This window comes from Anoplopoma fimbria, chromosome 13, assembly GCF_027596085.1.
Source record: "Anoplopoma fimbria isolate UVic2021 breed Golden Eagle Sablefish chromosome 13, Afim_UVic_2022, whole genome shotgun sequence".
NCBI classification, from domain to species: Eukaryota; Metazoa; Chordata; class Actinopteri; order Perciformes; family Anoplopomatidae; genus Anoplopoma; species Anoplopoma fimbria.
Window position 1 is genome coordinate 2195873 of NC_072461.1, and position 72089 is coordinate 2267961.

The 72089-nt window shown below is 39.2% G+C and overlaps 2 protein-coding genes across 2 annotated transcripts; one reads left to right on the top strand and one right to left on the bottom strand.

Moving 5' to 3' along the window:
* Positions 1-13021: 13021 nt before the first annotated feature.
* Positions 13022-19054, top strand: ccnh (cyclin H). The gene is made up of 10 exons (XM_054610437.1): positions 13022-13118; positions 13228-13352; positions 14257-14379; positions 14852-14925; positions 15433-15646; positions 15781-15944; positions 16178-16248; positions 16372-16477; positions 18653-18716; positions 18802-19054. Exons 2-10 carry the CDS (start codon positions 13236-13238, stop codon positions 18826-18828), a joined length of 960 nt encoding a protein of 319 aa, XP_054466412.1. The 5' UTR covers positions 13022-13118; positions 13228-13235; the 3' UTR covers positions 18829-19054.
* A 405-nt stretch (positions 19055-19459) lies between these two features.
* On the bottom strand, positions 19460-46739 carry LOC129100897 (ras GTPase-activating protein 1-like). Its single transcript, XM_054610436.1, is given in 26 exon segments — positions 19460-20129; positions 20208-20342; positions 20426-20503; positions 20657-20745; positions 20838-20905; positions 21071-21157; positions 21292-21407; positions 21827-21969; positions 22251-22410; positions 22514-22686; positions 22808-22884; positions 23046-23203; positions 24023-24103; positions 24515-24602; positions 24777-24933; positions 25095-25218; positions 25620-25698; positions 25859-26009; positions 26195-26247; positions 26549-26580; positions 26905-27022; positions 27829-27899; positions 29160-29295; positions 31409-31561; positions 45533-45894; positions 45896-46739. Coding segments are annotated over 26 exon segments (3108 nt in total). The 5' UTR covers positions 46031-46739; the 3' UTR covers positions 19460-20045.
* Positions 46740-72089: the final 25350 nt, after the last annotated feature.

Here is a 72089-nt window from a genome sequence, read left to right on the forward strand (position 1 = left end):
TACATACATGTTGATTTATATATATATATATATATAAAATTTTGATTCAATTTTACACATGGCACTCAAAATGCCCTCACACAAATAAACAGATACACACATTGTCATTTTCAGGAAATAAGACAGAAAGAAAGATTTTCTTATTTTATTTTTTTCAGAGAGTCCGTTGATTAATTAGAGCTATCTGTCTGAAGACCTCCTGGTATGGTTAGACAACCTCTCCTCCCTAACCTCTTTTTGGTTCTCTTACGCACACACATTCTCACAAACACACTCTCACACACCTACTAAGAAAACAAAACCCCACTATTCATTTGAAGCCAGTGCTTTGTAGGTGGGGCCCAGTCATTATCAGGCCTCAGCAGTGCAGGTTTTTGTTGGTTTTAGCTCTGCATCCTCAATCAATCGCTAACAGGAAGAACTTTAATCACGGTTTTAATGCAGCTGTACAAGAGGTGTGCTTGCCCATTGTCTGGGTCTGAAAAGGTTGATCGGAGGGGAGTCCTCTTGCGTTTCTTTACATTCACCTGCTGGGCCCTATTGGGTCTCTTTCTGAAAGAAAAGGACAAGGGAAATGAATAACGAACACAGTGTGTCCGCTCAACCAGCCTATGGGCTAATCAAGGAGCTACTTGTCAACTCCACAGAGCCTCACAGTTCTGGCCGTTAAGCTCTCCCTTTTTTCTTTCCCATGCCAATTCAGACAAACTGAGAAGCCGAGACAAGACGAACAACAGCGGGCCATAACACAACCATGAGCTAATGATATGCTACTCCGAAATCAATGTATGAAGCAGGTGAGAGGGGGGCACAGGAGAAGGACAGGACAAACGTAATGAATCACAGAGAAACACAACTTTGAGAGTCTGAATATATGCAAAAATAATTATATGAAACTTTTTTGTTTAATACAAACACTAATTACATTTTCCTTTGTATTTAGGCACCTATTACTTGCTTACACTCCAGCCATGCACCTATAAACATTTAAACGGATAAAAAATAACATTTTAACACCTTCTACAAAGGTTCAACACAGGCACAACTTCCTAAGGGACTTAAGTTCAAACCTCAGCAAAACCCTGGATTTCTAGAAACATCCAAAAGGAATTTAAATGCACTTTTATTAAGAAATTGCTATTTGCAAATGTGCAGTGGGGCAACACTTGCTCAGTTTCAAAGCCTTTTAAATGATGCTCTTACCCCATCTAGTGATAAGACAGAGTTATTCCCATCATCCACACAAGTGAACGATTGCGTGTTTGTGTGTTTGGTGTTACAGTAAATGATCATCTTAAGATTCCCAAGAAACTGAGAGGAAATTAAAGTGTTAACATTCAAAATGTGATGTGAATATAGCAGTATATTTAGAGATTTAGTCGAATTTGTCCCGTTACTGTTATATTAATTATATATTTGCCTCTGTTTTATATTCCACAAGAGGGCATTAGTTAATCAGGGCATTGTTGCAAAAGATAGTACACATACAATATAAATATATATATATATATATATATATATATATATATATATATATATATATATATAAAGCTTTAATTGAGATGAATATATTATTATTAGAATGTTTAAATTAACAGTAAAAGATTGATCAAAATCCAGAATAACTATGAATTTTATTTCACAAAAACATGTGTAGCTATGAATAAGAATTCTAATTACACAATCTCCATTGGAAAAAAAAAATGAAAGAACTAAATGACTTAGCCATACCAGTACCATATCAATCCATCAATCAATCAATCAGACTTTATACACACAATACTACTTACTTCTTTAAAAAAAAGATAAATTGCTAATTAAGAAAACATTCGATAAAGCATTCAATAAAAATAAAAACAGGAACTGAGGAAAACCTAGCCTAAATATCCATTTAAAGTGAAGAAACATGAGGCAGGATTTGAACTAGATAAAAACTCTAATTTGGTATAACAAATACCAAGAAGCGAAACAAATACATGAAGAAATGAACAGATGAATGAATAAAGCTCAATTAAAAGCCAAACTGAAAAAGAATAGGTCTTGAGTTTGCTATTACAATTTAAAATATTCTCTGATATGATTATCATAGCAATCATTGTCAATAAGTAATTGTATTTATTTAGATATTTTCTATTCCTACATACATTTGATGAGAAGAATTTCACTGAGCAAAGGCTCAAATCAACATTTTGTATCAACATGTTTCTGTAAAAAGTTCAACCCGACGTTTATGACATTTCCAGGATAAAACGTGTGCAATTTGTGGAGCACAGAGGGTCCTTTGGAATTATGCGTGTACTTTAAACATCAGATTTGTCAGAGACAATGTAGAGTGGTGACTAATGGCTGATCCACCTGACAAGGCTTTTTGTTGAAGTCCACAGGAAGTCCACAGGAAGCCTTCAGAGCTCTGCAACAGGGATTGATGCAAGAATGCTCCCTAACAAAAGGGATGGCGGCAATTAGGAAAACAAGAGAGGAGGGAGCCAGTGATTATAGTCTGAGCACTTGAACAGCCAACACCCAGCGTTCACACTGTGAATTAGAGAAGCAATGACAAGCGTCAGAAAATACACCTTCTGGTAGTTCATATTTTTTGAACGCTCCTTGATTAGTTAGAGACAATATGATTATAATTATATTCATTTAAAAAAAATGTTGTGTTGTGTGTGATTTTTGTGCCAACATTGATATTATTTTCATATAAGAAACATGAGAAAGATACTTTAGGATTTTTTTTTCTCATGCCTGTTGTATTTATCTGTCATTTAGTTATATTTCCTGTGATAAACGGGGCATTCAAATCTCAAACCTGTGTGATTAGAAAATTGAAAATGATCATCGTGTTTCAGTCATAATGACTGCGTTTAAACTCGTTTGAGCCTGCTCAATTAACAACATTTAAATGAGAAAAAACACTGTATGCACATGCCAGTTCTATTTTATTAACTTTCGCTTTTGTAAGCTACATTTAAGTGCTTATTTTGGCTGATTTGCAGTGTTTGAATGCTGATTTTGACAGGCACTCACTGCAGAAGGTCAGCAATTCATCTGTAAGTTGAAAAATTACCCTGCCTAATTTTTGCTGTCCTTCAGGTGCAGCCTGACAGCCTCCTTTGCATTTTAATGCAGACAACCTGATTATTAAATCTTAGAGGGCTTTTTTTGTCTAAAATAAATGGTTACGGTTGCTGGGCAACCTGACTTGATGAAACAGAGTCCCCCTCCCCCATTTTCAAATAATTCTTCGTCTATATTCAGGGATCTAATTCTTAATTAGATTAAGATGCAAAACCCACCACTGCCAGCAAATTCACACTGATGTATGAATCTCACACACACATACACACGGTCAATATATAGCTATCGCTTTAGTAATGTACAGATACATTAAAAAATTCAGGGCAAAAGTGGTCTTTATTTTTATTAATTGATACATTTTTGTAAAGAAGAATGCATTGTATCTTTTTAATTGTATCTTTTTAACCAAGATGTTGAATTTATTGTGACGCTTTTACCTTTGTAATTGCATAGAAATGATATAAGTATAATAAACAAATGTATATTTTAAATAGGAACAAAATCTGCCACATAATTGCACAACACAATAAGCAGCTCGACGCGTCCATTCTAAAATACACAAATACCTTCCAGCTCTTTGGGGAAAAAAAGAGTGCCAACAGACGGGCCATACATTACTCTACCAGCACACTATAAATGCACCCATTTCACCCAAATGGCCTTGCTGTTTGGAAAGGTGAGGACATTGCACGTTGATATAAAGGGTCATTTGGAGGACTTGTTGGAGCTTCGTTCTGTGAAGGATTAGATTTTCACCAGAATGGCTGCACTTTAACATCCCTCTATCTGCCCTTCTCTGCATTTCACTCAAAGCTAAGGTGCTCAGAATGATTGAGCACGATGTGTTTCTTTCACTCCCCAGTGATTTAAATCCTGGCAACCATTCACAAATGAACGCGAGTTACTTTGTTTTATAAATAAAACATTTCCATTTAAAATCACTGAGGGAACAAATCTCAAACATTTTACACTGTTTGCATTTGTCTTCAAGGTAAAGTTAAATGGAACATTACATTTCACACAATTCTCACTGGTCTTACTGTGGAGGAAAAAAGTTGTATGCATATAGCAAACCAAGGACAGTTGGATTTGCCATAAAGAGCATGCAATTTTTGCTTTCCCTGGAGCTATGGCTTTGATTGAATCCTGAAATGAGTGGAAATGTCACAAATCCCTACCAATATGCTGGAAATGAAAATTGGCCTTAGGGGTTTAAGGTTCCCATTAAGGGTGTTCTTAACATATTCTGTTAAGTGTGGTTGGAGTGCATCAAACATTCGACATCATTACGTGTCTCCATGCTCTCAAGCAAAATGTCCCTAAAATTCCTTGATCCTGATGTGTAGAGAGCTTAGGGTCCGGCCTCCACAGGACTGAAGCTAGAGAAAAGCCAAGGGGCGGCTGGGTACAATTTAAACCTGGCAATATTTAAGCCATACTGGATCAATTATCATGTCAGACTGGTACCCAAAAAAAGATGGGTAAATCTTGTAAACCCTGTTTGCGATATAAGTCCGAAATCACGGTCAAATTTGAGCGCAGAAGATTGATGTCTGAATACAAATATTTATGTAGAACTGGCTTTTATCACAACCTTCCTTTATATAAAACATATGGCTACTTTTATGTCAAATTATAGTGTTTGATACCTTCTGCAATGTCTTGTTTTATTAGAAATAATACATTCTTCCTCTACATCAGCATCTCCTTTCAAGCTGGTAATGCCTGTCTCGCTCTGAATGCACTGATTTGATACAACCAACCTCCTTCCTCTCTACACCTCATCTCTCAGGTAGCTTTATTTTCTGGAAACAGGAAAATGTATTTCCTGGCTGCTTAGTATTCGCATCACGTAAAGTGGGTCTGTGTTCCTCATTTAGTTCTGTACTGTACAGCTGGGGAGCTGTCCGGCGTGCGACGGCAGTATGCAAATGACTCTGGATTTGAATGGAGATGGAGGTAGACACAAAGCTCAATTAGAGACAGAGAGGGAGCGAGAGATGGTGGGGGAGCTTTGAGTGTCTGCAGGGGAGGGGGAAGGGAAAGGGAAAAAAAAAAAAAAAAAAACTTGGCTGCTTAATGCCAACCTGAGGAAACCAATGTACGGACACATCCAAACACAAAGGCACACACAGATGTGAACGCACTTAAATAGCCAGGCAGTTTTCTAAATTCCTCAGACAGGCAGCTGATCTCTGCGGGGCTCAGACAGCTCGGCTCTGTGATGCGTTTCGGTCAAACCAATGACACTGAGAATAACCCACAACATCCTTATCACACATAAAAAAGTGCACTTCTTCTTTTGTTTAAAGCTCAAAGAATGACTCTCCCATGCGGCAAAAAAACAAGGGGGATGGCGGCCATTTTGTTCTTGGGCGTTAGTCGATGCCCAGCAGTGGTACATCACCTGACCCAGCCCCTGCATGAGTGTCCTTGAAAGAGTCTCTGACATCAGCACTGCCATCCCTGGTTGCCACAGCAACCGCAGTGCAATGTGTGTGTGTGTGTGTGTGTGTGTGTGTGTGTGTGTGGTTGCTGATGGAGGGCAGAATAATTAATATGCACATGTAGGGAGTTTGAATCAGGGTTTAATTGCATTTCTTGGTGTGTGAAGCTGAAATGGATTGAACGCTACAGCAAATAACTGGGAATATCAGAGAAGGGGAAAAAGAGACTCATTGGTCGTAGAAATCATTTGCACCGTTGTCAGGGATATTTCAAAACAATTTCCTTTCATACAAGAAAAATAACTTCCGAGAGGAGACGGTGGGGAGTTTGGCCACGGGAAGCGGGTTATCATCCTCCTCTGGATTCTTCTCCTCCTCCACATCATTATCATTATCATGAATAGTTAAAAAGATGTGTAAAGCCAAGGTGATGCTTCACATAGCATCAATCCGTCGTCAACGGCCGACTTTGTGTCCATGAATTGCAATCATTTCAAAATGCCTGGAAAGGTTTTCATATGCAGCTGAGAACTAAGAGACAGGAGTGCAGACTTGACTCGGGGTGGAGGAGACTAACTCGATCAGGGAGGCTCACAGATCATTCAGCTGATCTGGTGATGCCACAAAATCTCCCAAGTCAGATTTCCTATAAAACACTGCCTGTCATATTATATAGGCACAACCTTTAGTCATAGACACACAAGTCTGAGCTAACATTTCTCTCTCTCTGTGAACCACCTCTCTCTCTCACACACACACACACACACACACACACACACACACACACACACACGCACACACACACACACACACACACACACACACACACACACACACACCTATACACAAAGAGAGATCTTTACTTGCTGCCTCTGTGTCAATAGCATCCAAACATTTTTTTTTCCTCAGTAAAGAGACTGCACGCTGCATTGACTGAGGCTCATTACTGCCAAAAATATGAATTGAAAATTCAACACCAATTTTAAAAAAAAAAAAAAAAAAAAAAAAAAAAAAAGGCCTACCCGGCCTATATTTTAAGATATTCTAGAACAAGATGGGGAAAAAAAGACTAAACTAAGTCATCTACCACACTGCGGAATAATGCAAAAAATACAGAAGGAAAGGTGTTTGGTTGTACTGACAACACAGACGTACATGCACACAGCCACTCACTCACGTACAGTAAACGTTGCAATGGTCTCATCAATAATGCATCCGCACTTCATGTTTATGCAATTTACAGGGAAAGACCGAGCGACGGATAGCCTACTGCGTTTTACAAGCATATCACAGACGGAGCTCAGACATTAAAGTTAAAATCATTTCCGCCTGTAGAAAAAAAAAGAGATTAAGATAATAAAACAGTCCTCAGCACATACCTGTTAAAGCTTTATTTCTTTGATTCTGGTTTATGCAGGCTTGAAGGACTTCATGATAACACAGCACTAAGGAAATAAAAACTGTATCCGTGGTGCTATGCAAATTAACGGCTCCCTCTGAATGCAAGGGCATTTATTATTCATAAATTACTCATGTTTATGCAAATTACGGGATACGGAAACACTGGTGGGGGTTGAGTGGCTCCGTCTAAACATGCCGTGTGATTCAATTTCTGTTATGCTCTTCCGTCTAAAATGATCCACATCCAGGAATTTGACCAACATGGCCATGAAGCGGCATAGTTATTCCAAAGCTTCACCCAGGAGGTCAGTAGGAATGCAGGCTTTGGGCAGGTAGTGTAACATGCCATGCAGTGGAGGCCTAGATTTGTGGGTAAACCTCATTTAGGCTATAATTTGATTTTTCAAGACCAGGTGAGCTAACGTTTTCTCAACCTGTTGGTCCCGTCAGTATGCACAACTTGTGTGTTTTTGATAGATACATTTAGTGGGCTAGGCCATGGGCTATAGGCTTGTACTTAAATGCAAGGTGTTTCCAGGATCTGAGGACATTATGGGCTTAGTCGACCCCTGGGTCTGAAGGATCCTCCCTTGGAATATATTTTTTAATGAACAAGCTCTACTTTGATGAGTTGTTATGCTCTCTGGAACCTTATTGGCATTCACATTATGTCTTAATCCTTAAAAAAGAGTGTACCACTAAAAAATGTTGTTTACTTTCTAGATTTATTATGATTGTCGTGTTAAAAAATGTTAGTAGTTGTTAGTAAATAGTTTATTGAGTAGAAACAGAATACTTCACAACTGCTATCACATTTATTGATGAGAGTTGTAAAAACAGTTATAAAATGTATTTAGGTTCACAGGTATGTTAACTTAAGTACAATGTTGAAGTACCTTCATTTCCAATTTCTGCTACTTCAGTTTATTAAAACAAAATACAACCAACTAATACATTATTATGTAATATTATAGAATGAACTACCCAGCAGTATATAAAGTAAATAAAATGAGCTTCACCTTTACCAGCTGCAACATAAAAGTGATGAACACATTCTTGCATTAATAATTATAATACAATAATATAATATTTATTATTCTGCATAATGAGTATACCTTTACTTTTGTGTCTTTAAGTATATTTTGATGATTATACTTTTGTACTTTTATTTGAGTTATATTTGAAAACAGGACTTTTACCGAGGTATCTTACACTATTGCTACTTTCCCTTAAGTAGAGATCTAGTATGTACTTCCATCACTTAGTTTATTTAATTTTCCTTAACTCACACATACAATTCTCAGGTGCAGTTGATGTAGTGTAGTGCATACCTCTCCATCATTTGCTTATTTTGGTCTGTCTGTCTGTCTGTCTGTCTGTCTGTCTGTCTGTCTGTCTGTCTGTCTTTCTCTATCTACTGGGACGTTCCAACAGAGTTTTCACCTATAGTAAAGTTACTTGTTCACCGTTATAGTTGTTCTTGGATTCTCGCAGTAACATAAAGTAATGTTATGCAATGTGAGGTTTGTAAAATAAAAAAAACGGCATCTTTTATCATGGAAAAGAGGAATGTACCTTAACTTGTCTAGTCATTTTGTGATCAAAGCATTGCACTTCCGTAGTATTCCGTAGGATGTAATTATACATCTTATCTCGTAATTTTGCATTACTATCTTGTAATGACAAGGAAAGATCTCATGATGATGAAAAATCTTGTATTTACAAAATCTTTATCTTGAAATGATCATAGATAGACGCAGGTGGACTTGTGTGTAAAGGGACCGTGTGAACTATAGAAGTCTTCTTTTTAATGTTCTTTTTTCTTTTTACACCTACAGAATAAAAATGAATTATTAACTACCATCAACTAATTACAAGATGCTTTTTGAAAGAAAAAAAATTCAACCCTGAAGAAAAAAATAATAATTGTAAACAAGTATAAACATGTTATTGTACATGCCCTGTGGCATGGTACGATGGAGACGGTGCCTTTTTTCAAAATGAACTCTTTACTAGTGCATATTGCCATGTTGATATTTTACCTATGTCTGAAGAGAACCCATAAGTTTATGAACTATAGGAGTTCATGGAAGCGATGGCAGATTTCAATTTTTAACATTGTCCTAAACCATGAATTCAAAAAATTTGTTGAATTAATTTTTTTTCCTCTTGCCATTGTTGTTATCTTCTTCTTTTTTGTGTATGCAATGCCAACTTTTAGGTTCATGCAGCAACCTACCTTACCAGAGTATGTAGAACAGGATCCAGTTTACATTAGTGTGTAATACACATTCCAGTGCCAACTCTGACTCTAAATTGTATGAACGAGTGTTACTGATTGTATGCTTTTTATTGTCAGTTGTGTTGTATGTTAAGACAGATGCTTTTACTTTCCACACACTTGTAGATACGGGGCCTCAATTGATGACATCTGGGAAGAAGACAAACGTTACAAAGACCAACTGAGACGACATCTTCTCTGTCCTGAGGGTTGAAAGTAGGATCATTTTTCTCAATACCAGCGGTGTCTTGTTTTATATTGTTAAATATCAAAGCATACAACATTCAGTGGCCTCTCTACCTCCGTGATGAACTTATGAAAAAAAGGGTTTGGTCTGTAATAGACATGGACATTCAGACATCATTCAGTGTGATTTACACTTCCTGTAAATATTATTGGGCCCCGTGCAAGCACTATGATACAAACAGATTTGTTCTTAAGTGACGTGTACAAGTGATTTAGAGGAACTTGCAGCATTCACCAATTTTCTTATATCTTGAATTTTCTCTTAGCTGCGAGCATCATTTACGAGCGGTCCAGTTGTAGTAGTCGTGCAATTAGTCTGCTGTTATTGAAGCCTAAGCTTTCACTTATGGATTGTATTTCATAACAATTTTACATTAGAAAATCGGATATAAATTACAATTAATAATTTAATTGTGTTAAGTTTATCCTGTTTGATCCAAAATTTGATATAAAATATAATTCAAAATTGGCTATCGGTGCTATTGTCCTACACTACAATATCAATATGAACATCACAAGCTGCAAAAGACTTAAATTATCCACCAATTGAATTTTCATTTTTCTCTGTAAATAATAAGATCAGTGAGACATTTAACCAGGTGCATCATGGACGCCATAGTGCATCAGGGCCTTGGGAGAGAGCGTGTCAGACAGACATATAGTTCTTCACATTGATTTCACATGCAGGTTTATGCAAGTGGCTGTCCAGGGAACATCATCCTTTGCAATGCCCATAATGGAACGTATTCTTTCTTTCATCTCTGTGATGAAAACTTCCCCTTGAGCCCCTCCTGTTGCAATCATCGAGAGACTTTTTTTTAAAGCCATTTTCACATGGCACCATTCCTTCTTTATTCCACTGACCGCATGACAGTCCTCTGACACTGCATTAACAGCACTCGTTATTTTTTTTCCCCATTCCGTGTCTTTAGTAGGTCCCTAATTCCACTGCTGATGGTGGTAAAAAGATATATAGATTTTTCTTTATGACTCCGGAAGCATTTTAAAGTGCTTCTTTTTTATTTTTTTGTGCCATTTCCATGAATGAACTCTTGGTGCTGAAATTAAAGCCCATTTAAGGAGTTCATTTGTGGTTTTTTGTTGGTTCTCAGAGATAAGTCACAAGGTGTTGGTGGAGGAACAGCAGATGTGACTTTTCTATTACTTTTTTCGACATACTCTTCTATGACTTATTTTGATATGCTTTTCTATGAGTTTTGTATGACTATTTTCAATGTAAAATACCATTTTTTTCCCTTATTAACTTTTTTAAGATTTTTTGCGACATGCTATTCTATAACTTTTTGGGGGAATTTTTTAAACATACAATGTTTTATGACATATTATACAGTTACTTTTTCATGACTATTTTCTACCTGCTTTACATGACTTTTTTTTTTAACTTTTCTGACATGGTATACTATGACTTCATCTGACTTTTTTCAACATGAATTACTATGTATTGCTTTCGACATTCTATACTACGACTTTTAATATTTTTTTTGACATACAATACTGACTTATTTTCACATACTATACTATGACTTATTTTCACATACTATACTATGACTTCTGTTCGACATACTATAATGTAACTATTTTTGAATTTTTCGACTTGCTATACTATGATTTTCTTGACTTTTTTTTCGAATTACTATACTATGACTTTTAATGACTTATCGACATACTAAACTTTTCATTTTTAAGACAAACTTAACATTCATCTTTTATGAGTTTTTTACGACAAACTGACTTTTTCTCCAATATTTTGCCATACTATAGCATGACTTTTTTTGTTTACAAACCATACATTGTCCTTTCACGACCTTTTCACTACTCACTCTACTATAAGTTCTTTTTGACATTCAAAATCCTGAATGTGTTTAGTTCAACAGGTAGGGCTTCTACAAAATTGTTGAAAGTATATATTTTTCAGTAACCTGGCTTCAAGACTGTCATAGGATCCTTTACTGCATTCACAAGTTTTTTTGATCTTTTATACTATGACTTTTAATGACTTATCGACATACTATACTATAACTTTTTCGGACTTTTTCGACATGCTACACTATGACTTTTTATAATAATATTTTGATCTTCTATACTATGACTTTTAATGACTTATCGACATACTATCACTATTAATGACACTTTGCCAAATACTATATATTGTAATACTATGTTTACTTTTTTCAGCATGTTAGACTATGGCCCTTTTTAAGAGATACTTAACATTCACCTTTTCTGACTTTTTTATGACAAACTCTATTCTGACCTTTTATGACCTATTTTGCCATACTAAAGTATGACTTTTTTCGACATTGTCCTTTCACAACTTTTTCAGTCCTCGCTCTACTATAAATTATTTTTAAAATGTTTATGTTCTGAATGTGTTTAGCTCATCAGGTAGGTCTTCTGGCATTTTGTTGAAAGTATACATTTTTCCATAACCTGGGTTCAAGACTGTCATAGGAACCTTTACTGCATTCAAGAGTTTTTTTGACATACTATATTATGACTTTTTACTATTTTTGCTAGCTATACTATGACTATTTTAGGGCTATATATATATATATATATATATATATATATATATATATATATATATATATACACACATATATATATATATATATATATATATATATATATATATATATATATATATACACACATATATATATATATATATATATATATATATATATATATATATAGCATGCCAGAAAACGTTACAGCATATATATATATATATATATATATATATATATATATATATATATATATATATATATATGTATATGTGTGTTTACACCTTTTTAGGACTGAGTTTTGTGTCCAATTTCATGACTTTTTTCGACATGCTATACTATAACTTTTTTTGACTTTTTATGACATACCATACTTTGACTAATATTACAAACTATACGTTTAAGATATACTAAACTGTGACTTTTTCTGACATTTAAGTACATACTGTACTATAACTTGAATTTTTTGACACACTATACTATGACTTCTCTGGCATTAATATGACATACTATACTTTCAATTTTTCTGAAATGTTTTAGGACATTTTTATAATACACTCCACCATTACTTATGCCATTTTGATGACATATTATACTATGACTTTTTGACATTTTTCTGACATACCATACTATGAATGTTTATGACATACTATTCTATGACATGTTCATATCATACTATACTATGATTTGTAATAACATTTACTATATATATTATATTATGATATGACACCTTTTTTATAAATAGCAAATTAGACTGGGATCATCATTTATTGTTATATTACTTTTTTGACATACTATACTATAACTTATATACTAAAGTCACTTAATAAATGTGGGCTGCTAACTTTCTTTTAAAAAAAATGTCTTTGTATCTAAAAGCCTCTTTAAGCTCCAGCTTTATAATACATCAATATTTTCATATTCATATATCTGCTTTTATGGCAGATGTCAGAAGCCCCACTGATGAACATTTATTCTGCGCAGTGTATGATAAATTACGGTAATGTGACGTCATCAAAAAGGGACAACGTTGCGACGCGCATCAGTTTTATTATTGCTGGTGTTTGGGGGTTTTTTAAGACCGAGATTTTGAATTTCGACGAGGAAATAAAGAGGCTGTTTAATACACATGTACGTACTCATATTTAGACACAAATAAAGTATGTTAATTGATGTCACACCCAACGTTCACTCTTATTTTCTGTCACTTTTTCTGTTTTTTTCCCACCTTTTCTTGCAGAAGCAGCCATGTTCCACAACAGCTCACAGGGGAAATACTGGATATTTTTAAATGAAGACGATGTTGAGCAGAAGAGATACAAGGCCAACCAGAAATCCCGTAACAAGATACTAGAAAGTGGGAAGGTGAGTTGTGACGTTACATACAAACCATACCATACAGGTGAACGTCACATTATTATTATTATTATTATTATTATTATTATTATTATATTCCTTTATTGATCCCCATGGGGGAAATTCAAGTGTTGCAGCAGCTCAACTACACAGACAATAAATACACATACTATACAACTACACAGACAATAAATACACATACTATACAACTACACAGACAATAAATACACATACTATACAACTACACAGACAATAAATACACATACTATACAACTACACAGACAATAAATACACATACTATACAACTACACAGACAATAAATACACATACTATACAACTACACAGACAATAAATACACATACTATACAACTACACAGACAATAAATACACATACTATACAACTACACAGACAATAAATACACATACTATACAACTACACAGACAATAAATACACATACAACTACTACAACTAGACAATAAATACACATACTATACAACTACACAGACAATAAATACACATACTATACAACTACACAGACAATAAATACACATACTATACAACTACAGACAATACACAGACAATAAATACACAGATACTATACATACAACTACACAGACAATAAATACACATAATATACAACTACACAGACAATAAATACACATACTATACAACTACACAGACAATAAATACACATACTATACAACTACACAGACAATAAATACACATACTATACAACTACACAGACAATAAATACACATACTATACAACTACACAGACAATAAATACACATACTATACAACTACACAGACACAGACAATAAATACACATACTATACAACAAAATAAAGATAGATGGACGTCAGGCAGGTGTGTGACAGTGTGCTTCACCTCCTCCCTCCTCTGTCTGAATCAGCCCGGGGTGAGCGAGTCCAAGCTCTTGGAGCGTCACGAGGAAGACGTTCTATTCCGACACTATGAGAAGAGGATGGTTGACTTCTGCAATGCCTTCAAGCCTGCAATGCCCAAGTCTGTGGTGGTATGTGTGTGTGTGTGTGTGTGTGTGTGTGTGTGTGTGTGCTCTTTCCATCTGTGTGGGGACAATCATAGATGCACAGTACCAGTCAAAAGTTTGGACACACCTTCTCATTCAACTACTTTGAAGAATCTAAAATATAAAACATATTCTGGTTTGTTGAGCATTTGTTTGTTTACCACATAATTCCATATGTGTTCCTTCATAGTTTGGATGTCTTCGATATTAATCTACAATGTAGAAAAAAAGAAAGAAAGAAAGAAAAACCATTAAATGAGAAGGTGTGTCCAAACTTTTGACTGGTACTGTATGAACTGTATACAGCGTTGGATACGGGGCCGTGAAGTGTATATATAAAAAGAAGGGAATATAACGAAGGAAAACAGCTCTAGATTCTAATACTCTATATGAATAAATAAATAAAGGTAATAATGAATAATGGCATATCTGACCCATACGTTTCTCACCTGTGCAGGGTACAGCCATCATGTACTTCAAGAGATTCTACCTGAACAACTCCATCATGGAGCACCACCCAAGGATTATCATGTGAGTACAGGTGGGGTTGAGGGGAAATTTAAATAAGCAAGCATTTTTTTCAGCTTGAATGACCAAAAACGTGCCTTTAGTTGTTATTAGTAGTTTATGTGTGTACATGTGATAGGCCGGTTCCCAGTATTGTATCAGACCTTCTCAGCTGTAGCCTGGTTCCAGATCTCTAAATCACCGCCCGCATCTACAATATGATTTGAAAATCAATGGCAATGTAGTCTGATTAGTTTGCCACTAGGGCTGAACAATATTGTAAAACATACTAATAAATGATGATTTTATTGCAACATTTTCAAAAGTGGTTTTATGATTTTACCAAATGTACTGTATGTCGCTATTAGCCAAACTTAACTTAACTTTTGAAGTTTAGGAATTGCTATAAGAAGGGTTTTGTTTATAAAAGATTACGGTTTCTTCCTATTCTTTGCAATCCAACTATGGCATCAAAACTGCTGGAAAAAGTACATTATTCAGGCTCATTCTTTCCTGACCCTCCTGTTTCAGGCTGAGTTGTGCATATCTGTCCTGTAAAGTGGACGAGTTCAACGTTTCCAGCACCCAGTTTGTGGGCAACCTTCTGCAGGAGACCCCGGCAGGTCAGGAAAGAGTTCTGGAGCAAATCCTGGAGTATGAGCTGCTGCTGATCCAACAACTCAAATTTCACCTGGTGGTCCACAATCCCTACAGACCGATGGAGGGCCTGCTTATCGACCTCAAGGTAGGTGAACTCCTGGAGAGAGCTGCAAATATTACTCTTGCACTCTTCGTCCTAATCTTGCTCATTTAGTGGTTTAGATTTTTTTCGTCCTGTCTCAATGAATTATGTCCTTTTTCTTAAATTTCATCCTTTAGACAAGGTACCCCACGCTGGAGAACCCAGAGTCACTGAGGAAGAATGCGGATGACTTTCTGACACAGGCAGCCATGACAGACGCAGGCCTGCTGTTCCCCCCCTCTCAGATAGCTCTAACAGCCATTCTGAACAGCGCCTCAAGAGCCGGTCTCAGCATGGAGAGGTGGGTTAGAAATTTGAAAAGTATATTTTAAATAATTTAGTAATAATGAAAAGCAATACATTTCATTAAACTATCAGCTGGATGACCCTAATTGACTTTTTTCTTTTTTTGTGTAGCAATAAAAGATTTATGTTTCACCAGAATAACAACTAAACCTTTAAACTGAAATTTCACTTAAGTAAAAAGTCGTTAGTTTGTAAATGGAAACAATCCTTTTGTTTGTTTTTTCAAAGCTACCTGATTGAATGTCTGCGATTGAAAGAGGACAAAGACGCTCTCTCAAAGATGTATGACTCTATGAGACGTGAGTAAGCTGCACCTTCATTTGACACCACAAGGTGGTGCTATTGAGCCCTTTGAGCTTCAGTTTGTCACACAGAACAAGTCTTATCTGAGATTAAAGTAAATGTTTTCTGTGTTCATCCAGGGATGAAAACTCTCCTAAAGAAGTATGAACTTCCTAAAGCGGAGGAGGTGATTGCTTGCAAAAAGAAGTTGGAGAGGATTCATGCTGAATTTTCCAGTTTAAGCAAGTAAGTACCAGATGAAGTCACTCTTTACTTTGAGAGATAACCAGTCAAGACAAATAAAATGCTTTTATCTAGTCCTTATATTAAGACAGGAACAGTGTAGTGTAATAATAGGCACATTTTTAGTTTCAAAAGTGTTGTATATTGGTGCAGGTAAGTGTATGCTTTTGTAACCACATGTTCTTTCTCTCACCCACGCCCAAGTAAGCAACTCCAGTTTTCTGTTGTTATACATAGTAACAGTTTTATTTTAGCCAGGTTGTCGTATCTAAGATGCAAAAGGTTCAAGGTTCAGTATCAGGTAGAAAAATAAAAAGGAACACATCATCAGCTGTATGAAATACAGAAAGGAAGTACAACAGCACGCCACATTCCTACCTACATCATCCATACCATGTAGCACAGCTGATATTGGTATCGCTGATGAGGAGACTTTTAGGCGACTCATTGAACTGTCGCCGGCTGTCTGTTAACACTTGGTGAGGTTCGGTGAGGTCCGTGGTATCTTTAAGTGCAACTACAGTAAACAGTTTGGTAAACTCTTGAGCTATGACAGGCACAGATTCAGACTCTGCAGCGGCTTGAATCATCAGGAGGCACACGGGGGGGCCGACCCTTTTATGACTTTGAAGTTGATAAATCTGTGCATGGCATGACTTCTCAGGATGAATCTATATGAAAATAGTCGGTGCAGGAGTGTTCTGAGACGCCACCTTAGATGGCAGGAGAGCAAGAGAGACTGCAAATGCATGAAAGCTTTTGTTTTACGCCCCAAGGCTTAGAGGGAGTTCAGGTGATGTTGGTTAGAGCAGCATATATGTAGGCCCACACACTATAGCAGGATCCAGTCAGGATCAACACATGCACAGGACAGGTTACAGATATTTCCTACAAACTCACAGACTGCCTCTCAGCTCTGTTCAGCTAGATCATACACAAACACTTTTTACTTCTATACAAGCCTAAGTATATAATATCAACAAACAAAGCAGCATATATAAAAAAAAATGTAACAAGTGGTTCCAGTGCTGCGTGGTAGTTCATACACAAAAGACAGTGGAAGTCGTTAATGGTTTTGAAGAAAGAGCTCGTCATAAAACCAGGTGTCACATGGGCGAGTGGGTGGTGTGTAGAAAGGAGTTAAGGCTTGTGTCATCTTGGAGAGAGGTGCTGTGTTAAATTCCCTGATGACGGCAGAAAACGCTACTTCAATGCTTTGGATTGCCTCCACTGTAATCCTCGCAAGTTTTGTCCAAGGAAACAAGCGGCTGGTCCGGGTGCCACATTTGTCTGGTTTCCATGTCAACCAACCATAACCAGTCAAAGTGAGGAGTGGCAGGCATACCAGGATAAAAGAAGTTCAGACATTTACGCAGTTGACTGTATCTCAGGTCCGTCTTCATAGAAATCATCTCTTCAAGGTGTAGTGTGACAAGACTTCTTGTCAAATTGTAATCAGTTCAACACACTGTGTCTGAAGCATTTCGGGAAGGGCTTTGGAAGGACAGTATTCAGATATGCAGCAAGTGGTTTCCCACGGAGAACAGCCATATTGCGTTTGAAGTGCCAGGAATCTAGGCCACATGCTTATAAATACAAACTGACTTAAGTCTTCGGTACGGTACCTCACGGGATGAGGACTCACTTTGGCTGGCTGGTTGTGTGGTCTGACTACCACACCTTCATTCTCAGGCAGAAATCTGTAAAACTCACATTACCTGGATGGCAGCAGCCAGTGACATGATGGTGCACTCTGTCCTGTAAGATAAAGTGGACATGTTTGTGAAAAGCCCAGGCTTGGAGAATCGGTGTAAAATAAAATGCTATGAGTCTGTATGTATGTATATATATATATATATATTCACACATACTGTGAACTACTCTAAATGAGGTTACATAGCGACTGGAAATGAAGAGACATGGGGAAACTACAACTACCAATGACGGTCATGAAGGTGTAGTGGAAACTAGATGCCACACTACTTTTCTAAATGAGAGTTGGAGATGGACTTGAAGGGTGTGGTCACAAACGTTGACTGTGAGGGACGTTGTTAACCAACAGTTACGGGTTGCAAAGATAGTTCTGATTTATGAAAATATCACCACAGTGATTCTTAATTTGCTGTTATTTTACGCGTTGACTTATCTGCTCATATTAAAATTACTTTTGTATTGCAGCAAACGAAAGAGAGGATATGAAGAAGACGGTCATGTAGCAAAAGAACCACGTTTAACCGAAGAGGTGAGTCCATATTTTGCATTACATGCTGACATTCAGACAAACCTAGTTAAGATATATATTTAGATTAAATTTTTTTTCATTGCAGGAATGGACTGATGAAGACCTGTTATGAGCGTTTACCCCAAAATGGTTTAGGATTTAAAGATATTATTCAAGTATACCAACAGTTTATTCCAATATTAAACTGTCAAGATTGGATGACCATGCCATTACAGAAAATACAATGGAGAGTCAAAGACAGTTTGCATAAGTGTACATGTTATATTTACTTTTCTACAACATATTGAAGAGTTCGGTTTGCCTTTGTTCTGCAGTAAGAATAAAGATATTTTTCTACATTTTGTGTCTTGTTGATTAAAACAGAATTCTAGATTATTCTTTACACATAACCGAGCCACAGGGGACAATGAATGACTCCATAATCTACTTTACAAAAACTGTTTAATAAGTGCATGCACGTCTGATACAATCTATTCAAAAATGATGCTGCTGTAAACACTTTAATTTTACTTGGTGTCTGCGATTATGTGTCTTGTCTGGCATTGAGAAGTTTCAAGAAAGACCAAATAATCAAAATAGCTGATACAATCTGAGGAAAAAAAAAAAATTCAGCTCATCTCACTTATATACTCATGATTCCAGCAAGAGAATTTATTCTTAATATAAAATAACCATACTTTTCTGAAAAACTTTGTTTCGATCTAGAAAACAAAGAAGAAGAAAGAACAGATAGACAGAAATGCTAGTTTCAGCACTTTGCGGATATTGTCACAACCTTAAAATAAATCAGTCAATTACAGTATAAAAAGCTTTATCGCTCATAATCCAGTTACAAGAAAAGGGGACTGAGAGAACTAGCTTCTTCATGTCAGTGTCCTCATATTGAGCAAAAAAACAGGTTGAGGCGGGGGGGGGGACACTTTGGCAACCTGTGCTATCAGAACACATAGTGGGTACAAAGGAACTCTTGCGATCTTTCTATTTGGCCCTCATGATGAAGGGAATGAAATGTACCCAAGTCAGTATTGTGAACACAGTTTGAGGGTAAAGTATGTTTCCTGTATGAGCATACAGCTGTCAGTCACTGGTGCAAGTTTGATTTAGTTTTTAATGTTTTTAGGTACTGCGTCGGTCGTTGCATAGCTCTCTGGTGTTGAACGGGACAAAATGGCAGGTGGGTGGGGATGGGCGGGACGATTGGAGGAGGATATGACGGAGGGGTTGCCATGGTGATGAGGGTGGAGCATGCTAGGTCTCCTCTGCGCTGCACTCCGGTGGAGGAGACTTGACGGGAGGATGGGAGGATGAGAGGAGAGGAGGAGTGCAGTACTACCTGTTGCTGTTGGACATGGCATACTGAGCCTGCTTCTGCTGGAGGAGCTCTGTGATGGCCAGCAGCTTTTTCAACACGTGCTGCAGAGGGGAAACGGGAATTAGATAAAGCTTCTGAAACAGAACGCCATCAAACTCTGCATATCGTCAGACTCGGACCTGCTGTGCCCCCCTCTCGTTGCTCAGCGTCCGGAGCTCGTCTGAGTGCGTGACACAGAGCTCATGCAGCGCCGCCAGGTCCCGGGACAGATCCGTCCTAAAGTGCTCTGTGGCTTCAGGGAGGTCAGGGACGTTCTTAAAAACACAGTGGATAAATGATATAAGATGGCAGTCAGGGTAGGCAAGGATTTGATCAAAGGGCAAAGAATGTTACTCACCCCCAACTCATCCAGAAACATGATCATCCTGTGTTTGTTGTTTTTGATGAAAGGGTTCACACCCTCCATGTAGGGTTCCTGGTTCAGGATAGAGAAAACATCTGTAGAATAAGTCTATCACAACTTACGTCAGACGTAACAATTACCAATGCAAATTACTCCTATGATGTACAGCCACTGTCAAAACGATATTTCTTCTGCATGCTATTGTTTCAAGTACATAATCCACACCTTAGCACCGAATTCCACCAGGTTGGCCAGGTTCTGGACAGACTTAGCCACCAGTGTGAGGGTCCTGCCTGCTGCTGAAGATGGAGGGTCTGCAGGAAGAGCGGGGTAGTACAAAACACACACTGTAACATGTCACATGGCAAACGGGTGGCTTCTTGCGGGCTTTTTGACAGATGCTCACCAGCAATGATGTTGAACAGTCTGGGGTTGAGGATGGCAGGACAGATCAGTCTTAGAAAGACAAAGCCACTGGAAGAAGATGGTTGAAGTAAGTAAAATTGAATAAGAACAAGCACTAAATAACACGCTAAAGCTTTAATACTAATGGACGGTTAACGCAGACAAAGAATACGTTGACGGCTTTTCATCTCTCAAAAGAAGTGTGTCCAACATGGATTACTTGTGTTTCTTTACCTTACAACTCTTGTCCTCATGGTGGTGTTAGTAGGCCACTTCTCCTGCACAGACTTCTGCAGACAGCCATAGATGAACCTCAATGTCCTGAACGGGTCATCAAAGAGAAAAAAGACTGTTTAATTAAGGTTTAATAGAATTTCTCTTTAAAGCCAGTTTGAGTGATCTACCCACAGCACAGGAGAACACTGTGTGTAAGCTAATGTGGGTTCGTTTCTTACGGTGGTAGGATCTCAGCAGCCATGAAGATCTTCTCCACCAGCTCAGACAGGATGTTGAGGAGGTGAGAGAGGTTCAGGTTCACATCCTCATTCTTTTCCAGTTTGGAAGGGTTCAGCTTCAAAGCAAAGATGGAGAGTGAAAGAAATGGAGGGAGGTAAGAGAAACAATAAATAATGAATTGAGATTATTAAATTCAAATCCACAATGCATGATTGATTATAAAAATCATAGTTTCCCAATCTTATTAGACAGTAACATGCATCACATGTTGCATGTTATATCAGTTGTAGATGTGGATCAGCCACTGATGAATGCATTTGTGTTATTTCTTATTTTTAACAGAAGAAAAGTTTAGAAAACAATAGGTCATAGTTATGTGTTTTTAAATATTCATCGCAACTAAGGCTCACACAGCACCCTTGAGACCTCGGTCATGCCGATGCTGTGTTTTGATTTGCATCTACAGGCAGGGAAAAATACTTAAGGGACTTGTATTATTGTTTGCATGAGAGAAAACTCTTTGTAAGTCTTTACCTCGCAGGATTGTTTGCTCTCCATTATCTTGAGGATGGTGTCTTTGAGAGCGTGGTGGACAAATGGTGTTGCTGTGGCCTTCATGTACTGCTCCATCAGTGTGCTGGCCAGTGTGGTCGCTCTGAATAATGTTGTGGCTTCATCTGGTGGTAGTGCACAAGCAGAAAAAGTTATGCAAGTGTATGTGCACACTCGCATGGTATTTCTAAGCTGAAGTGATGAACAAACCAAAACAATAAAGCTGAACCCTGTAGAACCCTGTAGAACCCTGTAGAACCCTGCAGACTGAGGTGTTGCTACACAGAAGGATTGCAGCTTTCAGCACCCGTTTACATAACATTTACACGTATACATTTTATTCAACATTAATGCTATCCATTAGTTTCTACATTGTTTTTATTGTTGTTATTGCTTGCTTTCTTACCTTCCACGTTAATCTCTCTGTCATTGAGTGTCCTGAGTAAAGGGGCTTCATCCTTCTCGTGTCTGAAGATCCGCAGTAGGAGGCTTGCCAATAAAGTGCGGTCCTGACCACACACATTGGCCAAAGCATAGATAACATGGAACTCTTTCTGCAAGATCATCTGCACAGGACACACAACAAGGATATCGTTGTCATTTTAAGTGAATAACAGAGAAGCGGACAGTAAATGGACAAAAATCAAACCACTTTTCAGGGGTTCAGACCTCTTTGAACTCGCTGTACTCCTCTTCGGGCATGATCTTCTCCATGGAGTAGCGGGCACGTACACGTAAAGAGCCTGGCTCGATGCCCTTTAGAGGCACGTGGGAGCTTAGAGGGAACCACTCATCAATCATCTGGCCCTTCTGCAGACGGTTCAGCTGGCAACGCATGAACACTGAGAGGGAGAGAGATTGAGGTGTGAAAGGGTAGGAGAGATGTCAGTTGTGAAATGAAATGAAAGGAGACGAGCTGAATGCAGAGACTTATATTTGTTTTAAAAAAAAAAATGTACTTACAGATGTCACTTTCTTTGCTCTTTTTTGTTTTGTTGCTCAGGCTGATTTCAAATCGGTTGATTTCACTCGACAAATCACTGAAACAACACATACATGCATTTTGTTATTCTGTAAACAAGTATAGAAAATGTTATTTTTCTTAGCAAGATGGATTGCTGGAAATGTGAGGAGGATAAAATACAGAGGGATGAAGAATCCAGGGCAGGAAAATATGCATACAAATATGTGACAGACTCACTCAAAGATGAACTCCTCTGTGAAGACGGGGTTCTGCCCCTCCCTAGGGTGCGTTTTTGCCACTTGGACGCTGTTCAGGTAGATGTTACAGTAAGGGCTGGCGAAATACTTCACTGGCAGCTTGTGGGCCTCCTCCACATACAGCACCAGGCTGCTCACCTGGGAGAAGAAAGAGAAAAACAATTCAGCCCACGAAACACACATTTGCATTACATAACAAATATATGAACGGGTTGCAATAATTGCTCAGCATTTTCAACAAGGTTTTAATTAAAAAAAATATACAATCCAGTGAAAACAATAAATGAACTGAACAGTTCTGATAATGAAAAAACACGAGTTAGAGACGGTTATTCAATCTGCACTTGCTGTCTTCTCCAGGATTTCCCTTCACAATAAGCTTCTAGTGGAAATCTGTACGTCTGGTCCCACAGAGAATGTACGACATGCATAGCCTTCACAGGTTTTTACCCGAGAATTGCTTTTTACTCATTTGTTTAATAAGCCACCTAGAGACGTCATTAACTAAAAATAAACCTTATGAATTGCATTTGAAAGTAAAACAAAACATGTTTAAGGTATCGCCAGGCATGAAGCTTTCAAATTGATAATTTAGGTTGAGCAAAGTGTGGGAATGGTGAAATTATGCAGTAACACAATTACATTTTCTTACAATGGCAGTACACTGACCTAGAACTACTAAAGGTCCCCTGGTCTTTTCTTGTGTTTGTTTAAGTAAAAAAAATCCCTGATTTAGATATTGAAATTGGTGAAGCCCTTCTGTGTGACCCTGTTATAGTGGTATAGTTATAGTGCTCAATACGTATTAATTCTGAACTTCTAATTTTACAGTTATTCAGTGCTGGTGAACTTACGCATGAATGATAAATACTTTCTTTACTGGCTTGTTAGATTTGATCACCTACTGTTACTACGTTGTCTTTATGAACACACACTAATGGCTGATGGAATATGTACCTGTCTGAGCCTTTTGTTAGTAGTCGGCTGAGTGGTTTTCCTTAAGTTACTGCAGAAAGTTTGAAGGCATTTCATCCAATCCTGCAAAAAAATATAAAAGAACACTGTCAGAACATTTTAAAACACTGTGGTCATGAGCTCTGTCTCTGGAAGAACTCACAACACTGTAAACTGTTCACACGTTTTGTACTTTTCTGTGTCTTTCAAAATAAAAAGGACTGGTTCTTTGTCACATACATAGGTCTGATTACCACTGTACCAAACTACCCAGTGTACCTCTGTATCTGATGAAGAACCAGTTCAGGTTGCAAATGTATTTTCCTTTTCTAAATAACAGGAGCAGTTTGCAGCGTTTAGAGTCATTTTTCGAAACAGAGCAAAAACTTATAGTTTTTTGGACTCATTTTAAACGCATTGAAACAGATGTGCACTGCTCCTACCCTGTTGATGAGACAGGTATCAGTGTTAGGGTGCTGCTGACCCTCTTATTACCTGTGCCTGCTCTGGAGACTCCCCCGCAAAGTAGAATATATACTGTTCCTCACTAAAGTGCTGTACAACAATCTGGAAACAGTGTGGCCTGAAAAAATATAAAGGAAGAAAGAAGATTATTAATTACTTTGTACAATATGATACATCGTTTTAAAGATATGACTTTTCATGTGGTGTCTGGGAAGCTCATTGAGAGCTGAGGGACAGGGATTCCTGCCGGCTTTATTGAATTTAACTAAGAGCATTTTTTTTAACATCTCACCTGCCAAACAGACTGTCATGCACACCATACACGGAGCACACACTTAGGTCGATCAGCCCTTTGGGTTTGGTGGCTCTCTTTTCGCTCTCAAAGTAGATGAGCTGGGCATCGTTACCCTCCAGGATAAAGTAAAGGTTCTTCCATCTTTTGCCTTTGCCTGAAAGGGACAGGAATCATTAAAAATGATTAGTAATTATAATTGTAGATCCTGACTTACATGACCACAAGACAAGATAGGGAAGTTAGTATTCATGATATTACAAGGGGGCTGATGAAAGTCCTTGTTAAAATGCTATACAAGACAGATGTCACACTTACCTTTGTTGAACTGGAGGTAGCCTTTCTTGACAATGTTTTTGTAGAAAGCGTCTTTTGTTTTCCGTCTGATAGTGTTATAAATTTCTCTCCCATCCACTGTGTCACTAAGAACTTGTTCCTGGTGCTATGGTAAATACACAAACAGATCAAACCATCACACAACCATCAAATCAATTCCATTGAAAGGGGCAGCTTACATAACAATACTTAAATTGAGTGCTATATCTGCTGCCCCAGAGAGATGTTCTAGATTTTGAGGAAAAACAAACAGGAAAATGTCTGATGCAATATATTTCCTTTAGAATATACATTTACAGTTCAACTACACTGGCACTCAGGATTTACGCTTTGTCTTAACTGGTATGTGTTTACATCAGTATTTGGATACTCTGCATGGCAATAAACATGTTAGAAATGTGAGCATTTAAGTCTTATCAAACTCCTTTAATTGTCAAAAGTAATTCCATTAGGTAAAACAGATAACGTCAAACAGGCTCAATAATGCTTAAATACATTTGTACCAACCTGCACTGAAACTGGCTCTTTCAGGTTGTAGCCCTCAACAATCTGCTCTTTCTTGTAATGGTCGATGATGTCATCAACACTGCAAGTGAGAGAGTGAGAGCAAACCAGATCCAGCATATCAGTAATTGTAAGTCAAAATACACATTATAGGCTAGCTGCAACTTCTAAAACGTTACATAGGCATTTCATCTTTCTTGATATTATTATGTTGTAACAGGCAGGCACTTTGTCAAACGTACCTGTTGTAGTACCTCCCCCCCATCATGTACTGATTGTTGGGAGTGGGGGAGATCTTAAACCTTTGGATGTTTTCATTGGTGCGAAAAAAGAGGGAGTAGTCCCCAGGTGTGTTGTCTGATGGTCGGACTAGAAAACCGCACACCTGGCCAACTGCAAAATGAGAGGGGAAGAAAGAATCAGAACGAGTAAGAAGGAGAAGGTTTTAGTGCATGCTCAGCAATATATTTTGATAAATGGACTTCGATGTTCATAACTTATTTCTGACAAACTGAACGCATGACAAGGTAGCAAGTGATTAATAATGCTCGCCTAAAAAAGGCAAAGAGGAATGGTACCTGTCATCAGCAGGTTGTAGGCCTCTTGCTTGGTGATCTTTCCATGATACCAGCTGTTCAGGAGATTGAATGAGAGCAACAGGAAAGAGAGGGGCATACAATTAAATGAACTCAATCAACAAACAGCAGACATACAGTAGAACCTTCTTACAAAGCAAACTAGGTTGTGTGAATTGAGGCTAGCATAGAGGCTGAAGTGACTAGGTTAGATAATATCCTGTTGACTAATAAGTGCAGCATCACAGATAATCATATCTTAAGAGAAAAGTACGCATGTGGACCTTAACATCCTGCTTAAATTTTTTCTATTGATCAGATTAGTAATAAAAGTGAGTTCAGTGCAACACAACTTACGCTTTTCCCTCATGTGGATCCTCCTCCCGTCCCTGAAAAAATATCAGAAACCAAAAAAAGTCAAAACTCCAACTCTAATTGACCAACGAGTGCTGTGTTTGTGACATTTATGGACTGTTATGCTGTGTATATATATATATATATACATACATCATATCACTACCTTTGGTGCTAAGCTAATGCCATTTTGGTATGATATACTGTAGTCATCTCATTTTGGTTTCCTTTGATCCACAGAGTGTAATGTGCAGATGCAAATCATAATTTTGTCTTTATTCCTTATAATTTTCTTTGATGTTTTGATACAGATCTTCTAAAGAAATAGACATAACCCTCACATCGTGTGCTGTACTTACCACCTCCTCCACCAGATCCTCCACAATGAGGCCCTGCTCCTCTGTGCGAACATTGGTCACCCACATCCAGCCGTCATCCAGTTCATTGAGAACAATAAACATGTCCCCTTTCAGGAAGCTGAAGATACAAGTAAGTCAAAACGGGCATTAAGAGAAAGTGATACCATTGTGACATTAAGCAGATTGCAGGAATAAGGCAAAACAATAAAGACTGTAAGCTCTGCGATAAATATGTTGTTATAATATGACAAACCCAACTCTCACTGTCACACTTTTGCTCTGTCGAGGCATTGTAATCTGGATAATGTGAAATAAAGAAACTGTCTGCTGTCTGTTTGGTACACATTGTAATAGCAGAGCACTACCAGCAGGTGTCTCCTCTGACTCATCACATTGAAGGTAATTGAATGTCTGTCTACTCCTTTAAGCCAGTGGCTTCCTGGCAGACTCATCGTTGAGGTTGACTTTAGACAGATGTTGATCAGATTTAGGAAATCGGGGATAGCTGGGATAATCAGTAAGTGTGCCTACTGCAGCTTAATGACAGGGGCAAGTCTGTTTTTCAACAACAAGTCAGACGATGTGCTTTCCAGGCTGCTGTGAGAGGAAGAGCATGCCTGTGACATGCCAAAAAAAATAAATCTAAGGATTACTAGGCTGCTATTTGGGAGAAATACAATCAAATACTATATTTTTTAAACCCAGGGAATCATCAGGTATTGTCTGTGTCTCAAAGATTGTAGATCACAATTATGAGAATACGACTGGATGGATATGAAAATGTTAGACTACAAGTTTTTGGCCAGGCAGTCATTGTAAATGAGAAATGTTTCTCAATTGACTTATCTGGTTAAATAAAGGTAAAATAAAACACAAAATAAACAACAAGTAGTATCTTGTGGATAGTTACAAACAAAGACTTACCTGATCTCATCAGTATCTGGCACTTTGGTGTATGGTAGTATGGCCCTAACTCTCCTCCTGTCTTCTACAGGCTGTGGAAACATGCACACAAAGAATAAAACTCCCATTCTTGGCCTTTACGTTCAAAAACCACATCCATGTGAAATCCCCCAATTACTCCACAAAATCAAGTATTCTACTACAACTCCCTCTGGAAAATATCACTCTCCACTAAAAAAAAGGTAATTAGCATCAGCTTTGCCTTAAACAGTTCTGTATACTGCCTGAAAGCAAAAGAAAAAGAGCAAAAAGGAAGAAGTGAAAAAATACGCCATTATAAATTGAGCAAGTGGCTTATTAAAGAAATCATGGCTGTCTTCAAGTTACCACAAAGAGCTAAATACCTTCCACTCATCTTTCAACCCTCAAACATTTAAATCAGGTTAAAGTACTTTTTCCAGACAACATTTCATGAGGATTAATCTTAGTTTTGTATACCTCACGGTTGATTGTTACAGTGTTTGCATGAATTTGGTAAGTTTTATATTACGTTTTGTTTGATCTCTGAAAAGGTTAGTTCCTATTCCAATTCAAACAGCACAGGAGACTAGTCAGAGTGATCCATTGCTGAAAACAACAAGCTACCAAAACGAATAGAAGATGTGTGTTGAACAAATGTATTCACCCATAATCTAGTGAAACTAAACTTTTGAGTGTGTAAATTTGACGTGTGTGTGAGAGAGAGAGAGATAGAGCAAGTCCTGCAACCTTGTTACTAAGTTTGAAAAATGAAACGTGTTGTTTTTTTTCCACAAAACCTTTCTGTTTGAGTATATAGAGGAAGATTATACAGGAAGATCTTACGTATCAAGACTGAACTTTTATTATTAAAGAGAATTACAATACTTTTATTTTCTGTAACTAAACAACCAAGTTTTCTTTCTGTTTACACTGGCACCTGTGCAATATTATGATTTGTTTTCAGGCGTCTTAGTATTGATTGAATTCAACGATGTTGAAACACCCGCGTTAAAGTAGATCGTTTTTATTTTAAAACCCTGTTTCGAAGAAAAAATGTATTAGTGTGGATGTAACCCTCAAAAATTAAAGATAAAGGCAATATTTTATATAAAACAATTTAAGCTCAAATCTTATAGAATTACCTACTGGGAATACCTCGTATTTTTTAGACAAGGTGTAATTTGCAGAGGAAAAAACAATCAAGCAATAAAGAGTTAAGAATTATGTAAAATTGGAGGGGAATGCTGCAAAGTTTCAAATATACCAGAGTTGACCTTTAACATGTAGTATTATAACATACTGTATACTCCCAGCCTTGGAGTCAGTCTTACCTCAGGGGGCGCCACTGGCGATAGCAGTTTCTCTCCCTTTAGCAGGCATGACACATAGCTGTAGTAACCAATCAGGTCTGATAGAGAAGAGAACCGCCGCCCACCAATGTAATAGTCCCCACACATGGCGATTATCCTGTTGCGAGAAAAACATAATGATAAAAGACAGCACAGTTAATGTCTGTTCAGTGAAGGAAACTTTGATTTATTTGACAGTGAAATTATCCATATTGACTGGGCAGCGTCAACATTGATTTTCATCAGGGCTCCTACACCACAGATGAAACACAACATATAAACTAAGATATAGCATACAACTAAGCATCTGTGGCACAATTCTTCAATGAAAATAGTAAATATGTATCTAAAGAGGATTTCAAACAGTTAGAGAAAGAGAGAGATGGACGTCTTCCTGTTGAATCCAACTATCATGGCCAGGATGTTTGTAATTTGTGACTGAAAATCAGCGAATGATTACAATGGTATGATACAAGTACTGCTCTAAACCATATCCCATTGGAGAGTCTCTAATCCTAAGCCTCTGCTCATCAGTTGAGTGGATCTTTGATTGAGGGTTTATTACAAATGCACTTGTGTGATTACTCATTTGCTGCGTGCACAATCTAAGAACATCAACCTTTTGAAGTGTAGGTGTCACGCAATTAACCTTTTGTTCATAATTCCCTTACAAAAGGGCTATCTCTTCCCAGCATCAATGACATCATGGCTCCACACTAAATCGACGTGAGTCAAGTAGATGATGTCATTGTTACTTAATTAGAGAAGTGCATTTTCTGGAGGAAATGCCCACAATTTTTCAGAGCACAAACCATTTTGCTTTCTCGAGCGTAAAATAAGGACCAACGGCTCAAGCATGAGCAGTAGAGTAGTAGCAGGAAGTACTGTAAAATGTTACGAAATTACAGTTTAGCCAAAAACAGCACAATGTACTGGGCAGATGCGCCAATAAAGGACACTGACCACATCCCCACATTGAGTCTTTAAGCACTTATAGTTGGTAGCAAACACACACCAAGGAACGCTGAAACCTGGGTGCTACCTGTAAACCCCAAATGTTATTTTCAGTAGCATGCTTATTGATCTATAATAAATGCTTCCACTTTATCAAACCCCATCTTTGAGTAAACCACATTTAAAAAGCTAAAAAAAATGTATAAGTAAATAAGTAAGTAGAGGATGTCACATTGTTTGCTCTTGATCGGAAAGAGCACATTTTCACCTTTTATGTGTGAGCTGCAGGGTAAACGTATACTACTACTGATTATGACATATCCATTGAAAGGGAGCGTAATTTGTTATGCCTACTCTTTTTACTTACTTACTTTTTTTATTGACTTTTTTTATTGACTATAATGTTAAATACCCCAAGGTATCGTTTGCTAGACAAGTGTGCCTTCTTCATTCTTTTACTTCAGGTCCAACCACACACACAGAAGTCTTCTGCGTCACGCTACACATGCAGAGTCATGGGTTTCAGCAGACATCTAAGTGTGCTGGTTGATACACATAAAAACATTGTTCTCAAGCTTTGCACTGTGTCTGTTTGAATGACTGTGACACAAATGAGCTGAGCTGGTCAACAATGGCACCAGAAACCACTTTTTTTAAACCTAAATGATTATCAGCTCATCTCTGAGGTTGCTCTATTGCTGCGGTTTCTATGGCTCTCTGCCCTTTTTCGTTAGAATGTAATAAATAACTTCTGTACTTCCCATATCCTTATCTTCTGCTTGAGGGTGGCATGTTGCTGGCTTATTGTAAAATACCAGTGGGTTATATTTCACCTATTATAAGGACTCTATAGAGAACAGAGATACAACAGTTCATGTCAGACCAAACTTTTCTGGTTATTCCAACCACAAAGCTCTCTCAGTTGTAGGGTATGCTAGACAGGTCAGCTAACCCATTGTATCGTCTATAACTGGCATGGTAAACACAGATGACACCTTGGGGATCCTCACATTATCCTTTTGGTTTCCTAGGTAAATTATAGCATCAATGGAAAAACAAATGTTTATTGGACAAACACTTAGTCAGCATTGTGTAGGCCAAGTCGGGTCAAATAAGGTTACATCCCTGAAAAAAGGAACTGCAAACATGCTTAATAATTTGCAATGGGACCAACAACTTCTTCCTAAGGCACTAAACATTTAGACTGACTGCAAATTTAAACTTGGCCTATCACTGAGATGAAGTTATTTCTGCTTGTTGCATGTACTCTGTCGTACCTGAAATGGTTGACGACATTGGTCACACTGAGGAAAGACAGGACAAAGGAACCGGGCCGGCGGTCACTCTCCCTGATGAGGTAGCTGCCAGGGTTCCTGGCCTGTCGCAGCCGCTCCTCAGCAATGGTTCGGTCTAGCTTGCCATGGTACCACCTGAGATAGAGAGGAGAAGGAAATCATGAGGACGAGTGGCAGATGGTGCGTTAGTTCAAACTATATTTAGATTCAAGTCTGTTTAGCAGGGAAATACACATTTCTGTTGAGCATTAAATAGAACATAAATCCAACTGCTTGATTGATCACATTTATGTAGAGGTGGGCAAAATGACTGAACATGTTAAACACAATAAAACATAGCAATATCATGCTATAACAATATTTATTTATGTAATTTCAGTTAAATGTAAAGAAACCACTTACAGCTAATACACAAATTGTGGCAAAACAAGCAACAACCTCCTGAGGTAAACATAATAAGAGAAAGAGGAGATTTATGTTTTGAATGGGCAACAGGTTCCAGAAACCAAGTACGGCATGTTCATTTATGAAAGAAATGTAGCCCAATACATAATACTTCAAGAAAATAAGGACACAAATCTATCATCTTTCTAATGATATAGAACAACAAAATTATTTTGAGTTCTCCATAGTCCTGCTTTAAAAAAACTAGAAATAAAAAAACAAATCAAATTGTTCAGAATCGCAAAACTTGAATAAGCACTTCATCAGGTTATCTGAGGTCTTTGACATCAAGACAGACATACATTTCCACTTAAACCTTGTGAACAGAGAGCTTCTTTTCATTTTCAGAACAGAAATAAATAAAATAAACAAGTAAAAGGACCAATAAAAAAAATACTGAAAGAAAATGAAATCGATTTCAGATATGAAGCTCTAATAAATTTGACTACCTACTTTCATCAGAGTTCAACCAAGACAGAATGAGCAGTATTCTCAAATAAACGGAAATCCAAAGCTTTTTTATTTTAGTTTCCAGCACACCATTAAAGTCTTGCTGCTTTATGAATTAAACAGAAGCCTCAGGAACAACACTGGTTAAGCTTTTAGCAGGTGAGGCTGAACTTGACTGGGCCCCGCCAACAGGGGTAAAACATTAAAACACTTTTCCAAATTTAGGCCACTGGTGCCTCTCGAACTGGAAAAAAAACATCCAGCAGTGAAAAGATGAATTAGGTGCTGCAGGAGCTCTTTTCACAGGAGACCTAAAGGACTCCCATCTGGTTGAGGTGAGTAAAGGTCCCAACTTGTTAAGAAAACCTGGTGAAGTCTGCTATCATGGAGTAAGCTGGAGAAGGACTGCTGAAGAGGAGGGGAGAGTCAAGTGTCCGTGAGGGGGCTTTAGGGGGATTTGGGTGATAAGAGCATTTAAGCAGGCGATTGAGAGCAGTTGGAGAGTAGGGCCAAGCAGCCCTTAAAGGACTTGGAAAACAGGGGGAAATGACACTGACGAAGAATTAAACAATGAAACCGAAAAGAAGGATGACTGCAGGAGAAGAACAGGAAAAAGAAGAGCTGGGCACACTATCCTACAAACCAGACTAGCTAGGTTCTTATTGTTACAGCAGCAGAGCACAGTGTGTTAACCTTGATTAGTGGACATGCAACTACACCTGGCTGCTACAAAATAACCTCTTTACACAAATCATACAGCTCAATTATAATGGATAGCAGCTCTAACTAATCCTGTGCGTCTCAGCATCCTTTCCAAAAAATACAAAAAATAAAGATTTTCAGCATGATTCATTCTTGAAATGAAAAGTGAATGAATTAAGTAATAATGGATTGATGCGGTCATATAAACTGACATCACCAAACAATTTTTAATAAACACGCTATCTGCCTTTAACTGCAGAAATGTGATGCTGCACCATCCAAACAGGAACGTAACTTCCTGAAGAGGCCAATTGGGCATCTGTTGAGCTGTCGTCATGCGTCTCTGTGACTGGCACAGCTGTGTCAAAGTAATAGTACAGTGATGGGACAGGCCGAGTATTTATTTTTTACCACACCCTCCAAATGATATTCTCTCTCACCAAGCCCCTTTGCGCTGCTGCACATGCATGAAACAAAATAGAACGTTTTTGGGTATCATTGTGGTGCTTCAATAGTGAACTTTTTGGGTATCATTGTGGTGCTTCAATAGTGAACTATGCAGGCCTGTGAGAGCATGCAACTACAAAAACACATTTTTTCAAACAAACTGTTTCTATATATATATATATATATATATATATATATTGATATATTTTTTTGCTAATATCCAGCAAAATGTTGATTCAAACTGATAAACTCCCTGAGGCTGTGAATCGTTCTGCCTGACAGCCTGCTGCTGTTGCTGAGGGTTAGGCTGTGGGTTAAACGGCATCAGCTGGCCTATTTTGGGCTGTTTAAAGTTGCAGGTGAAAATCTACAAAAGGTACTATGAAAAGAAAAAAAAAGTTATCCACCACACAAAGTCTTACCAAGTCCCAAGTGTAACATCTGTGTGCAAACTTAAGTACAGGAAGGTTAAAAGTGCAAGACTGGAAGCAACTCAACAGATTAGCTAAATGTTTATTTTAAGATTACTAAAAAAATAAGGGCTTTAAAAAAAAATGTACAAATCACTACTGCTACTCATTTTACACAACCATGAAGGGCATTGTTACCGTTATAAAGTAATCAAGCAGGCCTAAACCCATGGGTCACTACCAAAAGATGATTTTTTTGTGTCACACAAGAATTAAGTTCATGATTTTAAGAATAATAAAACTATATATAATCAAACTAAGCTCAAACCTGATGATGACATTAACATAAATTATTAAGAATATTGTGCCTAAGATTAGAAAACATGAACAAATAAACTAGAACACCTTTATTATCATACTTCATCACAAATAGGCTGAATATGTAAAAGGTTTCTAACCTAATATACCTGATTTCCACCCCACAAATGAACATTTTTAATACTGTTCTTCCCTGAATGTTACCTTTGATATATAGCACTTTATGCCTCAAATATACGGGGAAATAGAGACCTTTTTATGTCATTCACTGGGTTGTTAAATCAAGCAGGTGCGTAAACTGCATAAACCAGTCTTCTAAGGTATGTTTTCATCCGGTATTGATTATCTCTATTCTGCACAAACAAACTTTCCGCTGGTTTACATGCTAGATGAGGCTTGCTTTGTTGTATTTTTGTTTGTTGAACAAAATATTTTATAGCTATGGCATTCCTCTTTGTCTTCACAGCTGTACACTATGTTTTCTGGGTTGCCATAGCAACCTAAGCTATGTGGTTTTGTTGTTGGAGAGTGCATTGAGGTCATCTGCATTACTTACATAGTCTGGTTGATTTCACATATTTACCACACAACACACACACACACACACACACACACACACACACACACACACACACACACACACACACACACACACACACACACACACACACACACACACACACACACACACACGCACACGCACACGCACACGCACACACACACACACCTCTAATGTCCTAGTGTCTGAACTTTCAGGGAAGATATGGATTTAAAAAAAAATGTTTTTAACTAGTATTTTCAATTTTGTGAAACGAAACATGCTTGGCATTGTACATCACACTTTTTGGAAAAAGCTACTTAGTTCAAGTTTACTGCAGTTTTATATACGAGCTATGATATTCAAAATCTTAAATTACACCGTCCATGATCTGATGTGAAAAGCAGGCAGGAAGGGTGTTACGACTATTATGAGCATAAGCCATGATGGAGTGATAGGATACAGTGAGAGGATACATAGGATACAGTGATAGGATACAGTGAGAGGATACATAGGATACAGTGATAGGATACAGTCATAGGATACAGTGAGAGGATACATAGGATACAGTGATAGGATACAGTGAGAGGATACATAGGATACAGTGATAGGATACAGTCATAGGATACAGTGAGAGGATACATAGGATACAGTGATAGGATACAGTGCTACTATCAGCTTGAGGAATGCCCCGTCATGTCAGAACATGAACAGCGAGCAGCACAGTGACGTCCTGGTTCTCTCCTCTATCGACACTCCACTCAGAGTAAAAGGCATTCATCTCTCTGCATCCAGTTCCCGCAAAGTAAACTATAACAGATTAACTGAAACAAATGGATTGATCTTAATGCATGCAATTGAGGCAACTCGCACGCACGGCAGCTTACTGTATTTTCCGTACCAACCAAGTCAGATTACCTTTTAATGACACCACAAAAAATGATGTTTCAAACTTCTGAGGTGGTTTGAGCGAGAGGAGTTACCGACAATGTCCTCCAATGCTCACATCCCAAACTTAACTTTCACACCAGACAACCATTTAAATCACTGTATTGGGAGACAAGCGCCATAGGCAATCATTTCAGCTGTTCCTGTGAGCATGGTTGTTAGTATGTTAAGTTTTATGCATAGTCCGGCAAATTGTGTCATGCTGTCGAGAACAATATTACTGTGCACTGCCTAAATTGAACATGCCCAAGCCTAGTGAGCTTGGGCATGACGCCAAAATACAGGGCTTAGGCTCCAGCAAGCATGGCAGCATGATTTATTGTGTATACAATCCTTCTGGCTACATTTTAAGGCTGAATGCCGTGGAAAAAAAATTGCATCACAAGAGCTCCGACAAAGACAAGAGTGACGTTCTATTTGTAGATTACGCCAGAAGTGTCGAGCCACATAAACCCTCACTGTGGTTTTCTCACAGTTTATAGCTTTTGATTTAGAAAGTACAACCTTGAAGTGGCACCATGAAGCCACAGAAAGCGCAGAGTGAAGAGTTAAGATTTATTCTTACAGCTGGAATGAGAGATATTTAAGTGAAAGAATCAAACTGCACAAAGATGACCAAACTAAATATTTTGCAGAAAGAGAGAAGCGCTATTCCCACACTGCCCACAATTTATAAATTCAAATAATTTACTTGTATGAATATTCATATAATGTAATCTGTAAACCTGTGATCAGGTTCTGAAACAGAATGGGACACAACTCGTCTAATTTGTATGGGCATATGTGAGGGCATTTCATGCGTGTATGTAATTGGTGTTTTAATTCAATAGGAAACAGTTAATGTATTAACAGACAAAACGGAAATTTGTATAAATAAACTCAAGGATTATAACCAGGACACGGCATCATAGTCTACTGACCAAAATCCTTTAAGCATGACTATTTTTAACATATTAATGATACCTTATAGTATGTTGGGCAGTACTTAATCATTTAATAAGCATTAGGCATTTTTTTAACTGCCATGAATACCAACATTAAGACTTCAGGTGAACAAACAGTCTTCTATTTGTGCCCATCCACTTTATGTACAGCTTTACTGTTACCATATGCTAGAAAAACCTCATTTTGGTTTGCTGGAGCCAAGTCTCTCGGGGCAACCAGACTAACAGGACAGATTGCTGTGACTTGAGTTCGTTGGACCTTGTCTGTCTGTCTGTCTGTCTGTCTGTCTGTCTGTCTGTCTGTCTGTCTGTCTGTCTGTCTGTCTGTCTGTCTCTCAGTCTGTCTCTCAGTCTGTCTGTCTCTCATTAAGCTCTTTTATGAACTCTTTCGCTTCAGTTCATGTCTCTTCCCTTCATCTTCTTCTGTCTCAATAGATGCAGCTGTCCTCAAACATCTCCACAGACGTACTGTCAGCCCTCATCAGTATCAAAATGGATGAAACATTGCATTACAGTACATTACCGACGCAGCTCAGTGGAGCTGCCGGCTTTTTTAAGGGGATATCGAGTACAACATGTTTTCTACACACAAATTGAATGCCGTGTAAACACTTACTTTCTGAAACAGAACCACTATACTCAATTAATCTCACGTATTACCAGGTAGTTACACAGGTAATAGGAACTTTCCTGACTCCTGTGTGTCAGATCTGTGAACTATATTATTAGACAAATAAGGCACATTATGCCATTATCAGTGTTTGGCTATCTAGTTAACACTTTTCCAAGCAAAACATTAAGGACACAAAAACATCTATCGTAGATTTCCTGTGATATTACAACTGAAACGTCAGATGATCACAGTTGGCTGACCGATCTCATGTAGAATAAAGTCCTCTGCATAATACTAAATTAATAAACTACACACACACACCATCTCCGATTTCCCTTTTAAATAACAGTATTATTAACTACAATGAAATCTGACACCTAAAATACATTTTAAAAAACAGTTCATAAGCAGTAGTTATCAGCTCTTTCTGCCCGCCTGTTGTTGGGGAGGCAAGCTAAGAGGTGAGGGGTGATTTGATGCCCCACTTACGCCGAGTTCGCCCTCTGCTGCATCTCCCTCCTGTATCCTATGGTCTCACAAGGTGCACCTGCTCCACTGATACTGCTGCCGGCCAGGCAAAAACTGTGAACTCCAAAGTGGAAAGCCGAGCAAAGGTAGCTCTAAATCCGTACAAGGCATGATGATGATGTGACCCTGCTGCCGCCCTGATACAGTCATCTCCCGTCACTAGTGTCAATGAATGAACAGGAGGACACAGAGAGGCACGTGCACTAAGTTGTGATAACTAATTTAAAAATAATAATAATAATAATTGGAAAACCAATGTCTGGTTCCGTTATCCTTTAGATTTTCAGAAACTGAGGCAAACTAGTCCTTTGCTCCCACTTCATCTCTCTCTCGCTCTCTCTCGCTCTCTCTCTCTCTCATAAAGCCACGCATCACGAGCATGCTGCCTATTGGTTTTTGAAGCAGTGGGACAGCAAGGGTAGGGAGTGGCATCTTATGAATGGATACCCATTTATGTGCTGCCCATGATCCCTCAAATACACAGACGGGCATTAGTGGAAACAAATCGCACAACCTTCTGACCGTCACTGGCCTTATAGAGTACTTTATATACACCTGGCTTCAACTTTGCTTAAAGATTAAAACACACAACGAAATAATCCTCGCTCACCCTCAAAATTTCAAACTGGTTTCAACTTCACACCAAGCATTCTTTCAGTAAATGATCGCTAGAGCTTTTAATGAAAACACAGTGTGGGTTTATGCACTAACCAACCAGGTTTTGATCCCTTAACCATTTACTCATATTTGTGGACTCAAGTTTCCACAATGGAAAATGGTGGAGAGCTGCGGCGGCCTGACAGCAGCTGTGAATTATTTTTCTTTCGCTTTTCACACGATGGACTGCCTCAGTCAGTGCAGGGGAATGGCAACACACAGGGGCAGACTTAAAATGTAGAGAGATTGGAAAGCCCTATCCATACCTCCCGCCTTGCTCAGGTGGGAGATGCATACACACAAAGTGTGGCTACATTTGACTTCAGTAGATGCTGAGAACTATCGTTATCATAAATGCAATAAAACGTAAGGCTGATAAGACCAGCTATTTATCAAAACATTTGGCGAACACGCATAACATAAATTGTTATGTTTGGCGAGCAGCCATTCATCCTCGTCCACTGCAGGTAACGTTAGCGATATCATACGGAGTTTGATATTAAGAACAGGCTAGTAATTGAAAGATAATTGCTTAGCTAATTGCTTAGCTAATTGTTTAGCGGCAACTGTATTTAAGGATTTGGGAACTTTTTGTAGATTGTCAGGCTGAGACTGCAGCCATGACCCAGACCACACCCCCTCCCTCTACCAATGCCCAGCCCAAGTTCCTTCATGCTATCAGCTACAGGGAAGATGACACAGGAGAGGGTGAATGAGCGTCATAGATCTGTTACCCAGTTTATTGTCAAAGCCATACACCTCTTTTAAACAGTCAAAGGAATTTAATTAAAAACTAATAAGTCTGATAGTGTATATTGAGTTGTTATTACATAGTTCTTAATAAGGGGAGCAGCTGTGTAGATTATTTTCTAATTAATTGTCTTTTTCCTCAGAAAAATGACCAAATGGAAAAATAACCAATAAGACTATCAGTAAGGAACCAAACCGAATAGCAGTATCGGAAAGAATACTAGTAACGATAAAATCCTAACGATACACATCCCCAGCAGCCAGACACACAGGGACCAAAGCCGACATCTTGCCTTTCCTGCTGTGAATCAGCGTCCCTGAAATAACATCATTACATCAGTGATAACAGGCTTCACTGTCATCTACCCAAACACTATTTTCCCCCGTGCTTTTGATTTCTAAAAGTGGGAGCGTCACTTCCTGCATAATTTAAAGGAGGCTTTCACACCTGTAGTTTGGTTGATTTAGTCCAGGCCAAATAAAAAACAATACATCGTTTCATTTTAGTTCTGGTCAAGTTCCTTTTCACAATGCCATTTTACAAACAAACCAAGTAAACATAAAGTTATACAGATTGAAAGGTAACTTGTTGATTGCACAGTTGTAATGATTGTCATCCAGCATCTTAAAAGGACCCACATGGGGAAATCCAATTCTGGTAACTGACAGAAGTATATGCAGCACTTCAATGCTTTTGCTTCCAACGTGTATATTTATGTATATTTATACCAGTGTCGATCCGTGATCCGTACGGATTCCTCCCTCGCGGTTTGGTACGCATGTGAACCGTGGATTAGTTACACAGTTTAACATTAACCATCACAGTGTGAAATAAAGTTTAACTGGCAATCGTTATCCACGAATATTCAGTAAAATGTGTGATCAGGACATCGGCATTTATACTTTTCTAGTAGCCAACCTCTGATTATATTATATTGTAAACAAACAATCTGTGTTTAAATTGACTGGAGGAGAGCTGGTAACCATGGCAGCATCGCTATTTGCCAATGAACAAAGTTTTGTTCAGTTCCATTATGATGCGTTCATTTAAACTATTAATGACAAGATTTGTTTCAATCAATAAAAATACAATCTTTTAATTCCTTATCATGTGAATTGTGTGTTTTTAGGAAGAAAGTCTGGCGCCTTGTAGACAAGCTGCTATAATCAAACAACAAAGGGATCTGTATCTGTCAATATGGATAATAAATGATTGGAAATTAGTGTGTCTAAATTAGCTCCCTTATCGTCTTTTGTGATGATCCAATCCGTGATCCGATCTGTGACTCTGATCTGTGACACGATTCGTGAACGTGAGTTTTATAATCTGTTTAACCACAATAAGTAGTATTAGTAAACTGAAAATCAACTGCATGTGATGATAAATAATGTTAGAAAACAAAATCCCCCTTGCAGCGCTGCCAGATAGCTTGTGGGAACGCATAGTGAGAACATCGGGGAATGCACAGAGACGTGCATAAGGCGTAATACTGTGGGATCTCTGTCACATGCTTTTTAATGGAGTGAATGAAATGATAAAGAACAAAGAGTCAGACACAAGCACGGCTGTTTTAACAGACCTATAAATCAAGGAAATACCCACACTAACGTGCTCATATACATGCCTGAAATGTAGACCAATAAGATTGCTTCCTCAACAAATTTCACAATCGGCAGATGGATTTATTAGTGGTTGAGCTTTTGTAATCATGCCAACATCAAATAGCTGCTATCATAAAATCCTCTGCTCTGTTCGTTTGCTTTCACACAATTAATGAACCAGAACAGAATCCGCTTGGAAGCTGATCGAAAACAACCTTTTCAGACTGTCTTGGTCGGGTTGTTCAGTCTGCATCAGGGTTTGATTGACAGCTTTAACACCAGCCTAAACAAACCGTTTTAACCGGGAAAACCAACCACAGTTTGTTTTCAACTAACCGAACAGGTTAAGTGTGAAAGCACTCCAAGCCATCATTTCTTGTCAAACTGAATGTGGAGTAACTTATACAAACATCCACGAGTCAGAAAGCGCATCTCAATAAAATGGAAATGTTCAACAAGTGCCTTCAGTTATGTGGCTGCCCTTTTGTACAAGTAACAATGACAAGAAAAACCTTTATTATACTTGTTTTGCAGGAAGTCCTGCTTGTTGACTATGGTACTTAACATTAATCTGGCACTGTAAAATGTTCTATGCAAAAAAAAACAACGTATTATTCAGCACAACTAAGTAATGTGGAGTCATTCAAACAAAAATCCTGGGTATTGTCAAACACAACTGAAATGCTTCTGAAGATCCTGTTAAGGCCACAATGAGTGGCTCAGTAATCTTGAAAACAGGATGTAGGAGAGAAAAGGCAGGGCAGTGTGGGTATTAGAAGGGCATGACAGGACGTTGCGTAACACAGTGAAAATGCATGGTAACCATAGGCTTTGCCTTATCAATCCACTGCAAAGACCTAACAGTGGGACTGGTATTTCAATCAGTGGGGTCTAGTGAAACAACCCTAAGCATGTGCATCCTTCACTATAAGAGTTGCAAGACTGAAGGGGCAGTTGTGCAACAAGATGCAAACACAGTTCCATATAATCTGCAGTATGTAACTTTTTCAGCCAGGAGTATTGCAGTAATTTCAAAAATGTACGGGATATTACAGGCTTATTACTAATTGCTGGGCTCACCCGTCATCAAAACTGTGCAAAGACTGATCCAATTCCATTAATAAGACCATGCTTTGTTAAAAAGGTGCTGTAACATTTTGGCTAGCTGGAACCATTTCCACCAGGGAATATACATGTTAAGCTATGTGACATGATCCATGTGCCATTTCAGGTTTACACTGTCTCTGCCTTCCTAAACAAAGGGCAATTAGGTAGTGTGGCTACTTAATTAACACCGCCGTTAGAGAGATGTTTCAACAGCCAAGTGCTTAACTCATTCACACAGCCACTGTTCCTCAAATCCATCCTTTCTTTCCCTTGTTTTTTCTCCTTCATCCTACCACCACCTCCTCGGGGAAACCCTTTATAATTTAAAATCCTCACTAATCTTCGTGGAAACTCAAAAGCAACGACTAATTTCCCAACGTGCTGTTTGTTTAAGCTCATGCACTGGGCCGAAGGTTTCAAATGGCAGCACGAACGCACTCTGTTCGGGCCACCTGACATCTTCACTCTTGCCTTTTCGTTAAACTATCATTGGTGTGAAATTCTTATGGCATTGCTGCAGCAATTGTTTATAAATGAATGACTGTTGCACAGAGGCGTGAGTGAATGTGACTGCCGTTTGTCTTTCCGTAGCTCTCACAAACATTTTCACTCTACTGCACTCTGCAAATGTGCCAAGTTTAGCTTTCACCGTCACTGTGCAACACACAGTGGGACCACTTCCAACGGTGTGGAAGTTTTCCACCATCACTCTTCCAACATGTACTTCGCAGGCTGCTAACATAACTCAAAGGAATACAAGATCAGTCTTGGAGCCCGATTACACAGCTAGCTACACAGCTGAAAGAACAAGGTTAAATTCAGATTCATTCAGGGTAGTCAGTTGAGAATGCAACACCCTCTCCTGCCAATGGTATATTTGCCACTGGCATATGCTATTATAGACTCAATGAAAGAAAAAGTCCATTACGACAAAAAAAAAGAAGAAGCATTTCTTGTATTAGACATAGATTGGATGTTCACATACATTATGTGACTCAAGATAAGTTAATTTTATGTCATCAATTTGGCCATGAGATTCACTACGTTGCCTCCAAGCCAAACCTATGAGCTGCGTCCATGACTATGAAACATTTGCCAGAATTCCTGTATATAAGATTAGGCATCATCTGTCAAGATAGCACGACTGGATGAGACAGTAACCTCGCAGAGGGTGCACATATCAGCCCCGTCTATCACAGTGGATCAGTGACAAATCCTGAAGGGGGACAGACCCTCGCCTTAACTGGGTCATCATCTCAAGGCGATGGCCCCACCTTATAACTCCTCTGTAATTGAGAAACCTCCACTAACAGAGGAGAGGATACATGAAGGCTGTATGCCTAGCTCTAAGTAAAGCCCGTGTCTGGCCTTGCTCATATTGCCAATGGCAGGTGTTCTCATGATGAGCCCACTCATAAACTGTTTAAACATGCAGCAATTGACATCTATGTTTTTTAACCAGATGTTTGGTGCATCCAGTTGCAAAAATGAAGCCAGAAAAAAAAAGAAGATAGTAGTACATGACAGCAGATTTTTTTTGTCACTTTCCTTTTACAAATCGACATCCTCGAAAGCCCTAATTTTGATGAGCACCTTCACACACTTCACAACACATAATGTGAAATTGCACACTAATAATGACTAGACTAATGACTAACAAAAAAAATGCGGTCCAGCTTTCCAGTGCATTCTTCACCACTACAAGCAATTCACCAAAACCCCAATATAGATGAAAAGCTTGTGTTGCGTATGAGCCTTGCATAACTTGGTGGAGTAAAGCATCTCAGGGGCAAGTGTGAGAGCGTGAGTAGATTCACATTGACTCTCACCAGCATGTAAAGTTATGCGTGTTAGTGGATGTGGCGGATAAATATTTGACTACAAGACTCTCATTGTGAATCAAGCAACACCAAAGAAAATCAATGCCATTCATGAACAAGTGACAACTGTTCCACTGCATAACTGGCAACCCTGCAAGTTGATAAACTGAAATTCAAGTGCAAACACATGAGGAAGTCTGCCTAGGAAAAACAACTACATCCACAGTAGTACTATGTGTAAGACATTGGATTCAAATGCTGTTCCATTTAGGGGTTCATTACCAGTACAGGCAAGACTGGTGAAATGCTCGCCTTCATCTGTATTCTGACAGGGAGATAAAGGATGGCTCCTTGAAGAAGAGCTGAATCCACACTCCAGGTCCACTCACTTCCATTTCTTACAGTACGAGCGCCAGAAATGACAAAGCTCAGCAGTTCTCTAATGAGACTGAAACAAATGGGAGGGCCGTATTTAGGCTGTTACAACACCAGCACACACTCACACGCGTTTGTGCATGCCTGATAAATTCATAGAAATTCCTATGATTAGAGATGCAATGCTAAAATACAATGCATATGATGCATTTCCCTCTCTCAATAAAAAAAGTTAACATATGCTTTGTTTTATGCTTATCTCACTTAAAAACACAAACAAAATATTTCTCATGCATAATGTCCAATAAGACGGATGACTAGCTTTTTCTCTACACGCCCATCTCTATTTCCCATGTAGCATATTAGCACAAAATACTTCTTGAAAATAACTACAGGGCCGTACTAACAGGTCTTATCGGCTCTAGTGTGACATTAAACTTCCTCTAAATTAAAAATGTAAAAGGGATAATTGCTGAAGAATTTGGTGTATTAAGAGTATAGAGTATTGTAAAAACAAAGTTGACTGGGCCGGATCTGTGCCTCCCCTATAGATGTAGGTGTTCCCAGAACCTTGACCCATGTGAACTCCATACAGAGCCCATGATTCAGGCATAACACAACTCTTTTTGATACAACAGGAAAGGCATATATATATATATATATATAGTTGCTGCTTACCTAGATGACATGCACTGACCTCACTTAGCGTAAAGTCAGCACTTGTCACCTGCAACTCTTCATCGAACCACTTCTCTTTCGCTGCCTCCTCAAACTTTTCCTTCATGGCAATACTGCCTAAAAAAATTAGCTCTCAATGTCATTTTAAGGCTCATGGTGTTAATTGTAAACATATGCACACAATCGTCAATACTGTGCGTGCCGAAGATGAAGATGTTGGTCATAACTGATGATAGCTCCCACAGCAGAGTCGCTGCCCATCTTTTGGCGTAGGCTGAAAACTCACCTCTTCAAGAAGTACTACCCTGAGCCTTCCTCGTAGCACTTATTGCATTCGTATTAGTTTGTTGCACTTGTTGTATTCGTATTAGTTTGTTGCACTTGTTGTATTCGTATTAGTTTGTTTCTGCACTGTACTTTTGCTCTGGTTTATGCTCTTAGATGCTTGTTTAAGAAAGGAGATGCACTTATGACTTCTGGTGACTAGTTAGTAGTTCTCTTGAATACCTATGTTGAATACACTCATTGTAAGTCGCTTTGGATAAAAGCGTCTGCTAAATGACTGTAATGTAAATGTAATGTAATGTAATGTAGCACAAGACACTCTTTAAACCTGCAGGAGTCAACAATAAGTCAAATTCAGACCTCACGTGTGTGACAGCAGGAAGGAAGTGAACACAATAAGAACAACAGGATGCTTGAACGTGTTGATTTACAGGTATCAATGAACAAGACCTGTTTTTTATTATTATTATTATTATCTGAGTATACTTACTGGTTCGTAGGAGGAGCAGAGAGGGGGAACATCACCTCTTCCTCCTCGTATTCCGGTCCATCCTGCATGTCGCTTTCATCCATAGGGCCACCGGGCACCCCACAGCCTGGAGGTGGAGGAGGAGGTGGTGGCAGTGGGGTGAAGTCACCTGGTCCATCCGGGCCTGTTGATGTGGGTGAAACCCGACTAGCTGGACCCTCCGAAGTGGGAGAAGAGCAACTTGAATGTCCACCTCCACCTCCTGCTCCGCCACTCCCTGTTGCAGAAAGCACTGATCCAACCATGTCCCCACTGGACACCGGGTAGGTCATGTCGGGAAGTGAGTCCTGAAAGGGGTTTGAGTGTTGGCGGAGACCTGGACCCTGGTCCTGGTCCCAAATCTCGCACTCTGCTGGACTTGGGACAGAAGGATAAAGGGGCCGTCTCCGGGCCTCCTCCGCCTGCCACCACCCCCGTCACCGAGCCCGTATCCTCGCTGCTGACCTCCGTAGCCATCATATTAGGACACCACGTAGAGGGGGGAAAGCCCAGAAGGGAACCTGCCCTTCCCCTCTGTCCTCACACAACTCCTTCAGTGTTTTGGGCTTCTGTGGAAACAACACCAAAAAGTTTCTCAAAACGAGCTAGCCAAGCTAACGTTAGCCGACGAGCTAGCGTTAGCTCGCTTGGCCGGACTAGCGGGCGTTAGCTTCGCCAAGCTAAGCTAAGCTAACGCTAGCGGCTAATGGCTAGCAGCTCCGGAGACTTGATGAGTTCTTGCTCCTCGTTATGTCTTCATTGTTTCCTGAGTTTAAAGTTACACTATCTCCAAAACCAACATGTAAGAAATGTACAATTAGAATATCAATCTACCGATGTTTCTCCTGTTATTTAGTCCGGACTTCACCCTCGGCGCAGGGCAGACCACTTGTTTTATTGTCACTGTTGTGTTGTTTTTCCAGTGTTGTTGTTTTCTTTGCTCTCGAAAGTTTCCAGCCGTCTGGGATACGAGTCCACAAGCGAAACCTTATCGCCGAGACCCCGGTTGGTCTGTGCAAACTCCCATGTTCGTGAAAGTAAATGATTGTTTCTAAGTTCGCATTTATTTCTGTGTTGCTGCTGGCTGCTCTTTCTCTCCTCCCCTCTCACACTCTTCTTCACTCACTGGAGCAGACACGACCAAGCGAACACAGAGCGGCCCTCCTGGTTCGATCCATGACATCTTCAATCAGTGCTGTGAGCAATGTGACTGTGATCACACTGCTCTAAATACAGCTTCATGGTCACTAAGAGGGTCAGAGAGTAGGTTAAAAGAAAAAAGAAAGAAAAAACTTATTGTAAGTTGCTTTGGATAAAAGCATCTGCTAAAGATAAGATAAGATAATATAATATAATATAATATAATATAAGACATATAAGATAAAAAAATAAAATAAAATAAAACAAGATTATAAATAAGATAGAAAAAACAACAATAACTGAAATATTATATTTACAGACAGAGAAAAAAAACAACTATTTCAACTATTTTTATAACTATTATTGCATGTAATGTAGATAATTGTCATAAGTTATTAAGATAAGATAAGATAAGATAAGATAATCCTTTATTAGTCCCGCAGCGGGGAAATTTGCAGACTTACAACAGCGTAGAGTAAAGTGCACACAAGAGACATAGTAGAAGAAGACAAGCTAAAAAATAAAAATAAAATAAAACAAGTATTATAAATAAGCAATAAAAAAAAAAACACAACAATAACTGAAATATTATATTTACAGACAGAGAAAAAAAACAACTATTTCAACTATTTTTAACTTTTTTAACTATTATTGCACAGTGTAATGTGTAATGTATTGCACAGGTTTTTATTGTCATGTTATTATTGTCATGTGTCATGTGGTCTGCTGGGAGCAGAGCTGGTTGTGCAGCCTGACAGCAGCAGGAAGGAAGGACCTGCGGTACCTCTCCTTCACACACCGGGGGTGAAGCAGCCGGTGGTGAAGGAGCTGCACAGAGCTGCCAGGGTGTCCTGCATGGGGTGGGAGGTGTTGTTCATCAGGGATGACAGCTTGGCCATCACCCTCCTGTCTCCCACCACCTCCACCGTATCCAGTGGACACCCCAGCACACTGCTGGCCTTCCTGACAAGCTTGTTGAGTCTCTTCTTGTCTGCTGCTGAGATGCTGCTGCTCCAGCAGACCACTGCATAAAAGATGGCTGATGCCACCACGGAGTTGAAAAAGGTCTTCAGGAGTGCTCCCTGCACTCCAAAGGACCTCAGTCTCCTCAGCAGATACAGTCTGCTCTGACCCTTTTTATAAAGTGCATTTGAATGATTAGTCCAGTCCAGTTTATTGTTCAAGTGAACACCCAGGTACTTATAAGATTGCACTATAAATGACTGTAATGTAAATGTAATGTAATGTAATGTAGCACAAGACACTCTTTAAACCTGCAGGAGTCAACAATAAGTCAAATTCAGACCTCACGTGTGTGACAGCAGGAAGGAAGTGAACACAATAAGAACAACAGGATGCTTGAACGTGTTGATTTACAGGTATCAATGAACAAGACCTGGGTGTTTTTTATTATTATTATTATTATTATTATTATTATTATTATTATTATTATTATCTGAGTATACTTACTGGTTCGTAGGAGGAGCAGAGAGGGGGAACATCACCTCTTCCTCCTCGTATTCCGGTCCATCCTGCATGTCGCTTTCATCCATAGGGCCACCGGGCACCCCACAGCCTGGAGGTGGAGGAGGAGGTGGTGGTAGTGGGGTGAAGTCACCAAAAAAAGAAGAAGAGCTGGAGATGATAAGCTGTAAAACAAGCAGCATAGATGTTTGTCGAAACCGGGCTCTAAAAACTTGGGGCCTACTTGCACTTTTAGTATGTTCAATTATGTTGAACAATATACCTTATTGATCAACAATACTGTCACTCGTTTTGATTGTCGGATGAGTAATGGGTAGGCTATATCATCACAGAAAATGGGAGCTGTAAAAGTGATTAGGATACATTGAGAAAATTGGTATTCCTTTATAATCCTGAAATCTCTTACAGACCACCTTTATTGGTGAAGTATGTGTGCATATAAGGAATTTCTCTTGATGAAATTCTTCAATCCAAGGATTAGAGCTCTGATGATTAGTTGACTGATCCATTAGTCAATAGACTAAAAAAAAAAAATATTGCCAACTATTTTAATAATTGATCAATCGTTAAAGATATTTTTCAGGCAAAAATGGCTTTTTCTCTGTTTTATGTCATATAAATCTTAGTATGTTTGGGATTTAGACTGAAAAAACAAGACATTAAAAGACATCACCTTGCACTTTGAGAAACTGGCATGGTCACTTTTCACTATTTTCTGATATTTCATTGACCATTAGTTGCATCCCTACCAAGAATGCTTCCTTTTGGGTGATGAACATGAAGCTCGTCAGTCTGGACTGATATCATTAAGTCCTTCTAAATGTTATATGCATAATGGTCTTGTGAGAGTTTTTTAATTAGCACTTTGATATACTGCTGAAGACAGTCCGAATATAGCTCTGGCCTCGTGACAGAAAGTCTATCTTTGTTCATTTTAGCTAGACTGAGTACTTCAACTCATTTGGCCTCTGCATTCTCTTAGACTTTCACAGATTCAGAGTGGCTTCTTTCAATCCAGTCAGAAAGTATAAGGACAGCAATAATAATAATTAATAATTGATTGTACTTGTATAGCGCTTTTCTAGTCTTCCGACCACTCAAAGCGCTTTGACATTACCAATCAATCACCCATTCACACCCATTCATACACTGATGCCACCTGCACATCAGAACCCTAACTAACATTCATACACATACATACACCACAGGAACAGCCTGCGGGAGCAACTCGGGGTTAAGTGTCTTGCCCAAGGACACACCGGCATGGACTGCCGGAGCCAGGGATCGAACCGCCGATCCTCTGATTGGAGGACGACCCTGCTCTCCACTGAGCCACAGCCCCCAATAGCTTTTCAATTGTTTGGTGTGTTCATATTAGAAGAACACTGTGGGGCTGTATTTTTGTAGACATTGTCTAGTCAAAATGACTGTAATGTAATGTAGTTTTAGGACAGTGTAGCAAGACCATAATCCTAAACAAGCAGGCAAGGCAACCATGAATGTTTATAGCCTAATGCTTGATTGGCCAAGTCAGATAATGTCCACAATACAACTGAAGACCAGACTGAAGCAAGGAGTGGAGATGGCTGCAGTGCAGGCCTGGCAGAGCATGATGTCGGTTGGTATTTGTCTTGGATTTAGCAACCACCAAGTGTCAGTGTACTTTTTACCAAACATGGACACATAGTCATGTGTAATATTTAATTTTAATTGACCATAAAAATACAATGAGGCGCAATCAGAAGTAATATTAGCCAAACTGTTTTTTGCAGCTGGTCATATGGCATCTCTGTGGCACATTTAAAGGTTTTCATATTTTCTTTATATATCATAAATACAATTGCCACATGACAGATTTGCTTTCGAGCACAGTTTAATAACATCTAAAAAAAACTAAAATATCACACCTAACCTATAGGCATGTATCAGCAAACTCAGGATATAAACTGGCCCAATGGCAACACAAAAGTGAGGTTGCACATTTATGTAAATTCTGATCTGGATGAGCTTTAAATACCTGTTTAGTCAAATGTCGTTTGCAGTCTGGAGACAGTAAGTCAGCCATGGGCTAAACTTGACCTGATAGAGCTAACATAGTGTTGAGTAGCTACAGCTGTGGGCCTCTGTTGGTCTCCACTCAACATCTCCAGTCATGCCCTCGTTGCAGCTGCCATCCCCATTCCAGCTTCACACTGACCTGTCTTAGAGCAACTGGCACTGTAAAATAAGGGTGTCTGGATATCCCCTCCACTCTCTCATTGCTCGATTTTCATTGGACAGGGCTTTCAAGATAGATAGATATCTTAGGACTTTAAAGCTCTCATGACGAATGGCTCCTGCATGCACTATGACAGATGTGGTGACAGGCCAGGGTGTAAAAAAACTGCCACTCAAGAGGAAGCACAGCTTGCATTATCATGGGTCACTCAGGTAGCTGTTCCCCACAACAGCAGAGGCTTCCCCTAAGTCCTGTGACACAGATGGTCAGTGAACTGTAAAATCTAAAGGCTGACAGTGACATGACATGTAACCATAAAAGCTACTCCACTTGAAACACATAAATACTCAGTTGTAAACACTCAAACAAACATGAACCGCTAGCTGGAGTCATACACTCAAGCATGCTCATTAAGCACGAAGGCCACTTCTGTGTGAGTGGGCTCTTGAAGTTGCACAACAGCCTGGTCTCAAGATCATCATTGCCTCTGCGTTTACAGTATGGCTGTGCCTTAGGCTTCATTGCTGCTAGGTCCAATTGTCCCTTGTCGTCATTTGGCTTTATGTGTTGGAGTAATCTGGAGGCCTGGGATCATCCTCTGTCTCTGTGTAGCAGTGTGACTGTGTCCTGTGGATCCTACCAGACTGAGCATAACGAGATAGCAGACAGGATGTGGCTAATCACCTTTCCCTGGCACAAAGACAATTTGAGAGCTCCATACCTGCTGAGTGGTGGAGTAACCATTCTCTACCAATATTGACTGTAACTACTGACTCTAATTTGTGTAAGTATGAATAAGTAGATTATGTACCTGTAGAGGTGAAATAAGAAAGTCAAATATCTAAGCCTAAATTCAAGGCATGCATGTGTATCCTGTGATTTTGTCTGTATCTGTGATTCTCTGTGTCTACCTTCAGGTCTTTGTCTTCTTCTCTGTTTCACTGCATGTGTGTTATGGGGGTGGGGGGGGGGGTGGGGGGGGGGGTCTGCTGACAGTCTGCCAAGGAGAGAAAGAGTGTGTGAAGGAGAACGTCAGGCCAGCCTGGCCGTTCTGCTCTGTTTCACCATAACTGCATTGTCAGATTCTAGGATGGGCACTGATTTGAGCACTATCACAGGAGCCCGACTGTGTGTCGACTGAGGGCCCTCATCCATATTAATTGTCATATTAACATAATGCTTCATTGCTCTCAAAGGCGGCACATGGGAAGATCTCCACCCTCCTATTCCTTTGAAGACAGTGACGTTTTTTGCATTCAATGACATGTTGCTTGTGATGTGAGGCAGTTGCGTCTTTTAATGTAATAAAGCTCTATTACTTACATTGGAAAGTGTGGATGAATTATTTATTACAAGTTGTTATTGGTTCTTGATTGTGTAAGTTTGAGTAACTCACGGCAGAGAGTGTGACATGCTATAAATGCACATACACTTCCTTTCTCAGTCTCTCTTTCTGTCATCTTTCACACACACGGACCACACACACACATATACACGTTCTTTAGCAAGATTTTCATAATGTGTGTCACCTGAATAACCCCTTGGTGTCTCATTTAAGTACTAAAGTGGTGAGGGGCTAAGGAGAAGAACACACATTAACACACATGTTCCAAGTTCCAGGGTCAGTGCACAAGCCTGCTTGCCTTCTCTTCCTTAACTCAAGACGAGGACACTTGCGGGCACATCAGGACTTGTGTGAATAAATCACCAGATTAGCATTAAAGTTTAAAAAAAGAGTGAGTGTCACATGGATGGATAGCGTGAGTGAAGGTCCTCGGGAGTAGTGGTCTGGGTTTCCAACTTTACTTTCATGGGGTTTATGAAACCTTCCCATGCCATGTCCAATGTCAGCCAGATGCTTAAAGTTTAATGTCATATGTGAATTATCAATGCACATTTCAAGATGTGACATGAATCCTTAAGTCTGAAAAAAATAACTCCAATGAAAATGTTTCTCTGAATATGTCTCAGATCGTGCCAGGATGCACTGTTACTGTTAATACACATACATGAGCTCACATTAAAATACATTTTAATAATCTATAAACTGTGTTTGGGAATATGTTTTGTATAATTTATCCATCGCTTTTAAGTTTCATGTTATCAGTGCACCATTATATTTTAGGCTTTAACTTTCTGTTGCTGGTTCCAGGATTGTATTTTATTTTGTTGCATTTAATTTGGTCTGTTTAGTATTCTAAATTTCACATGACTTTAGTTCCTCCTTTGCACAAGATGAGTATTATGCTGCAGGTCCGTCTGCCTATCTCTGAACAGATCTATGTGTATGAGGTGACATTTCAGTGAGTGCTGTGGTGTATGGAAAACAGAGAGTGTGAAGGCAGCAGAAGTATGAGAACTGCTCCATATTTGTGTCTGTGTGTGCAGCACATTGTGCATTTGTTTCTCTGCCTACACACTTGTCTTGTAATATTCTAATTGGTGCCGGATGAGACTTATGCTGGCATTGACTCAATATGTGCAACATGGGCCCGCCTGGCCTCCGCGTTTCAGTGAGTTACTAATGTGTTGAGCAGGCTAAGGCACAGTCTGCTGTTCTACACCTCCTGCAGTCCCCAAAGGGAGTTGGAGAAGGCAGATGGGGAGGCCACTGTGGTGTTTTATTAGTGGATAACTGCAGGTTTTGTGTGTGTTGTATTTGCACACAATTAATGCATCGACTTAATAACAACACAGTGTGATATTACACAAAAGTGAGACGTTCATTCTTTAAAGATGAATTCTGCAGAAGTCCTTACAAATAACTGGTTTACTGTTCTCTGCCAAAATAAACACCAGAAGCCTTGACTGTTTCCTTTTTGTTTCTTCCTGACACCCACAGTGGCGGTCAGACACAAGAAAAAAAGCTCGCCTACATTCGCTGTGGTGCAGGGGGCTGTTTTTTACTTTCTTTTTCAGAGGGAACGCAGGGGAGTTTGCAGCTGCTACTCGAATGCACATATGGGAAGAGCGGTTGGGAGATGGGGGCGGGGGGACGGAGAGCAAATGGCCCCCTCACTCACACTTTTAGAGTTTAGAGAGGATTGCAGTAGAAAATGGGCAGCTCTCTCAATGCACAACTTTTGGATTTCTGATATGAGGAGAACTTTGCCAAAGAGACTGATAAGGAATAAAATTTGCTAAGTGATAAACACCATGTTTGACTACTTGAACATGAGCTGGACTCTGAGTTGAGCTGTTTTTCCCGGAAAAACAACACAGGTGCTATTGCACTTGTTTTCATTATTGATCTTATATTTATTGACACTAACAGCAGCGTCAGCAATGACTTCTAGTAGGTCAACAGAGAGCTCTGTTGCACCAAGGTTTGGTGAAAAATACTGGACAAAACATGTGGTCATGGTTTTGCTGAAATGTTAGCACTCTTGCACACATGCAGAACAAAGCTGCAACAGCTCTTTCTTTCTTTCTTTCTTTCTTTCTTTCTTTCTTTCTTTCTTTCTTTCTTTCTTTCTTTCTTTCTCTCTCTCTCACACACACACACACACACACACACACACACACACACACACACACACACACACACACACACACACACACACACACACACACACACACACACACACTTTTTGCTGTGATTATGTTGTTATGTGAATTATTTTTAGACAGCTGGATTGGAGAACAATATAATCAAGTTTGTCCCCACTGCCACTCTCATCAAATGTGGATTATTGACGTTTGTGAGTTAAAAAACTGGGACATCAGTTCCTGTTTTGGCAAGCATCACAAGTCCTTCGCTAGTCATGTATATTGTGAGTCCTAATAATTTAATTATTTTACATGCTGTAACTGCATTTCAAAAAATGATGTAAATGCAATTGCATGCCACTGCTTCACCAAGTAGGCTAAGGCTTTAACATGTTTCGTTAACAATGATCGTGCAAATGTCCACCTCGTGTGATGCATGCATCTATCTTTTGTATTATAGTGCCTTGTCATATTGTTTGAAAAACATGCTTGTCCAGATGGGCTCTGGAGGGAATTAAGAGCACTCAAGCACAAGTAGAATGACAACTGATACTCCACAGACAGACTACGATTACAACTAATGGACTGCATCAATAAGAGGAGCTACATTCAGCTTGAGGTTTAAAAAAAAGATTTTACAGATTCAAGTTAATAAGCCTAATTTACTTGGCACCCATTCAGATATATAAAGCTCACAACTTTGGATTTTATATGACAAGCCAAATTCACTTGTTCTGCAGGATTAATACTTGCAGACAAAAAGTCCCTGAATATAAAAGGGGAAAGTGAAGGATGAAGAGCTTCCACGATATGAAAATGTACCATGTGGCTCAGCGCCCATGTTTGAGGTTGACGATCAGATGATATCACCCTGGCACCAATGGTATGGGCGGTTCCTTTTCCCGTCTGGGGTTGCCATGAGAGATGGACAGCAGCTCCCCGAGGGACAATGAAAGGGGTTGTTATTAGAGGCACATCCTGTAAAAAGTTACTTACAAATATCATACTCGTAAAACACTTAAGTGTGTGTGTGTGTGTGTGTGTGTGTGTGTGTGTGTGTGTGTGTGTGTGTGTGTGTGTGTGTGTGTGTGTGTGTTGTGTGTGTGTGTGTTTGTGTGAGAGAGAAAGAGAAGGACATAAAAGCAAATATTCATCATTTCTGAGATAATACACAAACAAGTGTTTACTAATACACATCAACGGTAATCCCGAGACAAATGTATGATAATAAACATACAACATATAGTGTAAAAACCTATTGTATATTAATATATAGGAAAGAAAATCATCCCTGTCTGTGACCTCATTACCCATAAGTCACATTTTATCACTTCACTGAAACAGTAAAGGTATTGCCGGAGTCTTTTATTGCCGGCAGCTACTGTGTATTGGTTTGCTGCCTCGGGTAATGAGTCACAGCCTATATGAGGTTATCCCATCCATCTGGACATGCAGGCTGACACCAGAAGCTGCTCACTGCCCAACCTATTTGAGCAACAGCTGAGACATCACACACCCCACTAACTGTCCAGTGAATGCATGACATCATCTTCACTCTGGTGTTTTATACGCATCAGCAAGGGGTTAATATTTGGCTAAATTAAGACTGCTGTTGTGCTCTTTTAGCTTTTCTGTCCTCTCTGTCTGTCTAATTACAACATCCTAAACGTATTTCTGTCATTCCTGTGTGCCTTTTCTACTCTTGTCTCTATCTCTTCCTACTTCTTCTTCACCAAAATCTTTTCCTTCTGCTCTCTCATCTCCCTCTCTCCGTGCGTGTCTTTCCTCCCTGCCTCACCTCCCTCCAGCCCCTCAGGCCGCGACATGTGCGTTGCAATCTGCAGCCCCAGCGCTCTGCTGTCTCCCCAGGCCTCTCCATCACCCTGTACCCTCCCCTTGTGCTTTTAGGCCCCTCTGTCTAATTCATGAGCTTCCTCTGGCTCCTGTCATATCTCATCGGGGCCACAGGAAGGCACGGTGTAAATAATGAAGCATCCCCAAAGACATGTTCAATGCCGACTGTCACAGCAGTGCACCGTGTGCTCCCACGGAGGACAGGACAACAGTCTGTGTTTCTGTTCCTCTCTAACACATATGTCATGTTCATAACATTATTTTAACGCATATGGGGAACACTACGTGTAGTTACAGTAGGGCTGCCAGCATGCGCAATTGTGTGCCACATTTCACCTGAGATATTTTGTACTTTGCCGAAAATACACAAATACATATTTAGACAAAAGAAAATGTAAAGAAGTCAGAGTGGATTTTTTATTTAGATTTAAACTAGATATCTATAATTAACTTTTTGTGTATTCACATACACTTGTTTAATTCCAATAGTCTACATACTTTCAGACACAATATTCCCCGTAAAACAAGCTGAGCCTCATTTATCAAACAAGCATAGCATTCTCCCACTGCTAGAATCATTACCATTGATCACCTCTGGGCGTTTTATTGGCATTATTCACAGAAGAGGTGGTATCGAAGCAACATCCCATCAGCGATCTTCTGTGGAATCCTTCCTTAAACCCCATAACAGGATGCTCAGATCAATACTGTTGTGAGACAAAATGAGAAATTAGGGCAATGGTAAGGAGGCAAGGCCTTCACTTAATTCTCTCAGGGCAGCCTTCAGAGGCAAAGTCTTTAAAATGATCTGCTTGTTAAGCATAGCTGAGCAATTCCTCAAACAAAACAAAGATCCATTTGTCCCACTCAAATATCTACCCTCAGGATATTTGTTCTGCGTACATCAATAAAGAATGGATCAGGACAGGGGACTGAGCCTGGATAGAATTGTAAAGCTCCAGGCTCCAAATGTAGTGCCCTAGTAATTTTACTTATATCCTTTGCAACATCATCCCTCACCCTGCAGGATGTCTCCATTTTCAATTTTCAGGGCATCAGGCATGTTTATGACTTAGGCTACTATAGGTTGGTCAAACAGGTTGGTAATGTAAAAAGGGCTCAATGGTGTGATGGGCAGATAGAATCTGAGTCAGTTGTGGAATAAAAATTAACAAATTCAGCCTTGAATCCAAGCTGAAGGGCTGTTTTTCATGTCCGCAAGGGGTGAATGTTTCATACTTAAAAAACACATTTGGGGAGATGTGTTTGTGTTTGCAGGCTTACAGCAGGCTTTGGTCATATTCATCCAGGGAGGCTGTTATGTTTACCATCTCACTCATACACTATGACACAATCTGAGGTAATGAATGCAGTGACTGCTTCCTTACAGTAATGGATCTCCACAAAGATGAAATGATATCAGAATTAGGTGTCATGTTTGTGTGTGCAAAAAATGAATGTGTATCTATATGTACAGATACAGAGAGAGACAGTGACATTGAAATGTAAATGACACGGCAGTTGATCACATCAACATAGGACATCTCTTGGGGGTAACAACCTGGCAACACACCGTGTCCTTATTGATCTATGCTGTGTTCAGCAAGATCCGGTTACATACTGAGATGTATGTTCTGCTTGATCTGACTCCATGTGGCTACTAATGTTGTACCTCAGAGAGCTTGATGTGAGCTGTTATAACAATATCAACTTATTATCATGACATGCACTAGGTGTAGCCTATCCTGCCTATCACTCAAAGATGGGTGTAGATCTTAGATGAATGGAAAAGAGACAAATATACTAAACTAAAAGCCTTATACCATCGTGTTCTGTTTAGGGTTCTGGAGCTAAGCTTTGTTCCATCAACTTTATATTTTATGACTTTTCAAAATAAATGAGAATAGCTTAAAACATGATTTTGAACTGATATGATTTCATTCAGTCTGATTTGCCTATATTTGCAGTGGAGCCTGTGGGACCCTAACAATAAGGACGTAAAGCCATTGCCAACAAAGAACAATGGTTCCATTTTTTTTGCATAATAAATATGGCAGCAATCTGTGAATTAGAAGGCAAGTAAAATAAAATAAAATACAAATTCTCCTGAAATGTAGCCCATTCCGTGCTGCCTTGTAATTACCAAAGCTGCAGTGCTATGAAAAAGGAAGAGGGTACTGTATGATCAAGAGACCTCTGCAAGCCAAGAGAAGCAGTTTATACAGCTGGTTGTGACATTATGACAGTAGCTGTTAATCAACTCACACACTGACTTTTAAATCTTACAGCAACATTTGATCACTTCAGTTGTGGTGGGCTAACAAAACCAAAATAGCCATGTACTACTCCAGTTTCCTTGTGAAGCTCTTTATATCATTCAGTTGCTCGATAACAAGCAAAATATCCCCCTGAAAAAAAAATACATTCAAGCATGAATAATGCAAAACAAATTTAGATTATGGAATAGATTGTATTATAAATCAGCAGAGTGCTTGGAGGCAAGAGGTGAATGTCTGCTATCTATTTGGCATAATCCGGTCCCTGGAATGGATGTCCTAAAAAGTGTGTAACTTACAATGTGATGAAGTTGGGTCTCAACAGAGCAGCTCCCATGGGCTGCCTGGAGTAACACTGCAGGAGGCTTTGTTTTGTGTTAAGTGGAGGAGCGATGGTGGATTAGACACTACACTGAAAAATATGGGCACTGCAGGTGGAGAAATCTAGGACAAGCAATTAGATGAGGAAGGATATTCATCTTCAGCACTTAACCCGTCTGTTCCAGCAGAAAGAGGCTAGAAATATCATCTTTATTTCTTGCTTGCTTCTGCCATTCTGTTTCTTGCTTGCCAAGTGTCAGTATTAGCTTTCCTGACCCAAATAGTACAAAATGAATTCCTTCAATCCAAAGACGGACACATACATGTATACCTCTGATCTTTCAGAACACTAGATGTGATATGAAATGTGTTTATAGTCTCAAAAGTGAGCGCAAAAGGCAGGTAAACTCCCTAAGCCTCCCTGGCACTTACCGTTATGATGTTGATGCTGCTGTTTAGACAGATCTCATTTTAACTGGAAAAGGCCTGCAGCAGGAAGCATTTATTTTAACCCACGGCAATCTTCTCAGGGTTTTTCTAAAACAGGAGCAGGCATAGCTTTTTGCTTGAGGGCGAAACTTGTTCCGCAATTAATTAAAGAGTTTTCCCCACTTTTACAAGCTTATGTTCTTTCCACTCCACTCCACACAAAGACAAACACATACTGTAAACACACACTCTCAGCCTCTGAACTCCAGCTGCAAGGTTTTTGTGCCTCAGCAAATTTACAGTAACCAGAATATAGAATTTCTTCCAGCATATTTCATGTCAGTCTTGTAGTGCTGCATTTTTATCATATTGAAATTATACTTGTTGTACTGGCACACTCCAGGTAATACAAAGAACCACTCCTTAGTGTTTTGAGCTTGATTGAATAGGCTAGGAGTTCTTGATGTTCATCTTGGCTTATTGTCTAGTAAAAGGGATGAAGGTTAGCACTTTCATCTGCAGGTATGGTTTTATCATTACTGGCGAGACATGTACTGATTTTTATCAGTCCTTTCCTTCACTGTTCAAAGTTAAAAAACTCTGTTAAAATGCCCCAAGAAACTGACTGCAGCAGTGAGTGAAGCTGATTTTTGCTGTTCATCTCACTTTCCAAAACAATGGAAGCTTATTAATTCATAATGCATGGCTCAGTTATGCTCAGTTTGTCAGTCTTGGCAGCTTTTGCTCCTTAACTAGCTACTGTACATCATGCTATTGTCTCGTTATATCATCAAATAGAGACTTTAATGGACAACATCAACAAACATATTATCCAGCAATCATCATTGCATATCTGTTTATATCAAAAATACCAAAGAAATGTATCTTTTTTTCATTTAATTAAACAGTTTTCACAGTTTATTTATAGTTAATATAGAATAAGCTTATTATTTTGCGATAGATTGTTTTTGTTTTTAAACCCAAAAAGTGAAGGAGATGGGTTTGCCTTTTGCTATATATTTGCATATGTGGTATAATACAATAATGTTCAGTGGTTTCAGCTCTATGCCTAACATTGCCGGTCTTAAGTTAATCAATTACAAGAAAATGGACAGGGGGTATTGTGACTTGCTCTTAATGCTGTGTCTAAAGCCAGTCAGTGCAAAAGTGTGCATGAAGCACCCTCTCCTGGTCAGATCTTGCTACCCTAAGTCAGAGATGTTATGTCTGAATGAAACTGGGGAGAAAATTACACAATGTACCATTTATCTGCAAAATCCCATTGGACATATTCAAAAAGTAATTGTGGTTAATGACAGATCATACATTTAAAACCTTGTTTTGTTATGTATATTACATCAGATGCAATGCGATGCATATTTTTTCAATGAGATATGTTCTGTGGGGATGTTGTTTGACTCTTGCTTCACATGAGCCATCAGCTGATGCTGATGCCATGCTCACTCCTGGAGAGACAACAATGCTGACAGTCACAGAGCGTCTGTGTGAGTCTGCCACGTGGCAGAGAACCAGCACAGACACCTGTTCTGGTGGATTGACACAGAGATGAGAACAGTTGTCAAAGAGGGCATCTGTTGATGTCAAAGCAAACAGGCAAGGTACACAGAATCCCACGTTTTGATTTATTTTCTGTTTCAGCAACAAGCCAAAGCGTGGACCTTTTAGACTGTCCAGTAGATGGCACTGTAACACCAAAGCTGAAACAAGTGTCCTTATTCAAGAAGCAGGGAAATACAGTACATTACAATTATGAAATATATCTGGCTCAGTTTCCATCACAAATTAGGGAACAGATTGCTGGAAATGTAAGCTGTATAGTAATATGAGTTGAAGTGGAAATTGCTGAATTTCAGGATAAGTATATCCTGAGGCATTTAGATTTTGAGGCAAATTTTTACTTGTTTTCCACAGTTTTAACAAAAATATGCAATTAAAATAAACATATTGGCCATCCATGTCCTTAAACAAACTATGTGGGATGTACATTAATTATTAATCAAACATAGATATTATTACTAAGGCCCAAAACAGATTTGTGATAGATATGCAGCTCCACCGAGCAAAGCCTACAGGAGTGCCTACAGGAATTACGACCTCTCTGTTTTGCTCACACTGCCATGAGTTCCCCATTGCCTTCTTCATGCAGCTGTAAATAAAGGTAATTGTACAAAAGCTTAATTAAATGACATAAATCCTGTTTACGATGTCTGGGCTTTACTGAGCCACTGAATGGTACGGGGAAGGAGGGCGGCAGTGTGTGTGTTTGTGCGTGTGTGTGTGTACATTTTCTCTCTCTTCCTTCTCCACCACCCCCTCCACCCAACTGCCTGACGCCTTCTATGTGCTTACCCTTTTTCAGACACACAAACATGCACACTGTACTGCACAGTGTGTGCAGAACACAGACTTCCCCTCTCTGTGTGGATATGAGATACAGCTTTGTTGTGGCTCTCGCAAACGTCACTTTCTGTGAAACTCTGGACACTCAGAGCAATAATTCATCTATTTTATTAGAGCTGAGTGTGTGTGTGTGTGTGTGGGGGGGGTTGAAGGTGTGGCTGTCTGACTGGCACTCTTGTATTCCACCCCACATACGACTCAGACGACTCAGGCGACTCAGACGGCTGGGCCCGGTGACCATGACCCTGAGCCCTGATAAAAGGATATTTAATGAGCACAGGAAGCGAACGGAGCACACAGACAAGGACGTCCCAGAGTTTAAAGAATGAGCAAATATATTTATAGAAGGTCAAATAGAGTTCAAAGCGTTGTGCTCACACTAAAATACTGCAAAGGCTAGCTTTGAGGAATATTTAGTACCTCAATCGGTTCACATTTGTCTCAGAATATGTAGTGGCTTTGTATACACCCCCAGCAGAACTTGCCTCCATCTCTCAGTCTCAGCAGTTTCATCCAACGAGCACAATCTCTTATGATTGATTGATATTAGATTGAAATGGCTGGCTGTTGTTTCAGCACCATTGACTTCAGCAAGAGTTGCAGCCGTAGATTACAACGCGTATTGCATTTAAATTTTTAATGGCAAGTGCCGGAATATCCAAAGTTCTTTAGAGGGAGTTCATGCAGAGTGTTTTGCGCCATTAGCGACCCTCAGAAAGACAAATTGGTTGCATTACCAGCTGCCTAATGTTCATTTATTATTTGTAATAATAAAGTGGCATGTATTTGTGCTCTCCTGTAATTGATTATGTTGTACAGCACACTGTTCGTGGAGGATGATTTTTACAAAGACTCAAAGTCATTTGAATCTTTGTGGCAGTTATTAATGTGACTGTGTGATGAAGTGCCACTGAATCAACTGGGCCTGCTCCTGTTGGATTCAGTGGAACATGCAGTAAGACATGATCCCACTATGCTTCCTCCTGCCCTGTCAATGTGGACCATTAGACCCAGATTCAGTGCGTAACTATAGGGATTCCCCACATATTGAATGGGTGTGCATGGCAGGGATGATGCTTAGAGATGATACATGACGAGCAAACAAGTGAGGGGCTGCAGTGTCTGGCAGAAATGTATGAACTGATCCAACCAGAGTGCATCCCTTCATCAAGCTTCCATGAGTGGGAAGGAGAGGGGAAAAGTGGGTAAGAAAAGTAATGAAAATCAAAAGAATATGGCTGCCAGTGATGCAGAAAATATCATATAATGTGTGGCTGGGTAAGAGAGGACAGATAGGGAAGTGTCACCTGATAATACTGCTGAATATGAAGAATTTAGAAAAACGTGCTCGAAAAGTTCTGTAATACGCACACATGACCGAGTTGGCTGTTTGAAATTACAGGTGAAAGTGAATCAAGCAGTCCAGAGAAAGATCTAAATCATTTCTACAGTAATGCAACAGATGAATTATTCACTATCAGAAACAGTACTGCTCCCACTAATACATCTTCCGTTTTCCATGCAGCAGACTTTAGTGAAGCAGCCCATAATTGCTCAGGGCATAAAGTAGTACTTAAAGCCCAGAAAGATGTAGATCAGAATGCGGTGCACACCACATTGACAGGCACCACCAGTAACTAGTCCATCAAGCTAGCCTCCTTACTGTAGCCCATGAAAAAGTCAAGGGCCCATAATGCTGCAGCACTGCTTGCACATCACTGCAGCCTATACCCCACATGTTCTGTTTGGCAAATAAAAAAATGCAGAGAAGGTTTATTGAATCTAAGGGAGGAGAATTACAGCAGTAGTTAGAATTTAATGAAGGCACATAAAGAGGAAATCTCAGTATTCAGGATCTCAATGAACTTTTAGCTGTGAAAAAAGCTGCAGCTAAAAGCGGTGTAAAGAAGATTTTTATGATCCAGCTGGAACACATCTCTTAACTGATCTGTGCATTAACAGTGCATCCAGGTTGGTTTTAAATTGTGGGATGAATGAATTTTCACATAATCACCAGAGCTCTTAGAGATCAAACACCAATAAACATGGTCAAGTACAGAGCTCCATGCTTACAGCCTTATCTTCCTCAGCAGTATGTTGGAGGTACTTTTCTGTAGCGAAAGTGAAAACCCTAATATTATGGATAATGCCCCTCTGTGGATTATTACAATGTGGCTATTCTCTCAAAGGTCAAGAGAAGCGATTTGTCTCTCGACTGCTCTATACTGTCTCTCACTCTAAATCCCAGTGGTGTCTGGGTGGAGATGATAGCGCAGTCTGTTCCTCCCCTTCCAAACTCACTGACCCCCTCCCTCCCTCCCTCCCTCCTCCCCTACTCCCTCCATTTCTCCCTCGATCAGTCATTCCCTCACTCAGTCACTCATACAATCATTTAGTCCCCTTATTTAGAAGAGGGCAGAATTGCTGCTAAATGCCTTGGGTGGCATCATTTCATAATGTTTCAGTTTGTGCTATTCTCTCATGATAAATCTGTCCTGGCTACACTCATATATGTTTTATAAACAAGCGTAGCCTTGTGATGGAAATAAGAAAAAAAGTTAAAAGTGGAACCTTTTTTTTGCAGGTCTAATAAGTGTTTCTCCTCCAATGAGAGACCTTGGCCTTCTAACATGTAGGCATTGTTTTTTCACCATCACAAAAGCAGCTTTTTTTCCTACTTATTATTTTATGTATTTTGCTTCCAGGTCACCACGTCTTACTTTTTCTCCTCTTGCAGCTGCTAGTGCCGATTTGATTCAGCATTTCCAGACTTGCCATACTCCCTGTTGCGTATTCTCTCTGCTTCACTCACAGATGGCTGCTGAGGAGTCTCCAGGGACACTGAGCTTGCACAGACTGATTGGCCGGATACTCAGCTATAATATGTATTTACAAAACCCAACAGACTCCTCATTGTTTTGCTTGTACTTTTCTTGTGTCTGTCCCATCCTCACCCTGAATTTAAGAGTCATTCAGTCCCAGAAGATGTGCAGGAACGTTTATCCATGTATTTGTTGCGAGCATGACTGTGAAGGATTAAGTGTTAAACTGTTGCTCTTATACTAAGGAGGAAGTGTTGACCAAATATTAACTCTCACTTTTACAGACCGTAATTACCTTAATGCGATAAGTCAAGACTGTGGAGAGCCAACCTATATTTTTCACATTTATGTGCCCATGAATGAATGGAATATAAATCAAACCTGTTCCATGTGAGTAACTCATTAAAAAAGCAGTCAGAGGTTAAATAGAGTGACGGAGGGCATAGTTTAATTAGACCATCTTTTCTTGCTCTGTGAAACAAGCCATTCACCCTAACTTAAAGAGACCTTTTGGCATCTTACTATGAAAAGCGAAAATTAATGAACCATAGAAAATATCTAGCTTTTAAAGTGGGCTGAAAACACAAAACCAATTTAGTTACAAAACATAGAAGAAGAAGAATCCCCCACGTTTCCTTTGCTCGTGTATAGACTTCTGCTATAACCCAGATTCCATTCAGCTAAAAATACAAAGGCATTAAATTCACCTTGCAGTGAGGTATTTGACAACAGGGCAACCTAAGTTAGGTATCATGAATGCCCATTTTAGACTGCTGAACAATACCCAATGAAAATGTAATTAACTTTGGAGAAAAGACATTCAGAACAAAGACACTTGAGAACAAAATCACATTTAAAGTCAAGGAACTAAGCTTAATTGTGTTACCAGACTTTGAAGGTAGGTGAAATTCAATTTCAAACTCTAAAAGACCATAGCTGCATCGAATTACGCTTACATACTTTGTTCATTTTTTTCTCCTGTGAAAATTACTCCGAAGTAATGAAATATTATGATATAGCCATAGGGGAAGCTTTTTAAGTAGAGATGAAAACATTTATTCAGAATAAGGGCACTCTATGATATGATGACATTGCATCAAGATAATACTGCTGAGAATGCCTTCTTTATGAGCTTATAACTATTAGATTAAGTTTAGATCTCCACTGGCAATGATGAAACTACAGTGAAATTGTGGTTACGTATTTTTAAAGTTCTTCAAGGGATTTCTTTTTATTAAACAAATACTATCTCCAACTTGCATAAATCACTGTATTACCTGTACTTTCTAAGGTTATCATTACTTGAATTCTTGGAATATATATATATATATATATATATATATATATATATATATATATATTGTTTCTTCTCCACCTTCTTTGTTTTGAATAGTTTTCCTTTTTCCACTTTTGAAATGCACCACTCAAGAAAGCTCTGGAGTCTCAGAGCCCCCAGGAGCCGAAGGGCTACATGTTCTATTCAGAGTCACTTTTTTGAAAGTTTGAAAAGAAGTCTGCCTGCCGTCAGTTTGGATTGGAAACCAAAGTGTGAAAGATGTGACGGAGATAGCGGATGCAGGTGAGTGAGTGAGATAGAGAGAGAAAAAAAAAGCCAGCAGAAGGGAATATTTTCCAGCTTCCTGAGGTAAAACTGCCATCAGTGTCTGTATATGAATTTAGGAACAGCCGATGTGCTTGAGTGTCGTCCATGGCTGCCTGTCAGAGTTGAGACTGGTTTTCAGTCCCAATGAGGTGTGTATTATGTACTATATTTTGGGAACACCTATCAATGTTTTTTGCAAGCTCAGAAATTTCCTTTGCGGCAGGGAGAGTCACTGGCTTCCTGGGTAGAGTCAAGTGAGTGATGCTTTTGATTGTGTCTCCATGTGGGTACTCAGAAATAGAAAGAGCCACATGTCACATCTGAAAGTCATTCCCTTCATGTCCAACTGCTCTGGACTGAGAGGAGATAAAATGTTGCAGACGGGATTTTGTTGTGTAAAAAAAAAAGGGCTGAACTATGAGTCTTGACAAAGCTGGAAATGTGGATACGTGAATACTTTATGCACAAATACTCATTCCACAGAGGCATTCAACCCTGCAGTGGACTTATATATCTCTGGTTGTCACAAAAGTTTTTTTGTTTTGTGGTTTCGGTTTCTGTTGTAGCACACTGCTTTGTGTGGTCTGATCGTTCCATTACAGATTCAGCAAATGTTTTTGTTCAGTTAGCTTTCTCATTTGCCATGCAAGCTGAGCTGTTAGGGGGCCGCAATCTTTCCCTCAGTCCTTATCATGCCTCCTCTCATCCATCCCTTCTCCTTCGCCTCGCTTTCCCTAAGTGGCCACCCAACCCTGCCATGACTTTGTTCTCTAAATTAACCGGGGCACCTACAGTGATTGGACCAGCCAGTGGAAAGTCAACTTTAACCTCTCTTATTAATTGGATATCTTGGCCTCTCCTATCAGAGTGAAGAGGCTTTGGAGCAGTGGGATAGTTTATTTGTGCAGGCTTACACACACACACACACACACACACACACACACACACACACACACACACACACACACACACACACACACACACACACACACACACACACACACACACACACACACACACACACTAGAAGCAGCAGGTAAAGATTTCATTAGGGAATAAGCTTTTTATTCTGTATCTTACGTTTTTGTAACTGCAGAGTTACAGGATAACAGTAATTCTCACTAATTTTGGCTGCATCGTAAAAGTTGAGAGAATTCTTAAGAGACTTTGGAGTGGTCTTTGTCCTTTTGAAAACAGAAAGGTAATTAAGTTTGCATAACTTTGAGTAACTGCTGTAAAAACAAAGTTTTGCCCCACACCAAACGGAACTTTAAACGGCTCATCATCGACAGCAGATCTGAAGGATGTTCAGAAAAACTTCCATCTGCAGGGTTATTTCATGCTAGCAGTACCTTTCATGCAGTGACACATTCAAAATATCATCTAAATTCTACAACAAATATGTATGCCTCTTTAGGATCACCATTCACAGGCCCAACTGAACTCAGGCCAACCCAAATTGTGCCTGTTTGTTTCATGTAAACATCTGTGTGAGTCCAATAGAACATCCTGGAAGAGAGTGGTCTGCAGAGAAACAAACCAATAGGAGCACCCCGTGCCTTCCTCTGCCCCAGTTCTCCCTCCACGCCTCTGCGATGTACAAGCCTTTCATTCATCTTCCCTGCAGTCAGTTCTGCCTTTGTGGCTTTTTGTTGTATCTCTGTTGGAGCTCTGTTACCGCCTTCAAAGGAAACATTTATTGTTGCATCCTGGCCGTTGAACAAACACTCAGACAAAAACAATGCTAGATCAAATTGTGTTTGTATGGACTCTTACTGTGCCACTCTGAGCTTCATCTAATGAGTTTGCCCTCTACTGAGTTACTTATCATTAATACGATTGTAAGACAATCAAAGGAAATAACTAAAAGAAATGAAACAGATGAAAAGTTGTTTAAACTTTAAAGATAATTGATTCCAGCAAAGTAATTTTCCTCATCATGCAGCAGCTGTAACCTTGGCACTGCAAGTATTTTAAGTTTCCCAGAAACTCATTGTATCTATGCAGCAAGATCATTTATTTTTGTCCAGATGGGGGAGCTATCATGCTGCCCACCAACTGTACAACGGTGCACCATTATGAGGCTTTTCTACCTCTGCATCTCTGTCCTGGGAGACTACTGCAAAACCACATAGGAAATATCACAGTTATGGTAAACAAAGTTGCAAAAACTAGAAAATTGCTGACTCTCAGACTTCAGGACAGTGTTTGTTCCCAATGGTGAACACTTGTGGATACATGGTTCCTGAACCTGTGCAGCTTCTGTATCCATTTCTGTACTGTATATCCATCAATATATATCTGTTGTTTGTCTCCAATACAGCTGTCTGTAAGTAAAAATAGTATGAGCAACATTCAACTATTCTTTATGTATATTGTAAAGTGCAGAGTTTTCTAGCCTGCATATTTGGCACCAATTTGAGGGAGAACTGCTGCATTTAGTCTGCTTAGTCTTAACAGTATTTTTTGCAAATAAAGGCAAGATAGATGTACTCTCTAAAATTGAAGCTGTCTGTAGCTTTTACAGTAATATGACAGATTTTGTGTTTGGACTCATGAATGTGTATTTGCGCTTGTGTGAATACTGTATGCATATTTCAGCAGTGTTCCCGTGGATGTACTTGAACAATGTTCGTACATCTGTTTCAGGGTTGATACGTGTGCAAATGTGCATTTAAATAAGTAGCTTTGTGGCGGTTGCCTCTCAGTCTGTGAAATGCCGTGGGTTGAATCTCTACAGTGAGAGTAACAAGGGAGGGACACTGGAGAGCAAGCGCTTCTGGACCAGAAAAAAAAGTTAAACTATTTTCTCTTTATCTGTGGGAGGAAAGAAACCCATGGCAGACAAAAACAACAACAAATGATCAACTGTGCCCTCCTTTTTTTCTGCAATCCCTCTCGCTTTCCATCTCTAGTAGTCTCACATTGTCAGACCTTATTCTCACACCACATTCCCACTGTTCCGTTGCAGCAGAAAGCATCTCTGGAGATGCTTCATTAGAGAAAAAGATATCTTCCTCTGTTGGATTTTTTTCTTCTATGTAGATCACATGAAACCCAACCAACCCAGTCAGAGAGGAGGTTGTTACAGTGAATAAGCCTACTGACATTTATATGGAGCATCTATGTGGTACTGCTTTACAGCCATAAAAAAACAACCAAATTATGTTTTTTTGAGGCAGAGGTTGCAGAAGATAAAAAAATGATGTTTGGCTGATTTACATTTCTGGCCTTACACACACACACACACACACACACACACACACACACACACACACACACACACACACACACACACACACACACACACACACACACACACACACACACACACACACACACACTAGAAGCAGCAGGTAAAGATTTCATTAGGGAATAAGCTTTTTATTCTGTATCTTACGTTTTTGTAACTGCAAAGAGTTACAGGATAACAGTAATTCTCACAAATTTTGGCTGCATTGTAAAAGTTGAGAGATCTAACAAGATTCTGGCCTTATATTAGTCAGTTGTTACATGAATTGAATTAGAGCTGTAACTTTAAAAAAAAAAAAGAATGAAAATATATTTAAATAAACTTAAATCACTTGATGTTCAGGAAACTAGACAGTATACACTAGCCCCAGACAACAGATCTCAAAACCTCTTAATTGGATTGGCTGTCTGCCAAAAAGTATATTATGACAGACAAATGAAAGATAGGAATATTTGCTTTCCATTGAGAATTAAAAGAGCTCACTTCAAAATGCACTGCATATTGTATAAGAGAGAAAAATGCACAGTCATCCACATCAGACCCTTCAGATGCATTAACATAAGGCTTGATGTGGGTGAACGTGGACTGAAGTGGGCATGATTATTTCAGATGAAAACTTTTTCACCCTGAAACTAGCTGCTATTAACTCTGGCAGTGTGTAGTGTTGCATTATTGACCTTAAGAGTGCTCTGGGTTCTAAATTGGGCAGGATGGGATGTTGAAATAATTCTAGTTTCAGATCTCAACACGGGTTCCCTGCCAGGTCTGTGAACCCTTTATTTTCATATCAAACTGAATATGCAAAAAAACCTAAAGTGACATATGACATTTTCCTACTTTGGCTTCACAACGTCTTTGTGATCTGCCAAAAAAGAAAAAGGAAAAGAAAAAGGGAGCAGGTCTCCTTGAGGTGGTTCAGAGCATGTTTTTTTCTCCAAGCAAAGGCACTGCAACATTAATGAATGCTAAAGGTTACAGAGTGCAATCTGTGTAGCACGGAGGGGGCGTAAAAAAATGTATGTGTGCTTCTAACCACTGTGGCTTTTTGATATACTCAGTTTTGTAAGAATTGGTGAGACTGTTTCTCTGTCACCCTTATCGCAGACTGCTAAATGCCATCAAACATTAAAGTCTCTCTTGCATTTATTTTCTATGTGACATACAAAAAACGCACGCATGCACATATATGAGTCAACTCGGTACCCTGCGAGCATTCATCTCCTAGGAACAGTCATCCCCTGGAGGATCTGGACTAATTGTGTAGAGTTCCTGGCTGAGGCACTCTGACGAAGTGGGAGGTGCATGTACTCTTCATCTTCCTGCACTGACAGTTCCGCACTTCTTCAAGTCAGCATCTTTGAGGTAGAGTATGGTAAACAGAGAAGGTAGGTAGGGCTTAGCAGAAAACTTTGGAGTTCAGCGTGTCCTTGAAACTTCATTGACAGACAGTGCAGCGTCAGGGTGTTGTTCTTCGTCTGGAGACAGCAGCTTTCACCTCTTATTGTTGTCATGCTGATATGATGAGTGGGCCACATCTAGAGTGTCCCTGCTTTAGGATGTAATGCATTGATTGGTTGGTACAATGAAATGCTGCCTTTCAAGATGCTTACAACAGTGTTGATTAGAGCTCATCCACATCACACAGAGGGGTAATTTAGTCCGTGGAGTATTTGTCAGGCAACCACTCTCATTCAGAGTAAGTAAATGTTTATATAACCGTCAATCACTAATGAGTCCTCTCACACAGGCTGACTGTATGTAATTGTAATTGTTTGACTATAATACTGTGGCTGGATGTGAAATGCGCCTCTAACTGGGAAGATTCAATAACAGGTGAGAGCTTTTTATTAGATGGCTGTGCATGCTTTACACCAAGCTAAGCCAACTATCTTCTCCTCTGAAGTGCAAATGAGTCTATAATTAGATTCCACACGTGAGATGAAGAAAAGTCTATTATTGAACAGTCTACAGAGGCGGCAAGGAATGGCCACAAATACTGTAAATAAGGAGATTTACATAACTGCAGAAACATATAAAACTATATTAGTTTGTTGGATAAAAGGGAAAAAAAGAAAGAAATGGGATGCTGCAACTGAGGCATTACTATATGCACAGTAAAGTCTTTCACTGCAGTAATTGTAGGTGAGCTATTCATTTAATCAGCATGCATGGTGTTAAATAATCCGAGTGTTTATAAGATGGTATGGAATTTGAAATGACAAATACAATGAATTTACCAGATATTGGCTATAATGAAGGCGTAAACTCTGGCAAACCGCACGGAAAACACACAGGCACACAATAGCATTCCCTACTCTTTCATTTCTCCCCACACTTACGTACTAAATGCAGTGTGACAATCTCCGCAAGAGACTTGGCATACCGGGTGCATAATCCCCCTGTAATGTATTCTTTTTTGTCTCACCCTGCTTCCTGCCTGCAGCAGCTCAAAAGTGCCACACAGTGTATATGGCAAACCCTTCTAAAATTTGTGATGTAGACTATTGTGGGCACCATAAGACTTCCTGCTACATGCCCTGTGCCAGCAAACCCTTATGTTCTTTTCAGATCGCCAGCACTGCACTGCAGCTTGGTCTTTGTCCAGATAACACCATTGTGTCTAATTGGTCCTCACTGCCGGCGTCTGGCATCAACTAGGATTCTTAAAAGCTCCAGTTAGCAGCAAAATGGTAGAGAATAGATCAAACATTCATGACAAAAAAAAGTACCCACTGCTTAGTGCATGTTTTTTTTATTCTTGGATGCTCAGATAATGTGACTCGATTTCTCAAAGTGTCAATGCCGTGCTAAATTTGAACTCTCGGGGGGGAGCAAATGCGTGTCTCTTTATAATCTCTCTTTTTCTGCAAAAGGGTCCAAATGTTGGGGACATTCCTAACTTAGCACTCTGAGTGCTGAAGCGTACAGTAGCACCGCACTAAACCATCTGAAGAATGTAAAGCAGCTGCTCTCACTTCTGTTCAGAGTCATACTGTTCAGAGTCATACTGTTCAGAGTCATACTGTTCAGAGTCGAGAGCAGAAAAGTGGAGCTTTTACATGTTTATTACTCTAACAACATGGAACAAGTTTTTTTTAATGGACTAAATTAAATTACTTGGAAAGATAAAATAACTGTCTTTTTAATCAACATGGTGGATGTGAGGAATAATGATTATTATTTTTTAGAGCCCATGTGGGCAAGCGTTTAATAGATTTGATTTTTTTG

What these genes read in the sequence shown, in the direction of transcription:
- ccnh (XM_054610437.1), top strand. Translation starts at nt 13,236, where the DNA reads ATGTTCCACAACAGCTCACAGGGGAAATACTGGATATTTTTAAATGAA. An exon ending in CAATGCCCAAGTCTGTGGTG is followed by an intron (nt 14,380 to 14,851) that starts GTATGTGTGTGT and finishes TCACCTGTGCAG; the next exon opens with GGTACAGCCATCATGTACTT. An exon ending in GCCTGCTTATCGACCTCAAG is followed by an intron (nt 15,647 to 15,780) that starts GTAGGTGAACTC and finishes TTCATCCTTTAG; the next exon opens with ACAAGGTACCCCACGCTGGA.